Source organism: Melanerpes formicivorus, unplaced genomic scaffold, assembly GCF_026170545.1.
Source record: "Melanerpes formicivorus ecotype bairdi unplaced genomic scaffold, bMelFor1.0.p_v2 SCAF_174, whole genome shotgun sequence".
Taxonomy (NCBI): domain Eukaryota; kingdom Metazoa; phylum Chordata; class Aves; order Piciformes; family Picidae; genus Melanerpes; species Melanerpes formicivorus.
The window spans coordinates 106359-175088 of record NW_027142526.1 but is presented as its reverse complement, the minus strand read 5'-3'; the positions used below and the strand labels follow the sequence as shown (position 1 = coordinate 175088).

General features: G+C 57.6%; 1 protein-coding gene across 7 annotated transcripts; it reads left to right on the top strand.

The window, feature by feature from the left end:
* The first annotated feature begins 34818 nt into the window (after positions 1-34818).
* On the top strand, positions 34819-67721 carry LOC137457366 (interleukin-13 receptor subunit alpha-2-like). Of its 7 annotated transcripts, none has more exons than XM_068169258.1 (11): positions 34819-35093; positions 42915-43080; positions 54803-54954; positions 56981-57134; positions 57791-57911; positions 60924-61108; positions 61741-61898; positions 62291-62346; positions 63481-63695; positions 65083-65185; positions 67396-67531. In XM_068169258.1, exons 2-11 carry the CDS (start codon positions 43002-43004, stop codon positions 67439-67441), a joined length of 1269 nt encoding a protein of 422 aa, XP_068025359.1. In that variant the 5' UTR covers positions 34819-35093; positions 42915-43001; the 3' UTR covers positions 67442-67531. The 7 variants fall into 7 exon arrangements, 6 of the variants coding, with proteins under 6 accessions (XP_068025359.1, XP_068025364.1, XP_068025360.1 ...); XR_010991238.1 differs by having other exon boundaries at positions 34820-35093; positions 63481-63625; positions 67396-67483; XM_068169263.1 differs by lacking the exon at positions 65083-65185 and having other exon boundaries at positions 34820-35093; positions 63481-63625; positions 67396-67503.
* Positions 67722-68730: the final 1009 nt, after the last annotated feature.

The window sequence follows — 68730 nt, the reverse complement described above, 5'->3', positions numbered from 1 at the left end:
GCTCTTTAACATCTTCATTGATGATCTGGATGAGGGCATTGAGTCCATCATCAGTAAGTTTGCAGATGACAGCAAGCTGGGGGCAGGAGTTGATCTGCTGGAGGTTAGGAGAGGCTCTGCAGAGGGACTTTGCCAGGCTGGAGAGATGGGCAGAGTCCAAGGGCAGGAGATTGAACACATCCAAGTGCCAGGTGCTGCACATTGGCCACAACAACCCCAGGCAGTGCTACAGGCTGGGGTCAGAGTGGCTGAGAGCAGCCAGGCAGAGAGGGACCTGGGGGTGCTGGTTGATGGTAGGCTGAACATGAGCCAGCAGTGTGCCCAGGGGGCCAGGAGGGCCAATGGCATCCTGGCCTGCATCAGGAACAGTGTGGCCAGCAGGAGCAGGGAGGTCATTGTGCCCCTGTACACAGCACTGGTTAGGCCACACCTTGAGTCCTGTGTCCAGTTCTGGGCTCCTCAGGTTAGGAAGGAGGTTGACTTGCTGGAAGGTGTCCAGAGAAGGGCAAGAAGGCTGGGGAGAGGCCTTGAGCACAGCCCTGTGAGGAGAGGCTGAGGGAGCTGGGGTTGCTTAGCCTGGAGAAGAGGAGGCTCAGGGGAGACCTTCTTGCTCTCTGCAACTCCTTGAAGGGAGGTTGTAGCCAGGTGGGGGTTGGTCTCGTCTCCCAGGCACCCAGCACCAGAACAAGAGGACACAGTCTCAGGCTGTGCCAGGGGAGGTTTAGGCTGGAGGTTAGGAAGAAGTTCTACACAGAGAGAGTGATTGCCCATTGGGATGGGCTGCCTGGGGAGGTGGTGGAGTCACCATCACTGGAGGTGTTCAGGAGGAGACTTGACAGGGTGCTTGGTGCCATGGGTTAGCTGTTTGGGTGGGTTGGATTGGTTGATGGGTTGGACACGATGATCTTGAAGGTCTCTTCCAACCTGGTTTGGTTTATTCTGAATAAAGCTTCCCTCCATGTGACAGGACTCTTGGAAGCTGGGCAACTTAACCGTTCCTTCTGTTCCACTGGATTGCTCTGGGGCACTTCAGCTTCCACCATGGGAACATCCAGGCCATCCAAGCCCATAGTCCATCCTGATGCTGTCCAGAGCCTTGCTTTGGAGCTGTGGCTGAACAGCTTGTAGTCAGCTGCCAGCCACAAGAACATCATCACTCTTTACTTCTGTGCTGGGGTGCACTAGGGGATTGTGGCAGCACTGAGTTCTCTTTCCACCTCAGTTCCAGGCTGCCCTTGGACACCCCACAGTGTCACAGTTAAGTGATGGACTTCTCTTCCTACATGGAAAATGTGTTGGTTTGGCAGTTCATTCATTTGTGAAAATGAATTATCTTAGAAGTACAAAGCACCCCCAGCCCCATTCCTCCCCCCCATGCCCCCTGAATCCTTCAAGACAACCATTTGGTTTAAAAGCAAGACAGAGAGGTGCTGGTTCCATAACCAGAGTCCATGCAGCCTTCCACTGCTGGTTCCATAACCAGAGTCCGTGCAGCCTTCCACTGCTGATTCCATAACCAGAGTCCATGCAGCCTTCCACTGCTGGTTCCCTAACCAGAGTCCATGCAGCCTTCCACTGCTGGTTCCCTAACCAGAGTCCATGCAGCCTTCCACTGCTGGTTCCATAACCAGAGTCCATGCAGCCTTCCACTGCTGGTTCCCTAACCAGAGTCCATGCAGCCTTCCACTGCTGGTTCCATAACCACTGGGATGCAGAGTGTGAGCTCACAGCTTCACACAGACCCACAGACTGCATTGGTTTGGAAAGGAGCTCCAAGGGGAACATCAAACTCTCTTTCCAGTTCATTGCAGTTCAGCTGCCCTTGGACATCTCACAGTGTGACAGCTGAGTGCTGAGTTTATTTTCTTACATTGAAAAGGTTTGGACTACTTTAGAGGTACAAAGCACAGCCCCAGCCCCCTGCCCCCTTGAATCTTTCCAGCCAATCATTTGATTTTAAAGCTGCTGCTGGTACAATGGAACAGCTGTGACTGACTGAACACTTCCAGCACAGGTTAAGGATTGGAAGGCAGCCTCCAAGGGCATCTTGTCCAACCCCTACAGGCAGCAGGGACAGCTCCAGCCAGAGCAGGCTGCACAGGGACACAGCCAGGCTGAGCTTGGGTGGCTCCAGGGATGGAGCCTCAAGCACCTCCCTGGGCAGCCTGTGCCAGTGTCACAATATCACCAAGGGTGGAACAGACCTCAAAGATCATCAAGTCCAACCTGTCACCACAGACCTCATGACTAGACCATGGCACCAAGTGCCACATCCAGTCCCCTCTTGAACACCTCCAGTGATGGTGACTCCACCACCTCCCCAGGCAGCACATTCCAATGGGCAATCACTCTCTCTGGGAAGAACTTCCTAACCTCCAGCCTAAACCTACCCTGGCACAGCTTGAGACTGTGTCCTCTTGTTCTGGTGCTGCTTGCCTGGGAGAAGAGACCAACCCCCACCTGGCTACAACCTCCCTGCAGGGAGTTGTAGAGAGCAGGAAGGTCTCCCCTGAGCCTCCTCTTCTCCAGGCTAAGCAACCCCAGCTCCCTCAGCCTCTCCTCACAGGGCTGTGCTCCAGACCTCTCCCCAGCCTCATTGCCCTTCTCTGGACACATTCAAGTCTCTCAATGTCCTTCTTAAACTCAGGGACCCAGAACTGGACACTGTCTCACCACTGGAAACTGTCTCACCACCCTCCCTGTGCAGAGCTCCCTCCTGATGTCCAACTTATTCCTTATTTCCACAGTGCTGTTTTTGTTTGGTTGGTTGGTTTTTAAGCCTCTGCATTCCTTTGCTGCTGCACAAACTCTCAGTGTGCTGAGAGGATTCTGCAGCCATGCACAGGTGAGCTCTCCTCCAAGCAATGTGGGAATTGTGTCATAATTTTGGTAATACATCAGGCTGCATTAGTTTGTTCCTCAGGAGGAGGATTTTCTGTTTCAGGCTAAGTTCATTTGGATTGATGGATGTGTTGGCCAAGTGCTTTATAAGATTACATCTTGTTCTATCCAATTAGCCAAGCCCCCATGTAATGCAATTCCTGAAAGAATGAGGGAGGGACAGCATTTATTCCTTACTTGAGGGCTTTGTGGAATGGATTGGGTTGGAAGGGACCTCAAAGCTCATTCAGCTCCAGCCCCCTGCCATAGGCAGGGACCCCTCCCACCAGCACAGGCTGCTCAAGGCCTCATCCAGCCTGGCCTTCAACACCTCCAGGCAGGAGGCAGCCACAGCCTCCCTGGGCAGCCTGTGCCAGAGTCTCCCCAGCCTCACTCTCAACAATTCCTTCCTCATCTCCACTCTCAATCTCTCCTCTCCCAGCTCAAAGCCATTGTTCCTCAGCCTGGCACTCCCAGCCCTTGGCCAAAGTCCCTCCCCAGCTCTCCTGGAGCCCCTTCAGGTCCTGGCAGGCTGCTCTGAGCTCTCCCTGGCAGGCTTCTCTTCTCCAGGCTGCACAGCCCCAACTCTCCCAGCCTGGCCCCACAGGGGAGGTTCTGCAGCCTCTGCTCATCTTGGTGGCCTCCTCTGGAGCATCTCCAGCAGCTCCAGGTCCTTCTTGTGCTGGGGGCCCAGAGCTGGAGGCAGTGCTGCAGGTGGGCTCTGAGCAGAGCAGAGCAGAGGGGCAGAATCCCCTCCCTGTGCTGCTGCTCTCCCTGCTCTGGCTGCAGCTCAGCACTCAGCTGGCTCTGGGCTGCCAGGGACCAGTGCTGTGTTTGTGTCTGGGATTGCTCCGTGCCAGGATCAGGACCTTGCCCTTGGCCTTGTTGAACCTCCTGAGATTGTCCTGGGCCCAGCCCTGCAGCCTGTCCAGGTGCCTCTGGATGGATTCCTCCCCTCCAGCCTGTCAACCACACCACTCAGTTTGTTGTCTCCTGCAAACTCACTGAGGGTGTCTCAGTTCCACTGCCCATGTCACTGCCAAAGCCAGCACTGCTCCCAGTGCTTCCTTTCCTGCAGGCCCTCAACAGAGAGCAAGAATAACATTTTTGTGTTTTTTAAGAGAGAAATCCTTTTTCAGTCCATTGCAAGAGGCTGAGTCATGCCTCAGAGTTAAACCCCAAACCTGTCTAGATAGAGTTATCTTAAAACACAGCTCATGGAGAGGCTGGCAGGAAGATTGAATTGCAAAGTCCTAGATATAAACTTGGGGTTGTGCAAACAGTGCTGTAACTGTGTGATTTGAGGTAGCTGGATGGCTGTGACCTTTGCAGGGCTGGCTTTCCTCTCTCTCTCAAGGGTTTGAAAGCATTCACATAAGCCTCTTTTTTTTTCCTGTTTCTACAACTTCATCTCTACATTTCATTGAGGACAGCATCTGAACATAACTGTTCTGAGAGTAAAGACTCCAGAGGGACTTGGAAAGGCTGCGGAGCTGAGCCCAAGCCAACGTCTTGAACTTCAACAAGGCCAAGGGCAAGGTCCTGCCCCTGGGTTGGGTCAATATCGAACACAAATCCAGGCTGGGTGAGGAGTGGCTCAAGAGCAGCCTTGAGGAGAAGGCCTTGGGGGTGTCAGGTGGTGACAAAGTCCCCAGGAGCCAGCACTGGTCCCTGACAGCCCAGTGCCAGCTGAGTGCTGAGCAGCCTGTGCTGGTGGGAGGGGTCCCTGCCCATGGGAGGGGTCCCTGCCCATGGCAGGGGGCTGGAGCTGGATGAGCTCTGAGATCCCTTCCAACCCAACTATGAAAATAAAAAATGAATCTCATCCATCCAGCAAAATCACAGAGTCCCTGAAGGGCCCTCAAAAGCTGATCCAGTCCAACACCCTGCCAGAGCAGGGTCACCTAGAGCAGGTCACACAGGATGTGTGGTGCTTGTTGCCTGCTACACGTGAAGCACACAACCACTCACAAAGGGTTAGGTCATTGTCTTTCAATCCCTTGCCAGGCTGTTGGCAACAACAACCTTCTGTCCGATTAGCTTAGGCACCCAATTATTTGCTAGCTGTCAGCTGTCATTTTCAGCTAGCAGCCTTAAACTGCCCTCCCCTCCTGTGTCATTGGTGTTGGCATTTAGAAGCTTTCTGATCTTCAAGGGAACTATTTTTCCCTGCTAGAACTAAACTTGTCCGGCTGTATCAGAGTGTAAGCAGGAAGAGCTCCCTGGTGGGGTGTGGCAGATGCTTACCACCTGGGGCTTTTGTAGCTGATTTCTAAGGAACTTGAGCGCTGGAGATGAAATTCCTGCACTCATCTCCAACTGCCTCTCTGAAGCTCAAAATACTCAAATAGCTTCTTGGTTTTTCGGGCAATACTCTGGAATTCTCCTCCACACAACTTGCTGGGAACAGTCCCTCTTTGCCATTCCTTGGAAATCACGATTGCTGCCTTCACCCTTAGGGGGAAGCCTAATTATGGTTCTTCCAAGGCTTCCTTCTTAGCATTGCAAAGATTAAAAGCTTAATTATGGTCCTTCCAGGGCTTGCTTTGTAGCATTGCAAAGATTAAAGCCTGCAAGTATCCTCAGGAGCAATGTGAGCAAAGGTCTGCTGTGCCTCACCTTCCCACAGATGCTTTAACAAGTGATAATCTGAAGTCTTGCTGCAGAGAGACCTCGACCGGCTGGACAGATGGGCAGAGTCCAACAGGATGGCATTTAACAGGTCCAAGTGCCAGGGGCTGCACTTTGGCCACAGCAACCCCAGGCAGAGCTACAGGCTGGGGTCAGAGTGGCTGAGAGCTGCCAAACAGAGAGGGACCTGGGGGTGCTGACTGAGAGCCACCAGTGTGCCCAGGTGGCCAAGAAGGCCAGTGGCATCCTGGCCTGCATCAGGAACAGTGTGGCCAGCAGGAGCAGGGTTAGGCCTCACCTTGAGTCCTGTGTCCAGTTCTGGGCCCCTCAGTTTAAGAAGGACATTGAGAGACTTGAAGGTGTCCAGAGAAGGGCAACAAGGCTGGGGAGAGGCCTTGAGCACAGCCCTGTGAGGAGAGGCTGAGGGAGCTGGGGTTGATTAGCCTGGAGAAGAGGAGGCTCAGGGGTGACCTCATTGTTATCTCCAACTCCCTCAAGGGAGGTTGTAGCCAGGTGGGAGTTGGTCTCTTCTCCCAGGCAAGCAGCACCAGAACAAGAGGACACAGTCTTAAGCTGTGCCAGGGGAGGTTTGGGCTGGAGGTGAGGAGAAATTTCTTCACAGAGAGAGTCATTGGTCATTGGGATGTGCTGCCCAGGGAGGTGGTGGAGTCCCCATCCCTGGAGGTGTTCAAGAAGGGATTGGATGTGGCACTTGGTGCCATGGTCTAGTCATGAGGTCTGTGGTGACAGGTTGGACTTGATGATCTTTGAGGTCACTTCCAACTTTGGTGATTCTGTGACACTGTGATACTGTGAAAGCTTCACAGATGCATAGAATGGGTTGGAAGAGACCTCAGAGCTCATCCAGTTCCAACTCCCTGCTCCCACCAGCACAGGCTGCTCAAGGCCTCATCCAGCCTGGCCTTGAACACCTCCAGGCAGGAGGCAGCCACAGCCTCCCTGGGCAGCCTGTGCCAGAGTCTCCCCAGCCTCACTCTCAACAATTTCTTCCTCCTCTCCACTCTCAATCTCTCCTCTCCCAGCTCAAAGCCATTGTTCCTCATCCTGGCACTCCCAGCCCTTGTCACAAGTCCCTCCGCAGCTCTCCTGGAGCCCTTCAGGTCCTGGCAGGCTGCTCTGAGGTCTCCAGACTGAACAGCCCCAACTCCTTCAGTCTGTCCTCATAGGAGAGGTGCTCCAGCCCTCTGATCATCCTCCTGGCCCTGCTCTGGACACCTTCCAGCACCTCCACATCCCTCTTGCAATAGGGGCTCCAGAACTGGACACAGTACTCCAGGTGGGGTCTCCCCAGAGCTGAGCAGAGGGGGAGAATCACCTCCCTTGCCCTGCTGGCCACACTTCTCCTGATGCAGCCCAGGATCTGATTGGCTTTGCGGGCTGCAAGTGCACACTGAGAGCTCCTGGTGAGCTTCTCCTCCACTTTGGCCACAACAACCCCATGCAGAGCTACAGGCTGGAGTCAGAGTGGCTGAGAGCTGCCAAACAGAGAGGGGCCTTGGGGTGCTGATTGACAGCCACCTGAACAGGAGCCAGCAGTGTGCCCAGGTGGCCAAGAAGGCCAAGGGCATCCTGGCCTGCATCAGGAAGAGTGTGGCCAGCAGGAGCAGGGAGGTCATTGTGCCCTGTGCTCAGCACTGGTTAGGCCACACCTTGAGTCCTGTGTCCAGCTCTGGGCCCCTCAGTTCGAGAAGGACATTGAGAGACTTGAAGGTGTCCAGAGAAGGGCAACAAGGCTGGGGAGAGGCCTTGAGCACAGCCCTGTGAGGAGAGGCTGAGGGAGCTGGGGTTGCTTAGCCTGGAGAAGAGGAGGCTCAGGGGTGACCTCATTGCCCTCTACACCTCCCTGAAGGGAGGTTGTAGCCAGGTGGATGTTGGTCTCTTCTCCCAGACAACCAGCACCAGAACAAGAGGACACAGTCTCAAGCTGTGCCAGGGGAGGTTTAGACTCGAGGTGAGGAGAAAGTTCTTCACTGAGAGAGTCGTTCATCATTGGAATGGGCTGCCTGGGGAGGTGGTGGAGTCCCCATCCCTGGAGGTGTTCAAGAGGGGATTGGATGTGGCACTTGGTGCCATGGTCTAGTCATGAGGTCTGTGGTGACAGGTTGGACTTGAGGATCCTCAAGGTGTCTTCCAACCTTAGTGACACTGTGATACTGTGATACTGGAATTGCTCCCATTGTATTTTGCTGTTATTAGGAGCCATAGCAGCCTATGGAAACTGTTGCTGTCTTCTCTAGAAAAGGATTTGCCCACTCTTCCCTTTCTCTCTGTCCACTGGATTCCCAATATCCTGCTTAGTTTCATTTGGTAACAGATTTAATGGCTCCATAGATTCATGGAACAGGTTGGGTTGAAAAGGACCTTAAAGAGTTCCAAGCTCCCTGCCATGGGCAGGGACACCTCTCAACTAGCCCAGGTTGCTCAAGGCCTCATCCAGCCTGGCCTTCAGCACCCTCAGGCAGGAGGCAGCTGCAGCCTCCCTGGGCAGCCTGTGCCAGAGTCTCCCCAGCCTCACTGAAGAACTTCTTCCTCAGCTCCACTCTAACCCTGCTCTGCCTCAGCTTCAAACCATTCCCTCTTGGCCTGGCTCCAGTCCCCTTCAGCAAAAGTCTCTCTGCAGCCTTCCTGCAGGATCCCTTCAGCTCCTGGCAGGCAGCTCTGAGGTCCCCCTGGAGCCTTCTCTTCTCCAGGCTGCACAGCCCCAGCTCCCTCAGCCTGTGCCCACAGCAGAGCTGCTGCAGCCCTTGGAGCATCTTTGTGGCCTCCTCTGGCTTCACTCCAGCAGCTCTGTGTCCTCCTTCTGCTGGGGACAGAGAATCAGAATCTTAAAATGTGAGAAGAGAAAAGAAAAGAAAAGAAAGGAAACAACAACTCCCCCAAACAAACAACCCCCCCACAACCAACCCCCAAACTATAAACCACAAACAAACTAAAAGAACCAGCCAACCACCCCCAGAACCCCAGGAGCCAAACCAACCACCCAAAAACAGAACCAAAAAACATCCAACCAAGCAACTGAAAAATCTTTCCAAGGAAATTGTCTTCAGTGTCTCAGCAAATACTGAAGAAGAACAGCTCACACTGGCAGGAAATAAATCAGAGGGAATTAGGGGTTGGAAGGGCCCCCTGGAGACCTTGGAGTGCATGTAAGTGGTTTAGGAAACTTGGTAGTGTTGGGCTCATGCTTGAACAGGATGATCTCAAAGGTCTTTCCCAACCTGACTGTTTCTCTGATTCTCTGATTTCATTGAGACCAGAATCACCCTCAGCTCACAGCATGATGTGAGTCACTGGAAATGAGCCCTTGGCACTGCTGAGGATTTCCTCACTTCCCTCTCAGTCCTGGGGAGTAAAGCACAGAGCTATTTTTGATGACAGCAGTTTGATGCAGGCAGATTGTGAAACAGAGTTGATTTGGAAAGAATTAGAAGGATGGTTTTGGTTTGGAAACCTGAGTCATCGGTGAAACCTTCCAGAAGAGCTGTGTTGGGTTAGGATTTGGTTGTGCCACTCCTGGAATGGGGACTCTTGCTGTTAAATAGGAGTTCTCTTGATGGAGCATCTGCAGGGCCGTGGTCTCCACATGCAGATGTTGCTGCAGTTGTGTTTGCATCGGGCATTGCTGCAGCTGGGGGAATTCCTTGGCTGTTGCACCAGCAGGTGTCTCACCACCCTCATCTAAAGAGTTTCTTTCTCATCTCCAGTCTAAACCTCCCCTCCTCAAGCTTCAATCCATTCCCTTTCATCCTAGCACTACAAGGCCTTGTCAAAAATCCCTCCCCAGCTCTCCAGTAGCTCCTCTGCTTCCCTTCCCTTGATCTGCTTCTTCCCTTCCCATCATCTGCTTCTTCCCTTCCCATCATCTGCTTCTTCCCTTCCCATCATCTGCTTCCCTTCCCATCATCTGCTTCTTCCCTTCCCCAATCTGCTTCCTTTCCCCTGATCTGCTTCCCTTCCCCTGATCTGCTTCTTCCCTTCCCATCATCTACTTCTTCCCTTCCCCTGATCTGCTTCTTCCCTTCCCATCATCTGCTTCTTCCCTTCCCCCGATCTGCTTCTTCCCTTCCCATCATCTACTTCTTCCCTTCCCCTGATCTGCTTCTTCCCTTCCCATCATCTGCTTCTTCCCTTCCCCTGATCTGCTTCTTCCCTTCCCCTCATCTGCTTCTTCCCTTCCCATCATCTGCTTCTTCCCTTCCCATCATCTGCTTCTTCCCTTCCCATCATCTGCTTCTTCTCTTCCCGATCTGCTTCCCTTCCCATCATCTGCTTCTTCCCTTCCCATCATCTGCTTCTTCCCTTCCCCCGATCTGCTTCTTCCCTTCCCATCATCTACTTCTTCCCTTCCCCTGATCTGCTTCTTCCCTTCCCATCATCTGCTTCTTCCCTTCCCCTGATCTGCTTCTTCCCTTCCCCTCATCTGCTTCTTCCCTTCCCATCATCTGCTTCTTCCCTTCCCATCATCTGCTTCTTCCCTTCCCATCATCTGCTTCTTCCCTTCCCATCATCTGCTTCTTCCCTTCCCATCATCTGCTTCTTCTCTTCCCGATCTGCTTCCCTTCCCATCATCTGCTTCTTCCCTTCCCATCATCTGCTTCTTCCCTTCCCCTGATCTGCTTCTTCCCTTCCCCTGATCTGCTTCTTCCCTTCCCATCATCTGCTTCTTTCCTTCCCCTGATCTGCTTCCCTTCTCCTGATCTGCTTCCCTTCCCATCATCTGCTTCCCTTCCCATCATCTGCTTCTTCCCTTCCCCTGATCTGCTTCCCTTCCCCTGATCTGCTTCCCTTACCATCATCTGCTTCCCTTCCCCTGATCTGCTTCCCTTACCATCATCTGCTTCCCTTCCCATCATCTGCTTCTTCCCTTCCCCTGATCTGCTTCCCTTACCCTGATCTGCTTCTTCCCTTCCCATCATCTGCTTCTTCCCTTCCCCTGATCTGCTTCCCTTCCCCTGATCTGCTTCTTCCCTTCCCATCATCTGCTTCTTCCCTTCCCATCATCTGCTTCTTCCCTTCCCCCGATCTGCTTCTTCTCTTCCCCCGATCTGCTTCCCTTCCCATCATCCGCTTCCCTTCCCCGATCTGCTTCTTCCCTTCCCATCATCCGCTTCCCTTCCCATCATCTGCTTCTTCCCTTCCCATCATCTGCTTCCCTTCCCATCATCTGCTTCTTCCCTTCCCATCATCTGCTTCTTCCCTTCCCCTGATCTGCTTCTTCCCTTCCCATCATCTGCTTCTTCCCTTCCCATCATCTGCTTCTTCCCTTCCCCTGATCTGCTTCCCTTCTCCTGATCTGCTTCCCTTCCCATCATCTGCTTCCCTTCCCATCATTTGCTTCTTCCCTTCCCATCATCTGCTTCTTCCCTTCCCCTGATCTGCTTCCCTTCCCATCATCCGCTTCCCTTCCCCGATCTGCTTCTTCCCTTCCCATCATCCGCTTCCCTTCCCCGATCTGCTTCTTCCCTTCCCCTGATCTGCTTCTTCCCTTCCCCTGATCTGCTTCCCTTCCCCTGATCTGCTTCTTCCCTTCCCCTGATCTGCTTCCCTTCCCTGTGCTGGTTCTGGCAGTAGCAGAGGTCACCTTTGCAGCCATTGCTAGTTGCAGCATGCCTGGGTCTGGAGCTGCAGTTATTCCAATGGGGCTCTGAATGGCGTTCTGGCCAAGTGAACTGATTTGATCTTAATTTCTGTGTGAAGGTCTGGACAGTTTTATTATTAGACAGGAATATTAAAAGTAAATACTCAGTTCTGAGAGATGTTTTCCCCTGAGGGACCTTCCACTCTGCAGCTGCACTCACCCAGCTGTCTGTTCTTTGCTCACACAGCAGTTTGGGATTCTGAAGCAGAAGCTGAGGAGCAACATGGCAGAGAAACCAGGCACCAGCCCTTGCCAAAGGCAGCTCAGCCACTGGGACCCGCAATGTTCTGTGAGTCCTTTGTTCAGTTTCCAGCTACAAAGAAAACTTTCCTCCTAAAAAACAATAACATTACAAATGGCCTTCTAGGTCTGCACCTTGTGCAGAAACCTGTGCTCCAGGCTGGACCCCACCAGCCTCCTGTCTGCCCTTGTCCATCTGCATGGGGAAAGAGACTGCTGGACAAAGGAAGGGAAGCAGCAAGAGGATTTCTGATTTGTCCTGAAAAAAATGTAAGCTCCCTGCAGCTGGGCAGGGCAACTTCTTTCACTCCAGCTTGCACGTGGGTCACAGCAACCCCAGGAAGGCTGCAGGCTTGGGGCAGAGTGACTGGAAACTGCCCAGCAGAGAAAGCCCTGGGGATGCTGGATCACAGCAGCTGAACATCAGCCAGGGGGTGCCCAGGTGGCCAAGAAGGCCACCAGCAGCCTGGCCTGGATCAGCAGTGGTGTGGGCACCAGGAGCAGGGCAGGGATTGTCCTCATGAACTCAGCAATGGTGAGGCCACAGCATGAGCACTGAATTCAGATTGGGCTCCTCACTCCAAGAAGGACATTGAGGGCTGGAGCAGGTCCAGGGAAGGCCAACAGAGCTGGGGAAGGGTCTGGAGAACAGGGCTGGGGAGGAGCAGCTGAGGGAGCTGGAGGTGTTCAGCCTGGAGCAGAGGAGGCTGAGAGAGACCTCATTCTCTCCAGAGCTCCCTGAGAGGAGGCTGCAGTGAGCTGGAGGTTGGGCTCTGCTCCCTTGTATCAAATTATAGGAGGAGAGGAACTGGCCTGAAATTGTGCCAGGGGAGGCTTAGGTTGGAGAGGAGGAAAAATGTCTTTGGTGCAAGAGTGGTCAGGGACTGGCAGAGGCTGCCCAGGGAGGTGGTGGAGTCCCCATGCCTGAAGGTGTTCCAGAACCCTGTGGCTCTTGGGGCCATGGTTTGGTGGCCATGGTGGGTCTGGGCTGATGTTGGTCTGGATGATCTTAGAGGCCTTTTCCAACCCATTCTATGATTGGTATGTTAGATCAGGATGCTCTGAACAATTCTGTTGCTCTAGATTTGGATCATCAACCACAGATCAGATGTCTCAGACATGGACTTGCTGAGTGCCTCAGGAGGTGCTGAACTTGTGTCCATGGCAGGCTCTGGCTATAAGCAGGAGCAGGGCTGGTGTGCAGCCCTTGCCTGCTGCTTTCAGACTGCACTGCCTGCAGCAGGATTGGAGAACCAGTGGCCCTGAATATATCTTCTAGATCTTTATAGCAGTGCTTCCTCCACCCACTCATTCTTCAAGAGTGGTTCCTAGGTCTGTGCAGGTCTGGGATTGCAGCAACCCTTTCCCATGTCACACTGAGCTTATTCAACTTCTTTTTGCCAAGTCAAAGATGGTGAACCACTGCTGAATACAACTTCTTTAGTTTGTGTGTTTGGAAGTCCCCTCCAACCCAAACCATTCTATGGTTCCATGCTTCTAGGGTTCTGTGATTCTGGGGTTCTATGCTTCTATGGTTCTAGGGTTCCATGGTTCTAGGGTTCTGTGATTCTAGGGTTCTATGGTTCCATGGTTCCATAGTTCTGTGGTTCTATGCTTCTATGGTTCCACAGTTCTATGGTTCCATGGTTCTCTGTTTCCATGGTTCTATGTTTGTTCTCCTGCTTCTTTTACAGTCTCTGGTCAGTGTCCTCCAAGCAAACCAATCTTACATCTTGGCTGTCCTCAGCTGCTGCTTTGCAGTGGTTAAGATTCATTATTCCGACTGCAGCCTCTCTGATTAAGAGAGATCTGCACCAGGGATGGATTTGACTGCAGTGCCCCAGGCTGGCATCGCTGTCCTGAGACTCTGACTTTGTATGAGCTGAAAAAAAACCCTCACATAATTAAGAAATACTCAGCTCCCCAGCCCTGGTCTCACAGATTTCTCCTGTTTCTGGCTCTGTGTTCAAAGAAGTTACTCTGAGAGGCTACAAATCCCACGCCAGTGCCTGTCAGAAACCCTCCCAGCAGTATCTGCTTTAAAGAGCTGGAATTGAGTGCTGCAATGACTTCAGCAGATTCAATCGGTGTGCAAACGTGTGTGTGGAATTATTTGAGGCCTTAATTAGTCAGGCCTCATTAATGATGAAATCCTCATGCTAATGATACCCTGATTATGTAGCCAAAGAGGAGATTTGAATACCCACCAAAGAAATGCTTCTCACAGCTGGAACACATTACCTGCAGCACAACAGCTACCAGGAAGGGCAACAGCAGAACAATCATAGCATCATAGAATTGATAAGGTTGGAAAAGACCTCAAAGATCATCAAGTCCAACCTGCCACCCAACACCTCCTGACTACTAGCCCATGTGTCCCTGTGTGACCTGCCCTGGGTGCTCCTGCTCTGGCAGGGGAGTTGGACTGAATGATCTCTGGAGGTCCCTTCCAACCACCTAACATTCTGTGAGTCTGTGGTTCTGTGATCCTGGGATTCTCCCTTTCCATGGTTGTGACTCAGTGATTCTGGGACTGTGATTTGCTGATTCTCTGATTCCCTCATTCTGTGGCTCAGTGATTCTCTCATTCTGTGGTTCTGTGGTTCCCTGGCTGCTGGCTCAGTCCCTACCATTCTATGATCCTATGGGAAAGTCCAGGTGAGGAAAACAAAAGCAGCTGAAGGAGAGGTTTCTCTCTCCACCTGTACCTGTGGGAAGAGAAGTTAGCAGCTCTGCTGTGTCTTACAGATGTCTTCCAAGCACTTCATGGCAACTCTGAGATTGCTTTTAGTGCAAACCTCTCTCACTGGGCTATTGTAATTGTGGCTCCCTGGTAACTGGTTGTTAGCAGAGTCCATGCAGCCTTCCACTGGGGTGCAGAGTGCGAGCTCACAGCTTCACAGACTCACAGGCTGCGTTGGGTTGGAAGGGAGCTCAAAGGGGAGCAGCAACTTCTCTCTCCAGTCCCTCTCAGTTCAGCTGCCCTGGGCCGTCTCGCAGGGGTGCAGCTGAGTGCTGGGTTTCTTTTGCTGCGTGGAAAAGCTTTGGGCTCCTTGGAGGTACAAAGCACACCGGCTGTGTGCTGCCAGGCTGCTGCTCTCTCATCAAGCCCAGCAAGGCCTGAGCAGCCTCCCCGTAACTGGAAAGGGAAACAGCCCCAAGGGAGCAATCAGCTGCGCGGGTAAGGCAATGCGGGGGCTGTTGTGGGCTCTGGAAAGAGAAAAGAAAGCACTAAAAGCCCTGGCTTGTGCTCAGAGGAGAGGCTGGCGGCTGCTGACACAAGAGCCCCGAGCTGGCTCTGTCTGCTCCCTCCGCGGGCAGGCACCCAGCACAGACCCAGCCCCAGCACAGCCCCAGCCCCAACACAGCTCCAGCCCCAGCACAGCCCCAGCCCCAGCACAGCCCCAGCCCCAGGACAGCCCCAGCACAGCCCCAGCCCCAACACAGCTCCAGCCCCAGCACAGCCCCAGCCCCAGCACAGCCCCAGCCCCAACACAGCCCCAGCCCCAGCACAGCCCCAGCCCCAGCACAGCCCCAGCCCCAACACAGCCCCAGCCCCAGCACAGACCCAGCCCCAGCACAGCCCCAGCCCCAACACAGCCCCAGCCCCAGCACAGCCCCAGCCCCAACACAGCCCCAGCCCCCAGCACAGCCCCAGCCCCAACACAGCCCCAGCCCCAGCACAGCCCCAGCCCCCAGCACAGCCCCAGCCCCAGCACAGCCCCAGCCCCAACACAGCCCCAGCCCCAGCACAGCCCCAGCCCCAACACAGCCCCAGCCCCCTACCCACCCCCAGCCCCAGCACAGCCCCAGCCCCAACACAGCCCCAGCCCCCAGCACAGCCCCAGCCCCAGCACAGCCCCAGCCCCAGCACAGCCCCAGCCCCCAGCACAGCCCCAGCCCCAGCACAGCCCCAGCCCCAACACAGCCCCAGCCCCCTACCCACCCCCAGCCCCAGCACAGCCCCAGCCCCAACACAGCTCCAGCCCCAACACAGCTCCAGCCCCAGCACAGCCCCAGCCCCAGCACAGCCCCAGCACAGCCCCAGCCCCCAGCACAGCCCCAGCCCCAGCACAGCCCCAGCCCCAGCACAGCCCCAGCACAGCCCCAGCACAGCCCCAGCCCCAGCACAGCCCCAGCCCCCAGCACAGCCCCAGCCCCAGCACAGCCCCAGCCCCAGCACAGCCCCAGCACAGCCCCAGCACAGCCCCAGCCCCAGCACAGCCCCAGCCCCAACACAGCCCCAGCCCCCAGCACAGCCCCAGCCCCAGCACAGCCCCAGCCCCAGCACAGCCCCAGCACAGCCCCAGCACAGCCCCAGCCCCAGCACAGCCCCAGCCCCCAGCACAGCCCCAGCCCCAACACAGTTCCAGCCCCAGCACAGCCCCAACACAGTTCGAGCCCCAACACAGCCCCAGCCCCAACACAGCCCCAGCCCCAACACAGTTCGACCCCAACACAGCCCCAGCCCCAGCACAGCCCCAGCCCCAACACAGCCCCAGCACAGCCCCAGCCCCAACACAGCCCCAGCCCCAGCACAGCCCCAGCCCCAGCACAGCCCCAGCCCCAACACAGCCCCAGCCCCAGCACAGCCCCAGCCCCAACACAGCCCCAGCCCCAGCACAGCCCCAGCCCCAGCACAGCCCCAGCCCCCAGCACAGCCCCAGCACAGCCCCAGCCCCAGCACAGCCCCAGCCCCAGCACAGCCCCAACACAGCCCCAGCCCCAGCACAGCCCCAGCCCCCAACACAGCCCCAGCCCCCAGCACAGCCCCAGCCCCCAACACAGCCCCAGCCCCCAGCACAGCCCCAGCCCCAGCACAGCCCCAGCCCCAGCACAGCCCCAGCCCCAACACAGCCCCAGCCCCAGCACAGCCCCAGCACAGCCCCAGCCCCAGCACAGCCCCAGCCCCAGCACAGCCCCAGCACAGCCCCAGCCCCCAGCACAGCCCCAGCCCCAGCACAACTCCAGCCCCAGCACAGCCCCAGCCCCAACACAGCCCCAGCCCCAGCACAGCCCCAGCCCCAACACAGCATCAGCCCCAGCACAGCATCAGCCCCAGCACAGCCCCAGCCCCAGCACAGCCCCAGCCCCAGCACAGCATCAGCCCCAGCACAGCCCCAGCCCCAACACAGCCCCAGCCCCAACACAGCCCCAGCCCCAGCACAGCATCAGCCCCAGCACAGCCCCAGCCCCAACACAGCCCCAGCCCCAGCACAGCATCAGCCCCAGCACAGCCCCAGCCCCAACACAGCCCCAGCCCCAACACAGCCCCAGCACAGCCCCAGCCCCAGCACAGCCCCAGCCCCAGCACAGCCCCAGCCCCAACACAGCCCCAGCCCCAGCACAGCCCCAGCCCCAACACAGCCCCAGCCCCAGCACAGCCCCAGCCCCAACACAGCCCCAGCCCCAGCACAGCCCCAGACCCAGCACAGCCCCAGCCCCAGCACAGCCCCAGCACAGCCCCAGCCCCAGCACAGCCCCAGCCCCAGCACAGCCCCAACACAGCCCCAGCCCCAGCACAGCCCCAGCCCCCAACACAGCCCCAGCCCCCAGCACAGCCCCAGCCCCAGCACAGCCCCAGCCCCAGCACAGCCCCAGCCCCAACACAGCCCCAGCCCCAGCACAGCCCCAGCACAGCCCCAGCCCCAGCACAGCCCCAGCCCCAGCACAGCCCCAGCACAGCCCCAGCCCCCAGCACAGCCCCAGCCCCAGCACAACTCCAGCCCCAGCACAGCCCCAGCCCCAACACAGCCCCAGCCCCAGCACAGCCCCAGCCCCAACACAGCATCAGCCCCAGCACAGCATCAGCCCCAGCACAGCCCCAGCCCCAGCACAGCCCCAGCCCCAGCACAGCATCAGCCCCAGCACAGCCCCAGCCCCAACACAGCCCCAGCCCCAACACAGCCCCAGCCCCAGCACAGCATCAGCCCCAGCACAGCCCCAGCCCCAACACAGCCCCAGCCCCAGCACAGCCCCAGCCCCAGCACAGCCCCAGCCCCAACACAGCCCCAGCCCCAGCACAGCATCAGCCCCAGCACAGCCCCAGCCCCAACACAGCCCCAGCCCCAACACAGCCCCAGCCCCAACACAGCCCCAACACAGCCCCAGCCCCAACACAGCCCCAGCCCCAACACAGCCCCAGCACAGCCCCAGCCCCAACACAGCCCCAGCCCCAACACAGCCCCAACACAGCCCCAGCCCCAACACAGCTCCAGCCCCAACACAGCCCCAGCCCCAACACAGCCCCAGCCCCAACACAGCCCCAGCACAGCTCCAGCCCCAACACAGCCCCAGCCCCAGCACGGCCCCAGCACAGCCCCAGCACAGCCCCAGCCCCAGCACAGCCCCAGCCCCAACACAGCCCCAGCACAGCTCCAGCCCCAACACAGCCCCAGCCCCAGCACGGCCCCAGCACAGCCCCAGCACAGCCCCAGCCCCAGCACAGCCCCAGCACAGCCCCAGCCCCAACACAGCCCCAGCCCCCAACACAGCCCCAGCCCCAACACAGCCCCAGCACAGCCCCAGCCCCAACACAGCCCCAGCCCCAACACAGCCCCAGCCCCCAACACAGCCCCAGCCCCAACACAGCCCCAGCACAGCTCCAGCCCCAACACAGCCCCAGCCCCAGCACAGCCCCAGCACAGCCCCAGCCCCAGCACAGCCCCAGCACAGCCCCAGCCCCCAGCACAGCCCCAGCACAGCCCCAGCACAGCCCCAGCCCCAGCACAGCCCCAGCCCCCAGCACAGCCCCAGCCCCAACACAGCCCCAGCACAGCCCCAGCCCCAACACAGCCCCAGCCCCAGCACAGCCCCAGCCCCAACACAGCCCCAGCCCCAACACAGCCCCAGCCCCAGCACAGCCCCAGCCCCAACACAGCCCCAGCCCCAGCACAGCCCCAGCACAGCCCCAGCCCCAACACAGCCCCAGCCCCAACACAGCCCCAGCCCCAGCACAGCCCCAGCCCCAACACAGCCCCAGCCCCAGCACAGCCCCAGCACAGCCCCAGCCCCAACACAGCCCCAGCCCCAGCACAGCCCCAGCCCCAGCACAGCCCCAGCCCCAACACAGCCCCAGCCCCAGCACAGCTCCAGCCCCAGCACAGCCCCAGCCCCAGCACAGCCCCAGCCCCCAGCACAGCCCCAGCCCCAGCACAACTCCAGCCCCAGCACAGCCCCAGCACAGCCCCAGCCCCAGCACAGCCCCAGCCCCAGCACAGCCCCAGCCCCCAGCACAGCCCCAGCCCCAGCACAGCCCCAGCCCCAACACAGCCCCAGCACAGCCCCAGCCCCAGCACAGCCCCAGCCCCCAGCACAGCCCCAGCCCCAGCACAGCCCCAGCCCCAACACAGCCCCAGCACAGCCCCTGCCCCAGCACAGCCCCAGCCCCAACACAGCCCCAGCCCCAGCACAGCCCCAGCCCCAGCACAGCCCCAGCCCCAACACAGCCCCAGCACAGCCCCAGCCCCAGCAGAGCCCCAGCCCCCAGCACAGCCCCAGCCCCAGCACAGCCCCAGCCCCAACACAGCCCCAGCACAGCCCCTGCCCCAGCACAGCCCCAGCCCCAACACAGCCCCAGCCCCAACACAGCCCCAGCCCCAGCACAGCCCCAGCCCCAACACAGCCCCAGCCCCAGCACAGCCCCAGCCCCAACACAGCCCCAGCCCCAACACAGCCCCAGCCCCAGCACAGCCCCAGCCCCAACACAGCTCCAGCCCCAGCACAGCCCCAGCCCCAACACAGCCCCAGCCCCAACACAGCCCCAGCCCCCAGCACAGCCCCAGCCCCAACACAGCCCTAGCCCCAACACAGCCCTAGCCCCAACACAGCCCCAGCCCCAACACAGCCCCAGCCCCAGCACAGCCCCAGCCCCAACACAGCCTCAGCCCCAACACAGCCCCAGCCCCAGCACAGCCCCAGCCCCAACACAGCCCCAGCCCCCAGCACAGCCCCAGCCCCAACACAGCCCTAGCCCCAACACAGCCCTAGCCCCAACACAGCCCCAGCCCCAACACAGCCCCAGCCCCAGCACAGCCCCAGCCCCAACACAGCCCCAGCCCCAACACAGCCCCAGCCCCAGCACAGCCCCAGCCCCAACACAGCCCCAGCCCCAGCACAGCCCCAGCCCCAGCACAGCCCCAGCCCCAACACAGCCCCAGCCCCAACACAGCCCCAGCCCCAGCACAGCCCCAGCCCCAACACAGCCCCAGCCCCCAGCACAGCCCCAGCCCCAACACAGCCCCAGCCCCAACACACCCCCAGCACAGAACAACAACCCCATACCCTAACACAGCCTCAGCACCCTACTCACCCCATACCCTAACACAGCCCCAGCCCCCTACTCACCCCAGCCCCCAACACAGCCCTAGCCCTCTATACACCCCCAGTCCCCAATACAGCCCCAGCCCCCAACACCCCCCCCAGCCCCCAATACACCCCCAGCCTCTTACCCCCTTGAATCTTTCCAGCCAATCATTTGGTGGTGGAGTCAGCATCACTGGAGGTATTTAAGAAGAGCCTGGATGAGGCCCTTGGTGCCATGGTTTGGTTGATCAGATGGTGCTGGGTAAGAGGTTGGACTGGATGATCTCAAAGGTCTTTTCCAACCTGGTTAATTCTCTTCTCTTCTCTTCTCAAGTGATCTTCCAAGGGCATCTTGTCCAAGCCCTGCAGGCAGCAGGGACAGCTCCAGCCAGAGCAGGCTGCACAGGGACACAGCCAGGCTGAGCTTGGATGGCTCCAGGGATGGAGCCTCAAGCACCTCCCTGGGCAGCCTGTGCCAGTGTCTCACCACCCTCCCTCTGCAGAGCTTCCTCCTGATGGCCAACCTACCTCTGCCCTGCTCCACTTCCAAACCTTGTCCTATTGTGAGAGACTAAACTCCTTGTGTGACTCAACAAAGATAAAGTGACTTGCTGCTTGCCCAGACAATAGCTGATGTGTGTTGGGCAGAGCCACTGGAAGGAAGGTGCAAAGATAACATCGATCACTGGACCGCAGCTGGCCAGACAACAATGGACCCAAGGACCCAGCCACCAGGCCTTCAGGACATGATAATCTCCACCCATCAAGTACCCTGGAAAGGGTGAGACAATGGAGTCACCACCTGTTTTCCTGATGTGTAATGAGTGTGGGGGCATGTAGGTGGAGGAGGATGAGGCGGAGGCTCCCTCCCCTCCATCCAGACCCCTGCTCAAACACACAGGGATGCACAGAAACATTTCCGGGGGAACGATGCCTGGATACTTACCTGAGGAGGATTTCCTGGCCCCTGAATTCCTGAGGGACAATAGTTGGACACATGCCTAAGGACTAAAAACTGTATAAAAGACTTGAGCCACTACTGGCTTGGCAGAAGAAATACGGAGAACAAAAAGAGAGATGCAGGAAAACACAGGAGAAGGACAATGCCTCTGAGAAGGAAAGCAGGAGAGAAGGAGAAGCCCGGGACAATGCTGCTCCGGAGAAAAGAGGCCATGGAGCCTGGAAGAAGCAGACCCAACCCTCTCTCCATGTCCTAAGTTCTGCCTGCTGCAACTCATGGAGCTGAAGAGGCTGCCCAGAGGACCACAGCTCTTCTCCAGGCAAGCCTCAGCACCGTTCCTGTACCAACCCAACATCTCCCCAGAGGACCACAGCTCTTCTCCAGGCAGAGCCTCAGCACCGTTCCTGTACCAACCCAACATCTCCCCAGAGGACCACAGCTCTTCTCCAGCCAGAGCCTCAGCACCCTTCCTGTACCAACCCAACATCTCCCCACAGGACCACAGCTCTTCTCCAGGCAGAGCCTCAGCACCCTTCCTGTACCAACCCAACATCTCCCCAGAGGACCACAGCTCTTCTCCAGGCAGAGCCTCAGCAGCCTTTCTCTACAGCCCCAACATCTCCTGCAGCACCTTTCCTCCACAGACTCAAACTGGCCTGGGGGAGTGAGGGGTGTGGTAATATAATTCCTTTCTTCTTCTCTCTCTCTTCTCTCTCTCCCTCTCTATTTTCTCCCTCTCCCCTGCTTATGCCCACTTTATTTATGTAATCAGTAGTCTAGCTGTTGATACTTTGGCCTCGTTTGCGCCTCTCATTTAGGCTGGAGGTTAGGAGGAAGTTCTATACAGAGAGAGTGACTGCCTATTGGAATGGGCTGCCCGGGGAGGTGGTGGAGTCGCCATCACTGGAGGTGTTCAGGAGGAGACTTGATGGGGTGCTTGGTGCCATGGGTTAATTGTTTAGGTGGGTTGGATTGGTTGATGGCTGGACACAATGATCTTGAAGGTCTCTTCCAACCTGGCTTATTCTGTGTATCTTCTCTTCTAGGTATATTCATCACAGGAATATTCAAAAGCACTGAGGCTCTTTCCCTCTCTGGACTGAGACACCTATCCCCACAGCCCCTTCTGAACAGTCCCTCCCCAGCTGCCTGCAGCTCCTCTGCAGATACTGAAATGCTGCTCTGAGGTCGCCCTGGAGCGTTCTCTTCTCCAGGCTGCACAGCCACAACCCTCCCAGCCTGGCCCACAGCAGAGGTTCTGCAGCCCTCTGAGTATCTTCATGGCCTCCTCTGGACCCTGTCATCAGCTCCATGTCTCTCTTGTGCTGGGTCTCCCCAGAGCAGAGCAGAGGGGCAGGATCCTCTCTCCAGCTCTGGCCACACTGCTTTGGATGCAGCCCAGGCTGCCCTTGGCCTTCTGTGCTGCCAGTGCCCAGTGCTGGCTCCTGCCCAGCTTCTCTAAAGCAATAATCATAAACTGCAGAAATGACAAACTCTGCTCCTTTAAAGCTGCTCCTGCAGGGGCCCAGCTTGCACCCCTGCTGCTGTTGCAGTGTCCATGATAAAGAGTCACCTCTATTACCATATCCACAGGAGGAAGTCAAGCTAAAGTCCTACCTAAGAACACTTCTGTGGGACCACACGTTGTTGCCACCACCCTAGCACAGCCCCCATGCTCATACCAGTCTGGGGAGCACAGGAGGCCACCATCTCTTCCCTTTTCATCTTGATCTCTTTCCATCCCACTTGGTCATGGTATTATCTTCCTCTATGTGGGAGACAGTCTGTTGAAGGTGCCTGTTGGAAGCCCTGGGGCTCCCTGCTCTGCTGAGGTTAAGGCAGAAGCCTTCCAGAGGCTTTTCCAGGAGATGGGCCTGGTGCCAGTGGTGTCTCATTAGGTGACATACTACAGTTGTCTTCCTCAAGTTTTCAACCTGTTAGAGCCACACTACATTTCCTGCTCCTCAGCACTTCAGAGAGGCTGCTTGTGGTCTCCCTAAGGTGTTTACAGGTGGGGTTCTGCTCCAGGCTCAGGGGCTTCTTGAAACCCTTTAGCAGCCTGAGTGAGAAACACTGATACCTCGACGTAAATGCATGTTATTTGGAGTGTGACATTGCCAGGCAGCAGTCCCTGAGCTGCTCTTCCATCTTGCTCTTCATCTGCAGACTCTCCAATAATGAGGTTAGAGGCTGCCCTGCAGGAAAGCAGCTCCATGGAGAAAGACCTTGGAGTGCTGGTGGGCAGCAAGCTCTGCATGGGACAGCAATGTGCCCTGGGGACCAAGAGAGCCAATGGGGTCCTGGAGGGCAGGAAGAGGAGTTTGGAGCAGGGCTGGGGAGGTTCTGCTGCCCCTCTGCTCTGCCCTGCTGAGACCACAGCTGCAATCCTGTGTCCAGTGCTGGGCTTCCCAGTTCCAGAGAGACAAAGACCTGCTGGAGAGAGTGCAAGGGAGAGCCAGGAGGATGCTTAGGGGACTTGAGCATCTGCCCTGTGAAGAGAGACTGAGAGCCCTGGGGCTGTTTAGTCTGGAGAGGAGAAGGCTGAGAGGGATCTGATCAATGCCTATCAATAGCTGAGGGGTGGGGGTCAAGTGGAGGGGGCGAAGCTCTCTTGGGTGGTGTACAGGAAAAAGACAAGGAACAACAGGCTCAAGCTTGAACATGGAAGGTTTCAGCTCAACATGAGGAGAAACTTCTTTGATGTGAGGGCTCTGGAACCCTGGAGCAGGCTGCCCAGAGAGGCTGTGGAGTCTCTTTCTCTGGAGACTTTCCAAACCCCCCTGGATGCATTCCTGTGCAGACTGCCCTGGGTGATGCTGCTGTGGCAGGGGCTTGGACTGGATGGTCTCTGGAGGTCCCTTCCAACCTCTAATGTCTGTGATGCTGTGAAGAAAAGAAAAAAGGAGGGAAGCAGCAGCAAGCTCAGTGCTTCCCAGAGCATGAACTCTGGGGAAGACCTGCTGAGACAAGCCATCCTGCACTCTGTGTGCTCTGCAGCCCCTCAGAAACTCCAGCAGGAGAAAGGAGGCGGAGAGCTTTCAGCTCTGGGATGTGGGAGTGGGTAAGCAGCTCTGCATTTGGCCACGAATGCTGTTGATGCCCAAGCAGTTCCCCACTGCTCAGTGGGTGCTGTGCCTAGCTTGGATATGCTGCTGTGTGCTGAGCTGGGTGAGTTCACTCTGTTCTTTCTCCAGGAAGTCACTTCAGTGATGAAACTGAGCTGCTTCTGCCAGCAGTGATAATTCTGTGATTTTTGGCTCCAGCAAGATAAACTTCTGTTTCCCAGGAAGAGCAGGGAAAGACTGAGTGGATTGTTTGTGCTAAAGTGGTGGGGAAATCTCTGCCCCTCTTTGCAAACCAGGATTGCAAAAGAGCAGAGGTAGGAGACAGAAATACAGCTCCTGGACCACCCCAAGCACTTGATACTTGACCTCCTGTGAGCAGTCTCATGCTTGCTTGTGCATGATATCACTGCTCCTTCCTCGAGTCTTTGGAAACTCCCTCTGCCAGCTTTTGACTTCTGCTGGTGGCTTAGGAGCAGCCTTATCTCACAGGAGACTTCCCACAGGTGCCCTCTGAGAGCTTGCAGCTGTATCTTGCTCACAGAATCACAGAATCACAGAACAGAAGGGGTTGGAAGGGATCTCTGAAAGTCACCCAGACCAAGGCCCTGCCAGAGCAGGGTCAGCCAGGGCAGGGCACACAGAACACATCCAGACAGGGCTGGAAAGGCTCCAGAGCAGGAGACTCCACAACCTCTCTGGGCAGCCTGCTCCAGGGCTCAGCAGCCTCACACTCAAGAAGTTGCTCCTCATGGTCAGAGCTTCCTCTGTTCGACTTTGTGCCCACTGCCTCCTGTCCTGTCCCAGGGCACCACTGAGCAGAGCCTGGCCCCATCTCCCTGACCCCCAGCCCTCAGCTATCTGTAAGCATTGATCAGATCCCCCTCAGCCTCCTCTTGCCCAGGCTAAGCAGCCCCAGCTCTCTCAGCCTCTCCTCAGCTGAGAGCTGTTGCAGTGCCCTCAGCAGCTCCCTGGCCCTGTGCTGGACTCTCTCCTGGAGCTCTTTGTCCTTCTGCAGCTGGGGAGCCCAGAACTGAAACGATTCAGTGGGATGCATAAACCAAGATGACAAACCTTGTATTTAGGGAACAGCCCTGGATTCCTCCAGTACTTCCCAGTACCTTGAATTTCATTTGTTGGCATTATTTGGCCTCTCAGCTATCATTAACCAACAGGAAGTTCTCTTTTCACTAAAAGCAATCTCAAAGTTGCCATAATGTGCTTAGAAGGCATCTGTAGAACACAGCAGAGTTGGTAACTTCTGTTCCCACAGGTACAGATGAAGAAAGAAACCTCTCCCTTTGCTGTTTTTCTGTCATTTGGACTTTCCCATAGGATCACAGAATGTCAGGGGTTGAGCCAGCACTGGTCCCTGGCAGCCCAGAGCCAGCTGAGTGCTGAGCTGCAGCCAGAGCAGGGAGAGCAGCAGCACAGGGAGGGGATTCTGCCCCTCTGCTCTGCTCTGCTCAGAGCTCACCTGCAGCACTGCCTCCAGCTCTGGGCCCCAGCACAAGAAGGACCTGGAGCTGCTGGAGAGGCTCCAGAGGAGGCCACCAAGATGAGCAGAGGCTGCAGAACCTCCCCTGTGGGGCCAGGCTGGGAGAGTTGGGGCTGTGCAGCCTGCAGAAGAGAAGGCTCCAGGGAGACCTCAGAGGAAGAAGATGAGGAAGAAACTGTTGAGAGTGAGGCTGGGGAGACTCTGGCACAGGCTGCCCAGGGAGGCTGTGGCTGCCTCCTGCCTGGAGGTGTTGAAGGCCAGGCTGGATGAGGCCCTGAGCAGCCTGTGCTGGTGGGAGGGGTCCCTGCCCATGGCAGGGGGCTGGAGCTGGATGATCTCTGAGGTCCCTTCCAACCCAACCCATTGTGTGGCTCTGTTGCTTCACAAGCAGGTTTGCTCTGACACAGCTCCCCAGGGAGCAGCTGGCTGGCAGGGAGAGGTCTCTCTGCTGGGGGTCAAGCTGCCAGGTGCATTGTGATTTGGATGGACTGAGGGCATCCAAAGGCATTTCTGCCCTGCCCCACACCACCCTGGGAAGTGAAGCTCCCAGGTTCATGTGTTGTGATGCCATGAACAGCACCCACAGAAAGTGCTGCTGTGAGCCAGAGAGTTTCCTGAAATGGATGCAAGAGACACATTTCAGACCAAAAGCAGGCACTGGGCTGCCAGGGTGGGTAGGGGTGGGAGCATGTTTGCTGGTTGTGTTGTTCCACAGCAGGAGGAAGACAGTGTCTGGCTGGTGCTCTGCTGGGGAGGCTGTCTGACCTCTCCTGACTGTTTGCTGTGCTCAACAGCCACAGGCAGGAAACCTGGACATAGGGGAAGATTTGGTCTATGTTTGACATTCTCAGACTGAAAACAGGGAGCCCATGGTGGACAGTGCTGTAGGTTTTAATATGAGCCAAGGCAGATCCCCAAGGGAGCTGTGACTCGTCTGCACCCTATGGAGCAATCCTCTCGTGCTGGGCAGTGCCCTCTTTTCTCCTCTCCTCCAGCCCCTTCTCATCTCCTGCAGCAGCCCACAACCACCCCCAGTGCTTTCCCCTTTCCCATGTCCACTCCTCCACCCAGGGCAGGCAGGGTGGGCACCAAGCTGAACAGGAGCTCTTATGCCAACAGAGATGGTGATGACCTCTGCCTGCTGCTACCTGCAGTCCCAGCAGGGGAGACCTCATTGCCCTCTACAAGTACCTGAAGGGAGGTGGTAGCCAGGCGGGGGTTGGTCTCTTCTCCCAGTCACCCAGCACCAGAACAAGAGGACACAGTCTCAAGCTGTGCCAGGGGGAAGTTTAAGCTTAGTCTTAGAAAGAAATTCTTCCCAGCAAGAGAGATTGGCCTTTGGGATGTGCTGCCCAGGGAGGTGGTGGAGTCCCCATCCCTGGAGGTGTTTAAGCAAAGCCTGGATGAAGCACTTGGTGCCATGGTCTGGTTGATTAGACAGGGCTGGTGGTTGGCTGGACTTGGTGATCTTGGGGATCTCTTCCAGCCTGGTTGATTCTGTGCCTCTGTGACATGGCCATTTGACACAGTGCTGTGGTACTGAGGGCCATGGGTCAGCCCCAGACTCAACAGAGTTAGAGAAGGGTTGGACTGGGTGAGCTGAAAGGGCTTTTCTGACCAGACAGTTCTGTGATTCTGTGATGTCAGTGGCTGAATGGCTGTGAAGACCTTTTCTGCTCATCCTGACCATACCTGGATTTTCTTCAAAGCCTGTTTATTCCAAGGACAATTGGCTTACAATGGTCCTCTGCTGTGAGGCCAGGCTGAGGGAGCTGGGGGTGTGCAGCCTGGAGAGGAGAAGGCTCCAGGGGGACCTCAGAGCTGCCTGCCAGCACCTGAAGGGATCCTGCAGGAAGCTGCAGAGAGACTTTTGCTGAGGGGGTCTGGAGCCAGGCCAAGGGGCAATGGTTTGGAGCTGAGGCAGAGCAGGGTTAGAGTGGAGCTGAGGAAGAAGTTCTTGAGAGTGAGGCTGGGGAGACTCTGGCACAGGCTGCCCAGGGAGGCTGTGGCTGCCTCCTGCCTGGAGGTGTTGAAGGCCAGGCTGGATGAGGCCTTGAGCAGCCAAGTGTAGTTGAGAGGCTTCCCTGCCCATGGCAGGGGCTTGGGGTAGATGATCTCTGAGGTCCCTTCCAGCCTGAGCCATTCTGTGATCCTCTGGTCCACAGCATGTGATGGTTTGGGCCAAGCTAATGCAGGGACCAAGGGGCTTCATGCCTCAGGTGACCCAGGGGGAAGTGTGGTTTCACTAAGGAAGCCTCAGAGCCTGACTGCTGCCCCAGCATCTCCCCAGAGGCTTTCTGAAGATACAGCTGGAGGCAGAATGGCAGATTCTCAGAAGAAGGCAACTGTTCAAGTTCCAGGGTTATAGCTGGATCAGAAGTGTGTTGTAAAGCCCCTTCCCAGTCAGCTGGGAGGAACTGAGGAGCATGGAGCTGACTTCCAGTCACAAGAGTGCAGATTGCTGCACCAACGAGTTTGAGGAATGTCTTCTATGAAAGCTGGCAACCTGCTGAGATCCTTTCAGTCAAATAAATATTTATCTTTCCACACTTCATAGAACTTTTGTTCAGCCTGGAGAAGGCTCCAGGCAGACCTCAGAGCAGCCTGCCAGTACCTGCAGGGGCTCCAAGCAGGCTGCAGAGGGACTGTTCCCAAAGGCCTGCAGGGATGCCCCAGGGGCAGTGGTTGGAGATGAGAGCAGAGCAGATTGAGATTGGATGTGAGGAACAAGTTCTGCCCCAGGAGGCTGCTGGAACACTGCAGCAGGCTGCCCAGGGAGGTGGTTGAGGCTCCATGCCTGGAGATATTCAGGGTGAGGCTGGACAGGGCTCTGGGCAGCCTGCTCCAGTGGAGGATGTCCCTGCTGAGTGCAGGGGGTTGGGCTGGGTGAGCTCTGGAGCTCCCTTCCAAGCCAAACCATTCTTTGATTCTTCCTCCTCCATCTGGAATCCCTCTTGTAAGTGCCAGTTGATTGGTGTTGATGAAGGATGCTTTAGGATCCTTCTTGTCTTTTTCCAAGGCTGTTGAAACATTATTTCCCCTGCTCTAATTCTTTCCACTGTTACTCAGATGTACCAAGTCAGCTCTTAGCAGTGCAGGGCAAGCCCCAGCTGTGGAGCACAGCAGCAGTGGAAGTTGGAGAAGGGAGCAGGTAGGAAATATCATGATGGGGTTTGGGGCTGAATCCTCCACACCCAGCAGTGCTGCACCCTCAGGAGGTTGGCATGTCTCAAGCATGGCACTTCAGTTGGCAGGTGTTAGCCCACAGCCGGTGTGCAACATGCCCAAGCAGTCTCTGAACAGGTTGAGAGCTGCCTGCAAGGTGACTCTGGGGCATTCCTAGTTCCTTCCTACCAGTAACTGAGCTGCTCCTGTGTGGCCTGGGCTTATTCTGGGAGCTGACAGTCCCCCAAGAGTGGGAAATGCAGCAGGAGAAGGGGCTTGGGGTGGTGAAGAACCAAGATTTCTCCCCACTTTGCATGTGGGCATAACCTTTATCACAGCAATGTGACCACCTGCCTCACTGAGGGCAAGCTGCTGCACAGCCTGGCAGGGCTGTGCCGGCCAGCTGTCGTCTTGTGCTCTCCTCCCAAGAGCTAGAAGGGGCTGGTGGAGCTTTCCAAAGCTCTGGTTTGCAGCGTCCTTGTGGCCTGAAAGGGAGTTGAGGAACTGTCACCAGACAAGGGTGTGCCTGGGGACACAAACTGCTTCCATCTAAGCAAACCATGGGTGCTGCACACTTGTAACTGCCAGCTGCAGGACTCCTTGGCAGAGGAGGCTTGTGGGATGCTATGAGCTCTGCACACTCAGCAGCTGCTGAGGGGGATCTCAGGCAGTTGCTTGCTCACAGGGCTTTGCAGCAGTGTCTCTGCAAGGACAGGCTCAAGGGGCAATGGATGGAAACTGCAGCACAGGAGGTTCCACCTCAACAGGAGGAACTTCTGCAGTGTGAGGGTCCCAGAGGCCTGGAGCAGGCTGCCCAGAGAGGTTGTGGAGTCTCCTGCTCTGCAGCCTTCCCAGCCCTGTCTGGATGTCTTCCTGTGTGACCTGTGCTGGGTTCTCTGCTCCTGCTGTGGCAGGGGGGGCTGGAAGCTCTCCAGAGGTCCCTTCCAACCCCTGACATCCTGTGAGCTGTGATGCTGTGACTCAACACAACATTGCTTTGCAGCTCATCAGTAGTGTCTCAGGTCATCTATTCCCTGGGCTGCTAACTGCACATTGTCCATATCATCAGGGTTTTGGCTCTGGCAATGTGGCCAGCTGTACCCAGGGGAAACCCAGCTCTGTTGACCCTTGCCATGGCTGTATTTCCTGCAGATTACTGTGCCCTGAGGCAAAAGGCCTTGGCTGCTGCAAATGCTGCTCTCTGAGCTTCTCCCAAAGGGCAAACCCAACACAGCTCCTATTGCAAAGTATTATGAAGAAACTTGCATGGGAATGGCCCACCCAGGGCTGTGGCTCTGCAGATTTACTGTAGATGTTTGAGCAATGTTACACTCAGGTCTGGTTACAGGAATCAGAGTCATAGAATGCTTTGGGTTGGAAGGGACCTTCAGAATCATCCAGCTCCAGCCCCCTGCCATGGGCAGGGACCCCTCCCACCAGCACAGGCTGCTCAAGGCCTCATCCAGCCTGGCCTTCAACACCTCCAGGCAGGAGGCAGCCACAGCCTCCCTGGGCAGCCTGTGCCAGAGTCTCCCCAGCCTCACTCTCAACAATTTCTTCCTCATCTCCACTCTCAGTCTCCCCTCTCCCAGCTCAAAGCCATTGTTCCTCATCCTGGCACTCCCAGCCCTTGTCACAAGTCCCTCCCCAGCTCTCCTGGAGCCCTTCAGGTCCTGGCAGGCTGCTCTGAGGTCTCCCTGGAGCCTTCTCTTCTCCAGGCTGCACAGCCCCAACTCTCCCAGCCTGGCCCCACAGGGGAGGTTCTGCAGCCTCTGCTCATCTTGGTGGCCTCCTCTGGAGCCTCTCCAGCAGCTCCAGGTCCTTCTTGTGCTGGGCTCCAGAGCTAGAGGCAGTGCTGCAGGTGAACTTCTTTGTGAATTGTTGATACACTATCTTGCAAACCCTTTTGTCCCCAACATCCCAGGGCCACCTCTGGCCAGACTCACTCTGTTCCCCTACTAGAGTGGCAGAGGACACTTGCAAAGCAGGGCTCTGCCTTTCCAGGCACTGCTGAGCTGCATTATCCTGTGTGAGCTGTGCTGGATTCTATGCTCCTGCTGTGGCAGGGGGTTGGACTGGAAGTTCTCCAGAGGTCGTTTCCAACCCCTAACATCCTCTGATCCTGTGAGGCTGTGTGTGTTGTGTCCTGGGTCTCCTCAGCAGCCCACAGCCCTGCAGCAGCTGGAGGAAGGTGTCTTCTATGGCAGTGCTCCATGGGGAGCAGCTCCTGGGTCTGCTCTGGATTAACTGTTCCTCTGCTTTGCTTTTCACTGTTACCTAACCCACCATGTGCCTGCTGCTGGGGATGTGCAGGGATTTCATCACTGCCCTTGTTTTCCCTCACCAGCTTGCCAGTTGCAGAACCAGCCTGTGTAAGAAGCATCCACCACCCAAATCACACTGCTGAGACCTAGCTTCCTCCTGGTTGCACCAATCCTGACTGGTGCTGGGGAAGACCAACTTACCTGGTGAGCACCCTGCCAGCAGCTCCTCCTTCAGCGCTGGAGTTTGTAGCTGAGGTCCTGCAGCGTCATCCCTGGGATCTGCTCCCTCAGTGAATCAGCCCCAGCCCACCAGCGTGGCTTCTGCCTGCACGTGCTTGGGGCAGGATGTTCCCAGCTGCTTTGTGCCTGTGTGACAGCAGCACTCAGCTGATCAGCAGCCTTAGTCAAAACACATTTCATGGCAAATAACACCGGAGTGCAGCTATTCCTTGAGGCCTGAGGAGCTTTGAAGACCAAACCCGGTTGTTTGTTTCCTTTTTTATCCCTCACAAGTGAAGTGGTGCAGCTGTCTCCTGCCTGCAGGCACTTGCAGCCCCATAGCTGGGGTGCTGCTGAGTGCTAGCTCAGGAGGCTCAGAGCTGCAGCAGGCACCACAGTGCAGATGATAGGAACTGGGAGACCTCTGAGACCAACCAGGATTGTGGTGGGCTGCACAGATTGCCAGAGTGGCTCAGCTGGAAGCAAGTCAGGCTGCATTGACAAGCAAAACTACAACCTGCAATGCCATGCAATGAATGTGTGCAAGATACCTGCCAGAGGAGAGAGAAGAGCAGGGGGTTGCTTGTTAGGGCCTGGCCACAACAAAGCAATGCAGCCAAGGGCAGGAAAGCCAGGAGAAGCCCAGCCAGAGCAGAGGAAGAAGAGAGAAAGTTAGTTTGCCTCTCTAAGTTTTCGGGCAGTTGTCTGCCAATGGATTGTTTAGCCCTCATCGTTGTTTTCCTTTTTCCACCCAACAGTGATTTATTTACATTCTATTACTTCCTGATCAGGTTCTGTGGGAAACTTTCCAGGCACATCCTGAAGCTACCACACAGGACCTGCAAGCTTTTCCCCTCTGCTCCCCCTCTGGCCCAGCCCTTAGAGCCCATAGCCCGGTGGCTGAGGGGTTGCTGTCACCCTGTCCCTGGTCTGCAGCGATGAACCCCACAACTCCAGAGGGTTCTGAAGCAGGCATCTTTCTGACAGCGCTGGGGACAGGGGGGACAGATGGGCAGAGGCCAACGGGATGGCATTCAACAAGTCCAAGTGCCGAGTGCTGCACTTTGGCTACGGCAATCCCATGCAGGGCTATAGGCTGGGGTCGGAGTGGCTGAGAGCTGCCAAACAGAGAGGGACCTGGGGGTGCTGATCGACAGCCACCTGAATATGAGCCAGCAGTGTGCCCAGGTGGCCAGGAGGGCCAATGGCATCCTGGCCTGCATCAGGAATAGTGTGGCCAGCAGGAGCAGGGAGGTCATAGTGCCCCTGTACTCTGCTCTGGTTAGGCCACACCTTGAGTCCTGTGTCCAGTTCTGGGCCCCTCAGTTTAAGAAGGACATTGAGAGACTTGAAGGTGTCCAGAGAAGGGCAACAAGGCTGGGGAGAGGCCTTGAGCACAGCCCTGGGAGGAGAGGCTGAGGGAGCTGGGGTTGTTTAGCCTGGAGAAGAGGAGGCTCAGGGGTGACCTCATTGCCTTCTACAACTACCTGAAGGGTGATTGTAGCCAGGAAGGGGTTGGCCTCTTCTCCCAGGCAACCAGCACCAGAACAAGAGGACACAGTCTCAAGCTGCGCCAGGGGAGGTTCAGACTCGAGGTGAGGAGGAAGTTCTTCACCGAGCGAGTCATTCGGCATTGGAATGGGTTGCCCAGGGAGGTGGTGGAGTCATCGACCCTGGAGGCGTTCAAGGGGAGATTGGATGTGGCACTTGGTGCCATGGTCTGGTCATGGGGTCTGTGTTGATAGGTTGGACTCGATGATCCTCGAGGTCCTTTCCAACCTAAGTGATACTGTGAGACTGTGATACTGTGATCTTTCCTCCAAACCCCTGCCCCCTGTGGCAGCTCACGCAGGTGCTTATGTGGTAAAGACCTACACAGCCTTTAGTGTTCCGAGACCAGGCACAGACAGGGGGAATTCCAGACAGGAACTCACTAACATTGGCATCCTCCCCCTCTCCGCCCCCGTTCCGCCCTCCAGTAAAGGCTTCCTCACGGTGTGTGTTTCACCTCTGCCCCATGGACTAGTTTTCAGCCTGTCCCACTTCCTCTGATCACAGCTGTCTGCCTTTTATTTTTTTGGAGGTTGCTGTCAATAGGATGCAAACCTTGACCCTTATGGATAAACGTTTCACTGTTCCCCAGGGGGACCCCTTTGATGGAGCAGCTGTGTCTGGTACTGTGCAGTGCAAGGCAGCCTGATTGCCCCTCTGATCAAGGATGGGTCTCTGGTATAGGGTTAGAGAATGAGAGGTCCCTTCTCCAATATAGGATTTGATGTTTCCCCTTCATCATCCCCATGCTGGGATCCCCGTGCCCCAGCAGCCTCGTCTCGCTGCAACCTCCCAGCGGCTGGCTGGAAGCGGTGCACTTCCACAGGGTCCTTGCACTTCACACTGATCGGGCCGGGGGTGCGGATCAGATTGCATCGTGAGCAGGCAGCCCCCGAACCCGCCCCTGGCCCCCCCTGCCAGGGCTGGTGCAGAGCCAGCTGCTGCTCACCCTGCGATGTGCTCCCCCTGCGGTGTGCTCCCCCTGCGATGTGCTCCCCCTGAGATGTGCTCCCCCTGCGATGTGCTCCCCCTGCGGTGTGCTCCCCCTGCGATGTGCTCCCCCTGAGATGTGCTCCCCCTGAGATGTGCTCCCCCTGCGGTGTGCTCCCCCTGAGATGTGCTCCCCCTGGGATGTGCTCCCCCTGAGATGTGCTCCCCCTGCGGTGTGCTCCCCCTGCGGTGTGCTCCCCCTGAGACGTGCTCCCCCTGAGATGTGCTCCCCCTGCGGTGTGCTCCCCCTGCGATGTGCTCCCCCTGAGATGTGCTCCCCCTGCGGTGTGCTCCCCCTGAGATGTGCTCCCCCTGGGATGTGCTCCCCCTGAGATGTGCTCCCCCTGCGGTGTGCTCCCCCTGCGGTGTGCTCCCCCTGAGACGTGCTCCCCCTGAGATGTGCTCCCCCTGAGATGTGCTCCCCCTGCGGTGTGCTCCCCCTGGGATGTGCTCCCCCTGAGATGTGCTCCCCCTGCGGTGTGCTCCCCCTGGGATGTGCTCCCCCTGAGATGTGCTCCCCCTGCGGTGTGCTCCCTCTGAGATGTGCTCCCCCTGAGATGTGCTCCCCCTGCGGTGTGCTCCCCCTGGGATGTGCTCCCCCTGAGATGTGCTCCCCCTGCGGTGTGCTCCCTCTGAGATGTGCTCCCCCTGCGATGTGCTCACCCTGCGATGTGCTCCCTCTGAGATGTGCTCCCCCTGAGATGTGCTCCCCCTGCGGTGTGCTCCCCCTGAGATGTGCTCCCCCCGCGGTGTGCTCCCCCTGCGGTGTGCTCCCCCTGAGATGTGCTCCCCCCGCGGTGTGCTCCCCCTGCGGTGTGCTCCCCCTGAGATGTGCACACCCTGAGATGTGCTCCCCCTGCGGTGTGCTCCCCCTGCGGTGTGCTCCCCCCGCGGTGTGCTCCCCCTGCGGTGTGCTCCCCCTGCGATGTGCTCCCCCTGCGATGTGCTCCCCCTGCGGTGTGCTCCCCCTGCGATGTGCTCCCCCTGAGATGTGCTCCCCCTGCGGTGTGCTCCCTCTGAGATGTGCTCCCCCTGCGATGTGCTCCCCCTGCGATGTGCTCCCCCTGCGGTGTGCTCCCTCTGAGATGTGCTCCCCCTGCGGTGTGCTCCCCCCGCGGTGTGCTCCCCCTGCGGTGTGCTCCCCCTGCGGTGTGCTCCCTCTGAGATGTGCTCCCCCTGCGATGTGCTCCCCCTGCGATGTGCACACCCTGCGATGTGCACACCCTGCGATGTGCTCCCCCTGCGGTGTGCTCCCCCCGCGGTGTGCTCCCCCTGAGATGTGCTCCCCCTGCGGTGTGCTCCCCCTGAGATGTGCTCCCCCTGCGATGTGCTCCCCCTGCGGTGTGCCCCCCCCGCGGTGTGCTCACCCTGCTGGCCGGGAGAGGATGAGGAGCCCGATGCCTGCGGCGGGCAGTCGGCAGCGCTCCTCCCGTGCATCGCACACACAAACCGCTCTCAGGGCTGGCTCTGCAGGGGCGGCCGCTCGAAGCTTGCTCTCCATCGGCAGGGCGATCCCCGGGACGGCTCTCTCGCCGTCTGCTGCGTTTCTGCTTTCTTTTTATTTTTGATTTTCCTTTTTCCTTCCCCCCTCCCCGCTCAAGACAGCCGCTGGGGAGCATTTGCGTCTGGCGCAGTTACCTGGCTCCGAGGAGAAGCACAACTCCTTACGGTAAGCCCCCGAGGAAAAGCTCAGCTCCTTGTGGTAAGCCCTGACCGGAGTTCAGTCTCAGCAGCTCAGCTCCTTGTGGTAAGCCCTGACCGGAGTTCAGTCTCAGCAGCTCAGCTCCTTGTGGTAAGCCCTGACCGGAGTTCAGTCTCAGCAGCTCTCTCTGCTGTCCTGAGGCTAAAGGGAGGAGGGGGCTGGAAGAATTTGCTCCATGTCATGGTTTATTTTGTTGTGTATGCTGTTGAAAGTCCACCTGGCTCTGGTGTAAAGCAGAGTAAGGATCTCTCCATTCCAGCATTTCCATGGAAACTTGACTTTTCCAGCTCTCCCTTTTCTCCCCTCACTGGTAGTGATGTCTGTGATCTCGAAATAACGTGGGGTGCATCTGCTCAGGGCTGGAGCTGGTGGCTGAACTGCAGATTTGCATGTGGATGAGTGTGTGTGTGTGTGTGTGTGTGTGTGTGTGTGTGTGTTTACACCATTGTTGCTCAAACACATCCCATCTCTTGCCAGCCACTCTCTGGCTGCTCTGGGTAACACTGAGGGATATAAAACAGCCTTTGCCTTGGGGGCAGGTGGCTTTCCTGGAGCTTGAGGCACTCTTGGAGGGGCTGGCAATGCTGGCCTGCTCTCCTGGCCCATCTGCTTCCCACATGGTGGCCAGGGATCACCGATGCAAACAGCAGCCCAAGGCTTTCACAGAACCACAAAATGTTGGCAGGGCTTGGAAGGGGCCTCTGGAGATCATCCAGTTCAAGCCTGCTGCTGGAGCAGGGCCACCTACAGCAGGGTGCTCAGGATCACAATGTCCAGGTGGGGTTGGAGGCTCTCCAGAGAAGGAGACTCCACCACCTCTCTGGGCAGCCTGCTCCAGTTTTTCCCTCACTGGAAGATGTCCCTTGCAGATCAGTATCTGCTTCCTCACTGTGCTCATCCTCATTTCAGAGTCCTCTCACTGTTTTTTCGTTCATGGGCAGATTTAAACAGCTGTTCATAGAATTAGCAGAGTTTGTGCCTGTGCTGAATCAGCATTGGGCTGCTGTCAGCAGGTACCTTGCAGGGGCTCTGGCTGGCCGAGCAGCTCCTCTGGGTTACTGTTTGCTGTCTTGGGAGAGCTCTCAGTGCTTTGCAACTGAACAGAACAAAGGCAGTCAGCAGTCCTTGGGGGGGGGGAAGGGGGGGGGGGGAGGGGGAGGCTTTCCCTTTTTCTTTTAGATCAGTAAATCAAATAAAAAGGGGTTTCTCCTCCTCCCTTCCAGCAGCAGGGCAAACTTTGGTACTTCATCAAAATATTTCATGCAGCCTCTTTCAGTGCCTCTAAGGAGTTTACAGGAGACACTGACTTGTTCAAATCTTCCCATGAAGGAAAACATGATGAGAAGGCTCTGACATGAGGAATGAGCACAGTGAGGAAGGAGGCATTGCCCTGTTTCACTTACAGACAGGGAAGAACTGGAGGCTGTGCAGAGCTTCCAGCCCCCCCTGGCCACTGTGACCCTGGGCAAGCTGCTGTGGGTGCCCTGCTGGAGCAGGGTGGGGCTGGACTGGATGCTCTGATGCTCTCCAGAAGTCCCTTCCAACATTCCGTGGTTCAGCCTTGGGCTGCTGTTTGCATTGGTGATCCCTGGCTGCTGTCTGGGAGGCAGAAGGGCCAGGAGAGCAGCCCAGAATTGCCACCACCACCCCCTCACCACCCCCCCAGCCAGTGCCACAAGCTGGAGGATGACCACCTGCCCCCAAGGCAAAGGCTGTTTGATATCCCCCAGGGTTGCAGCTTGGGGTTCAAGGACCAGCCTGTGATACTGTCCTGGACCTTGCTCTTTCTCCTGTGTCTGCCAGCTGCCCAGCTTATGGCTGACCCTGAGCTCACCCCTCTGGATCTGCCTGCCAGATCCTGCTCATAGCAGCAGAGCCTCTATCAGCAGAGCACCTGCAGGACTCACTGGCTGCATTGTGCTGGGGGAAAGACCACTCCTGCCAGCCAGCCTCCTAGGGCTGCCTGGCTGTCCTGGGATGTGCCTGCCCAGACCCAGCAGGGATGACAGCTGAGCACTGGCAGCTGGCAGGTCCTGCCCTGGCCTGGAGATGAATGCAGGAGGCAAAAACGAAAGTGAGAGCAGGAAGTGCCAAGTGCCTCAGCATTCCAGGAGAGGGCATTCAGCGGTACAGAAACTCTGCCTTCTACTCTTGGTACTCCCCCTGTGCAGTGATGACAGCAGAAGGACCTCTGCCAACACTTCTGCAGACTCTCCAGTACAAGGCACTGGGTAGAGTTTAAAGGAGAAGGGAAAGGGAAACTCCCCTCTGCTTGTTCTAATGGCTCCAGGCCTGGGGAGGAAAACGGAGTTTGAAGAAACGCTGCAGAGCCATCAGGTTCCTCTTGTTTTGAGTTGGCTGAAAGCTGAGGTGCAGCACTGGCTGTCTTCTCTGCTGGTGCTGGTGCTGGGCAGCAGCATTGTCTTTGCACATCACACATGCTGCTTTGTCCACCACATTTCCTTCCTGATCCATACATCCAGGGCTGGCCTGCAGTGTGCTGCCCACTGCCAGCCTTGCTTTACCACTCTCTGGGAGGGCACCTGGAAATGTCTCTGCCTTCCTAGAATGGCTCAGGTTGGAAGGGACCTCAGGGATCATCTACCCCAACCCCCTGCCATGGGCAGGGAAGCCTCTCAACTATGCTTGGCTGCCCAAGTCTTCATCCAATCCAACCTTCAACACCCCCAGGCAGGAGGCAGCCACAGCCTCCCTGGGCAGCCTGTGCCAGAGTCTCCCCAGCCTCACACTGAAGAACTTCTTCCTCAGCTCCACTCTAACCCTGCTCTGCCTCAGCTCCAAACCATTCCCCCTTGGCCTGGCTCCAGACCCCCTCAGCAGCAGGAGATGTTCCACCTCCTGTCCTCAGGATTTAGCACTGGGAGCCTGGCTGCCTTCTGTCACATCGCTCTGGTGGCCAAGCTGCTTTCCTGCCTCTCAGCAGTGTGCTCAGGTTTTCAGCAGCACGTTGGCAGCCAGCCTGGCAGCTGGCTCTGCCCACTCCAGGAGCTGCATCCCCAGCTGGGTTCAAAGCTCCACAAAGATTAAGGCCTGGGCCATGTCAGGTGAAGTCCTTGCAGCACCCCAAGGGATGTGGTGGGAAGGGTTCCCTCTTCCCTAAGGCAGCCTCTGGCTGTGGGAGCTGATGGGTTTGGTGGGAAGAAGCAAGCAGAGGTTGTTTTGGTAACTCCTCATGGGCTGATGGTCACAGCCTGGTGGCTGTGCTTGGCTCCTGCCTGCCCTGCCGCAGCACCTGCCCAGCTACATAGCAGGGAGGTGTAAGAGCAAGTCAAAGAGCAGATGCAGGTAGGGGGAGAAATGGCTTGAGGAGCAGAAGGTGACTCAGTGCAGTGGGAAGGCAGGAGCCAGCACGTCGTGGATGCTTTGGTTAGGGCATGCTGCCAGGGAGGGAGACATTCCCCACATGGACAGCACATCATCAACAATGAGGGGAAACCAAGATGAGCAGGAGGAGTGCAGAGTGGTGATCAGATGAGCAAAGGGTGATGAGCAGGATGAGTAAGAGGTGATGAGCTGAAGAACAAAGGGTGGTGAGCAGGATGAACAAAGGGTGATGAGCTGAAGAGCAAAGGGTGATGAGCTGAAGAGCAAAGGGTGGTGAGCAGGATGAGCAAAGGGTGATGAGCTGAAGAGCAAAGGGAGCCTGTGGAGGAGCCAGCTGGAAGGCAGAGTGTGTGACATTTGGCTTTTGGCTGGATGGACCTTTCTGGGAGCAGAATTGGTTACAGCAAGTAAAGATTTCAGTGGTGTTAGCTCCCCAGCAGCCACCTTGGTGCCTTACATGACACAGGCACAGTCAAACAGCTCCTGGCCCTGCTTTGAATCAGAGAATCATGGCATGGAAACCTTGCTGTTGGAAGAGCCCTTCAAGAGCACCCAGCCCAACCCTTCTCTGCAAGGCTGGTGCTAAGCCCTGGCCCTCAGCACCACAGCTCTGCCTCTTGGAAACACCTCCAGGCCTGGGGGGATTCAGCCACCCCCTGGGCAGCCTGGGCCAGGCTTGGAGAACCCTTCCAGTGAAGAAGTTTCTTCTAATGTCCAACCTGAACCTCCCCTGGGACAGCCTGAGGCCATTTCCTCTTGTTCTGAGCCTGGGGAGCAGAGCCCAAGCCCCAGCTCACTGCAGCCTCCTCTCAGGGAGCTGCAGAGAGCAATGAGGTCTCTCTCAGCCTTGTCCACACTCAACACCCCCAGCTCCCTCAGCTGCTCCTCCCCAGCCCTGCTCTCCAGACCCTTCCCCAGCTTGGTTGCCCTTCTCTGGACCTGCTCCAGCTCCTCAATGTCCTTCTTGGAGTGAGGGACCCAAAACTGAACCCAGGACTCAAGGTGTGGCTTGTACACAAGGTGTACTCAAGGTGTGCTGAGCCCAGGGGCACAAACCCTGCCCTGCTCCTGCTGCCCACACCACTGCTGCTCCAGGCCAGGCTGCTGGTGGCCTTCTTGGCCACCTGGGCAGCCCCTGGCTGATGTTCAGCTGCTGTCACCCAGCACCCCCAGGGCTTTCCCTGCTGGGCAGTTTCCCAGTTGTGACCCAAGAGCAGGACCCAGCACTTGGACTTGCTGAATCTCATCCAACTGGCCACAGCCTGTCCAAGTCTCTGCCAGCCCTCCAGCAGATCACCTCTCCCACCCAGCTTGGTGCCTTCTGCAAACTCCCCGAGGGTGCCTCAGTCCCCTCCTCCAGACCACTGCTGAAGTCAGTAAAGAGAAGTGGCCCCGGCACTGAGCCCTGGGAAACACCACTGGTGCCTGGCCACCAGCTGCAGTTATTTCCCTTCCCCACCACCCTTTGGGCCCAGCTGGCAGCCAGTTTGTGACCCGGGGCAGTGTCCACCCCCCCAGGCCACGAGCAGCCAGTTCCTGCAGGAGGATGCTGTGGGGGAGGGCAGCCACAGGCACAGGAGCGAGCCCCTGGGGGCAGGGCTCTCTGGCTGCCCATGCCCTGGGGCTCTGAGCACAGGGGGGCACAGGGCACAGCAGTGGGTGGCTGAGCCCAGGCACAGCTCTGCTGGCAGGGGGCTTGGGGCTGGGCACGGGGTTGAGAAGGCATCCTGCCAGCTCTGTGTGTGTGTCTCTGTGTCTGTGTGTGTGTCTGTGTGTGTGTCTGTCTGTGTGTGTCTGTCTCTGTGTGTGTGTGTCTGTGTGTGTGTATGTCTGTGTGTGTGTGAGTGTGTGTCTTGCTGCTGAGCCAGAGTGGATATATTTTTGCCAATGCTTTCCCCAGGAGCTTCTCCTCTCCTCAGGCAGGAGGTTTCTCGCAGCTTGAGCCCAGCTAGGTGGTCAGTAAGGGGGAAGTCACCTGCCTGTCCCTGCCCTCAGCTCAAGGCCGTGAGGTTGTGGTCCAGCATGTGCAGAGCTTTGCCCTGTGTCTCTCCCAGCTTGCTAGGACATTGCTGACAGCTGCAGCTGGTAAGAGCCAAGCTCTGAGCCTAGGACCTCTGCAGGGCTGTGCGCAGCCACCAGTGGCTCTGCCACCCACAGGCTCTGCCTCCTCTCAACATTGCTCCAACAGGGCACAGGAGTGACAGAGTGCCAGCATGGTGAGGGCTGGAAGGGACCCTGGAGCTCATCCAGTCCAACCCCCCTGCCAGAGCAGGGGCACCCAGAGTGAATCCCACAGGAACACTTCCAGGTTGAGTGCCTCCAGCGGTGCCTCTCTGGGCAGCCCGGTCCGGGGCTCTGCCACCCTCAAAGCGAAGACTTTTCCCCCTTGATCTTTATGTGGAACATTCTGTGTCCCAGTTTGTGTCCACTGCTTATTGTCCTGTCGCTGGACACCACTGGGAAGAGCCTGGCCCCATCCTCCTGACACCTCCAGGACCAGCAGGAGGATCGCATTAATGCTGGCAGGGAGAGAGCACGGCATGAGCAGCAGGTATCAGTGCAGTGGTGTAAGGAGAGGGCAAGAAGCCACCTTGCAGCTTGCAGAGGGAGCTGGTGAGGGTGTTGGGGGGTGGCTGGGTGGGCAGGCACCCACTGCTGCTTCCCAGCTGTCCTGGTGCTGCCAGCTGCCTCATGCAGCCCTGCTGGCCAAAATCCCACCTCTGCTTTTCCCCCAACCCTAATTTTCTCTGAAGTGACCCAGCCTGAGCACTTGGGAGCTGGCACTCACCCTGCTGGCAAACGTTCCTCAGCTGCTGCGAGTGCTCTGGGGAGTGTGACCCTTTCTGCTGGAGCAGCTTGCACAAGCAAATGCCACCCCTGTTAGATCTTCATCTTGCATAACTCTGAAGGCAGAGCCATACATTTACCAGCAGCCAGGGACTTTCCCCCCATCCTGTGCAGACAGTCAGAAGGAAGCAGCCAGCACTGTGCATAACCCCCTCAGCCCCAACAGTCACAGGATGCTCAAGGCAGCAAGGTTTGTACTGCCCCTTGCTGTGGCTTTGTGCTTGGAAGAGATGGGAAGCAAGGAGCTGCTCAGTGGTCTCCAACCATGCCCAAAGCCTCCCTGGCCTTCTGGGGTTGTTTTCCAACCCAATGCCCCTGCAGATCAAGCCAGTGGTGTGTCATGGGCCTCCTGCTTCAGAGCTCCTCTTGGCACCTGTCAAGACTAAGTGGTCTTCATAGTCTGAGAGCCCATCCCTGCCCTCCTCTCAAGTTTCCAAAGCTCTGGTCACACTCAGCACACAGCACTGCTGGCTGCTTTCCTCCTTAGCACAGTGAAAGGCAAAAAGGGTCTGAAATATGCCTTGCAACTGCCTTGGAAGTTCAAAAGCCCCAAAGCAGGAAGGGTGGCCATGCTCCTTCCACTGGCACCTCATTGGAGCCAGAACCAAGCCCCCAGGGTGATGGGAATAGCTTCACACCTGACAAGTGACTGTGCTTCCCTCAGCCCTGCATGGAGGCTGCCAGGGCAGCTAAAGAGGAGAACTGGCAGGTGGCAAAGGGCCTGATGCTGCCTCTGCTGCTCCAAAGCATTCCCTTGACCCCATCTGGGAAGCAAAACCACATCCTTCCCAACAGGGAACAGTCATGGAGGAGCTGGAGCAGGACAGAGGAGGGCAACCAAGCTGGGGAAGGGTCTGGAGAGCAGGGCTGGGCAGGAGCAGCTGAGGGAGCTGGGGGTGTTCAGTGTGGAGGAGGAGAGGCAGAGGGGAGACCTCATTGCTCTCTGCAGCTCCCTGAAAGGAGGTTGGAGCCAGGTTGGTTTGGTCCCTTCTACCCCCAGCTTGGGGCTGACCTCAGGAAGAGCAGCTCTGGGGAAAAGGACCTGGGGGTCCTGGCAGTCAGCAGGATGCCCACAGGGCAGCAAAGGGCCCTGGTGGCCAGGAAAGCCAAAGGTATCCTGGGAGGCATCAAGGAGAGTGCGGCCAGCAGGTTGTGGGAGGATCTCTTGCTCCTCTACTCTGCCCTGGTGAGGCTTCATCTCGAGCAATGTGTCCAGTTCTGGGCTCCCCAGCTGAAGGAGGACAAAGAACTCCAGGAGAGAGTCCAGCACAGGGCCAGGGAGCTGCTGAGGCACTGGACCAGCTCTCAGCTGGGGAGAGGCACAGAGGAAGTGCTGCAGGTGGCTTGGTGAGTCAGGTACAGGCTGCTGTGTCTTCAGAGAGAGGTGAGTTAGGCAGAAACTGTTTCACATGGAGCCAAAGCCATCCATGTGCTGCCATATCCTGAAGTTCCAAGCCCAGGTGCCCTGGGCAATGATTAATCCCAGCTGGCAAACACAGCTCAAGGTCCTTCTCACCAGTGCCCATTCCTGGTGCACAGCAATGCCAGGGCCCTGCCAGTGCACAGAAGCCTTTCAGCTCTGTTTTCTTCCTCCAGCCTCCTTGCAGATGTGCCATGGGAGCACTGCTGTGACGCCAGAAGAGTGCTGCTGTCACCCCACACCTTGTCCATCTGGAACTCCAAATGGCTGTGCAGAGGCTCTCCGTGCTCTGGGTGATGCTGCTGTGGGGCTGTGCGGTGTCCTTCTCTTCCCACACCACAGGTACAGCCCTCCCTGCCCTTCCCTCCCCTTCCTCCCCTTCCCCCTTGCCCCCCTGCCTCCCCACCCCCCACCCCTGCCTCCACATCAGCTTCAAGATCAGAATCAGTCACAGAATGGTCAGGGCTGGAAGGGGTCTCAAGGATCATCCTGTTCAGCCCCCCTGCCATGGGCAGGGACATCTCACACTAGAGCAGAACAAGCCCTGAGGAAATTCTTAGCATGAGTCTGCTGTGAAGCAGACCCTGGCTTTCATTTCATTCCCTGCACCTATGCCCTGCTTCAGTTATTTCCCATTTGCAATCAGAGAAATATACAACTGACCAGAGAGCCAGGAGGATGCTCAGGGGCCTTGAGCATCTCCCCTGAGAGAGGCTGAGAGCCCTGGGGCTGTTTAGTCTGGAGAGGAGAAGGCTGAGAGGGATCTGATCAATGTCTATCGATAGCTGAGGGCTGGGGAGCAAGTGGAGGGGGCCAATCTCTTGGGTGGTGCACAGGAATAAGATAAGGAACAGCAGGTTCAAGCTTGAGTATAGAAAGTTCCACCTCAACATGAGGAGAAACGTCCTTGGTGTGAGGGTGCTGAGCCCTGGAGCAGGCTGCCCAGAGAGGTTCTGGAGTCTCCTTCTCTGGAGCCTTTCCTACCCCACCTGGATGAGTTCCTGTGCCAGGCTTCCCTGGGTGATGCTGCCATCTGGCAGGGAGTTGGACTGGATGGTCTCTGGAGATCCCTTCCAACCTCCAATGCTCTGTGGTGCTGTGATTCTATCATACAGACATTTATTACATGCCTAAATTACAGGGGAGATGGGGAAACAAGCTCCCTTTGTGGTACTGATGTCCAGAATTCCTCTGAACTGAGTGAGAAATCCCTGCCATGCTTTGGTACTCTGAGCTTGGGAGACACACACACCGATGCTTGGAGCACCTCCAGGAAGGAGCTGATGCTCTCAAGGCCAAGGTCTCTGAGCAAGGCACTTGAGCAGTGTGAGGTCAGCTGTCAGCATGAGCAAAGTCCATTGAGTCCATTGAGGCCTGGCTCCTCTGGTGGAGGCCAGCACTCAGTTCCTTGAGGAAGTTAAACACTCTGAGCTGGGTTAGGAACTGGCTGGAGGCTGAGCCCAGAGAGTGGTGGTGAATGGTGCCACAGCCAGCTGGCAGCCAGGCACCAGTGGTGTGCCCCAGGGAGCAGTGCTGGGCCCTGTGCTCTTTAACATCTTCATTGATGATCTGGAGGAGGGCATTGAGTCAGTCATCAGCAAGTTTGTAGATGACACCAAGCTGGGAGCAGATGTTGGTCAGTTAGAGGACAGAAGGGCTCTGCAGAGGGACCTCAACAGGCTGGACAGATGGGCAGAGGCCAACAGGATGGCATTCAACAAGTCCAAGTGCCAGGGGCTGCACTTTGGCCACAGCAACCCCAGGCAGAGCTACAGGCTGGGGTCAGAGTGACTGAGAGCTGCCAAACAGAGAGGGACCTGGGGGTGCTGATTGACAGCTGCCTGAACAGGAGCCAGCAGTGTGCCCAGGTGGCCAAGAAGGCCAAGGGCATCCTGGCCTGCATTAGGAACAGTGTGGCCAGCAGGAGCAGGGAGGTCATTGTGCCCTGTGCTCAGCACTGGTTAGGCCACACCTTGAGTCCTGTGTCCAGTTCTGGGCCCCTCAGTTTAAGAAGGACATTGAGAGACTTGAAGGTGTCCAGAGAAGGGCAACAAGGCTGGGGAGGGGTCTGGAGCACAGCCCTGTGAGGAGAGGCTGAGGGAGCTGGGGCTGCTTAGCCTGGAGAAGAGGAGGCTCAGGGGAGACCTCATTGCCCTCTCCAACTCCCTGCAGGGAGGTTGTAGCCAGGTGGGGGTTGGTCTCTTCTCCCAGGCAAGCAGCACCAGAACAAGAGGACACAGTCTCAAGCTGTGCCAGGGGAGGTTTAGGCTGGAGGTGAGGAGAAAGTTCTCCACTGAGAGAGTCATTGGTCATTGGGATGTGCTGCCCAGGGAGGTGGTGGAGTCCCCATCCCTGGAGGTGTTCAAGAGGGGATTGGATGTGGCACTTGGTGCCATGGTCTAGTCATGAGGCCTGTGGTGACAGGTTGGACTCTTTCAGGTCACTTCCAACTTTGGTGATTCTGTGACACTGTGATACTGTGAAAGCTTCATAGATGCATAGAATGGGTTGGAAGAGACCTCAGAGCTCATCCAGTTCCAACTCCCTGCTCCCACCAGCACAGGCTGCTCAGGGCCTCATCCAGCCTGGCCTTCAACACCTCCAGGCAGGAGGCAGCCACAGCCTCCCTGGGCAGCCTGTGCCAGAGTCTCCCCAGCCTCACTCTCATCAATTTCTTCCTCATCTCCACTCTCAGTCTCTCTCCTCTCCCAGCTCAAAGCCATTGTTCCTCAGCCTGGCACTCCCAGCCCTTGTCACAAGTCCCTCCCCAGCTCTCCTGGAGCCCTTCAGGTCCTGGAAGGCTGCTCTGAGGTCTGCCTGGAGCCTTCTCTTCTCCAGGCTGCACAGCCCCAACTCTCCCAGCCTGGCCCCACAGGGGAGGTTCTGCAGCCTCTGAGAATCTTCATGATTCCTTTGAGCACCTCTTTGCTGCCCCACCCTCAGCAGCCCTCCCTCACTAGCCACATCCTCCAAAGCAGCTTTGCCATCCTCTCCAGAGCTCAGCCAGTGTTTCCTCACAAGGCTGTTGTTTACAATTGCAATTGTTCTGAAAGAAAGAAAATGAAAAAATCTGAATGTTTAGGTCAAGCTTAAGATGGAAACAAATTTCCAGCCATGATCATTTCCAGTCAGAGACTTGTCCTGACTAACCCTTCCTTGCCAGCTCAGCCCCAGGCTCCTGACAAGGGCTGACAGCTTTCTGCTGCTCTGTTTGCATGGCTGTGAGGCTCAGCAGTTTTCACAGGACCACAGCTCACAGGATGTCAGGGGTTGGAAAGGACCTCTGGAGAGCTTGAACTCCAAGTCCTGCCAGAGCAGGAGCATAGAATCCAGCCCATGTCACACAGAACACATCCAGACAGGGCTGGAAAGGCTCCAGAGGAGACTCCACAACCTCTCTGGGCAGCCTGCTCCAGGGCTCTGTGAGCCTCACAGTGCAGAAGTTCCTCCTCCTGTTGAGGTGGAACCTCCTGTGCTGGAATTTCCATCTATTACCCCTTGGCCTAGCATAGTATCATAGTATCAGTCAGGGTTGGAAGGGACCACAAGGATCATCTAGTTCCAACCCCCCTGCCACGGGCAGGGACACCCCACACTAGATCAGGATGCCCAGAGCCTCATCCAGCCTGGGCTTAAACACCTCCAGGGACAGGGCCCTAACCACCTCCCTGGACAACCCATTCCAGGGCTTCACCACTCTCATGGGGAAGAACTTCCTCCTCACCTCCAGCCTGAATCTCCCCACCTCCAGCTTCATTCCATTCCCCCTAGTCCTATCACTCCCTGAGATCCTGAGCAGTCCCTCCCCAGCCTTCCTGTAGCCCCCTTCAGACGCTGGAAGGCCACAATGAGGTCACCTGGGAGCCTTCTCTTCTCCAGACTGAACAGCCCCAACTCCTTCAGCCTGTCCTCACAGGAGAGGTGCTCCAGCCCTCTGATCATCCTCCTGGCCCTGCTCTGGACACCTTCCAGCACCTCCACATCCCTCTTGTAATAGGGGCTCCAGAACTGGAGGCAGTACTCCAGGTGGGGTCTCACCAGGGCTGAGTAGAAGGGGAGGATCACCTCCCTTGCCCTGCTGGCCACACTTCTCCTGATGCAGCCCAGGATCTGATTGGCTTTGCGGGCTGCAAGTGCACACTGAGAGCTCCTGGTGAGCTTTTTGTCCCCCAGCACCCCCAAGCCTCTCTCCTCAGGGCTGCTTTCCAGCCACTCACTGCCCAGCCTGTAGTTGTGCCTGGGATTGCCTCCACCCAGCTGCAGAACCCTGCCCTTGCTCTTGTTGAACCTCATGAGGTTGGCTTGTGCCCACCTCTCCAGCCTGTCCAGGTCCCTCTGGATGGATCCCTTCCCTCCAGCCTGTCTGCTGCACCACACAGCTTGGTGTCATCAGCAACCTTGCTGAGGGTGCACTCAATGCCACTGTCCATGGCACCCACAGAGATGTTGAACAAGACAGGTCCCAGGACTGATCCCTGAGGGACTCTGCTTGTCCCTGGCCTCCACTGGGACATGGACCCATGGACAGCCACTCTTTGGGTGCAGCCATCAAGCCAGTTCCTTATCCATCCAGTGGTCACCCATCACACCCATGTGTCACCAGCCTGGAGACCAGGATGTGGTGCGGGGCAGTGTTGAAGGCTGTGCTCAGGCCCAGGCAAACAACAGCAGCTGCTCTCCCCTCAGCTATTGATGTTGTCACCTGTTCAGAGAAGGCCACCAGGTTGGTCAGGCAGGACTTGCCCTTGGCAAAGCCATGCTGACTGTTCCCAATCACCTCTTCACTATTCTTCTGAGCCAGTAGTGCCTCCAGGAGGATCTGCTCCATGATCTTTCCGGGCACAGAGGTGAGACTGCCTGGCCTGGAGTTCCCTGGTTCCTCCTTCTTTCCCTTTTTGCAGATGGGGGCAATGTTTCCCCTTTTCCAGTCTGTGGGGACTGCCCCAGACTGCCAGGACTTTTGAAATATAATAGAGAGGGGTTTAGCAACCTCCTCTGCCAGTTCTCTCAGCACCCGTGGGTGTATCCCCTCGGGTCCCATGGGCTTGAACACTTTCAGGTTCTTCAGGTGATCACCAACCTGATCTGCACTTACCATGGGCAGTTCTTCCTCCCTGTCCCTGGCTTTGTCTTCCATAACATCAGGAGTGTGGCTAGAGGCCCTTGCAGTGAAGCCTGAGCTAAAGAAGTTATTAAGTACCTCAGCCTTTTCCTCATCACTTGTGACCATGTCACCAGTTTCCTTTCTGAGGGGGCCCACACCTTCCCTAGGCTTCTTCTTCCCATTCATACACCTGTAGAAGTTCTTAGTGTTCCCTTTAATCTCCCTGGCTAGATTCAATTCCAACTCTGCTTTGCCTTTCCTAACCAGGACTCTTGCTGCTGGGGCAGCTTCCTTATCTCCCCCCTGTTCTACCTGTCCTTCTCTCCACTGCCTGTAGAGTTTCCTTTTAAGTGCTAGTGTGTCCAGTAGCTCCTTGCCCATCCAGGCAGGCCTCCTAGCATTCTCTCCTGCTTGTCTCTTTGTTGGTATACAGAGCTCCTGGACACAGAGGAGGTGGTCCTTGAATACTGCCCAGCTGTCCTGGGTGCCTCTTCCCTCCAGGGCTTTGTCCCATGACACTTTGGCTAGCAGATCCCTGAAGTGATCAAAATCTGCACACCTAAAGCCTAGGGCTGTGAGCTTGGAGTACTTCCTCCTGATTGCCCTGAGGAGATTCAATTCAACTGCTTCATGGTCACTGCAGCCAAGGCTGTCTCTGAGCCTCACATTGCTTACCAGCCCTTCCCTGTTGGTGAGAACAAGGTCCAGCATAGCACCATATCTTGTTGGTTCCTCCACCATTTGGAGGAGGAAGTTGTCTTCTATGCAGTCCAGGAACATCCTGGATTGCTGGTGCCTTGCTGTGTTGTCCCTCCAGCAGATGTCAGGGTGGTTGAAATCACCCATGAGGACCAGGGCTTGTGACCTGGAACCTGCTTCTGTTTGCCTATGGAGGGCCTCATCTGCTTGGATCTGCTGGTCAGGTGGCCTGTAGGAGACCCCCACAGTAATATCTCCTTCCCCTGTCCTGCCTTTAATTTTAACCCATTCACTCTCACCCAGCTCATCATCCCTCCCCAGGTGGAGCTCCACTGATTGCAACTGGCTATTGACATAGAGGGCAACACCTCCTCCTCTCCTTCCCTGCCTGTCCTTCCTAAAGAGCTTATACCCATCTATCCCTACATCCCAGTCATGGGAATAATCCCACCAAGTGTCAGTGACAGCCACTATGTCGTGGCATCCCAGCAGCACAGTGCCCTTAACTCATCCTGTTTGTTGCCCAAGTTGTGCACATTCACACTTCAGCTGGGCTGGCCAGCATTTCCCTCCAGTCCTGGCTCACTGGAGAGGTCCCAGGTGACTGAAACTGGCCAAGGTGGTCCCCATCCACAAGAAGGGTTGGATGGAGGAACCTGGAAACTCCAGGCCTGGCAGCCTGACCTCAGTGCCAGGGAAAGTGATGGAGCAGATTATCCTGGGGGCAATAACTGCACCTGAAGGATGGCCAAGGGCTCAGGCCCAGCCAGCATGGATTTAGGAAGGGCAGGTCCTGCCTCTCCAACCTGATCTCCTTCCATGCCCAGGTGACTGCCTGGTGCATGTGGGGCAGGCTGTGGATGTGGTCTGCCTGGACTGCAGCAAGGCCTTTGACACCGTCCCCCACAGCAAACTGCTGGCCAAGCTGTCCGCCCCTGGCTTGGACAGCAACTCTCTGAGCTGGGTTAGGAACTGGCTGGAGGCTGAGCCCAGAGAGTGGTGGTGAATGGTGCCACAGCCAGCTGGCAGCCAGGCACCAGTGGTGTGCCCCAGGGATCAGTGCTGGGCCCTGTGCTCTTTAACATCTTCAGTGATGATCTGGATGAGGGCATTGAGTCACTCATCAGCAAGTTTGCAGATGACACCAAGCTGGGAGCAGATGTTGGTCAGTTAGAGGACAGAAGGGCTCTGCAGAGGGACCTTGACCGACTGGACAGATGGGCAGAGGCCAACAGGATGGCATTCAACAAGTCCAAGTGCCAGGGGCTGCACTTTGGCCACAACAACCCCATGCAGAGCTACAGGCTGGGGTCAGAGTGGCTGAAGAGCTGCCAAACAGAGAGGGACCTGGGGGTGCTGATTGACAGCTGCCTGAACAGGAGCCAGCAGTGTGCCCAGGTGGCCAAGAAGGCCAAGGGCATCCTGGCCTGCATCAGGAACAGTGTGGCCAGCAGGAGCAGGGAAGTCCTTGTGCCCTGTGCTCAGCACTGGTTAGGCCACACCTTGAGTCCTGTGTCCAGTTCTGGGCCCCTCAGTTTAAGAAGGACATTGAGAGACTTGAAGGTGTCCAGAGAAGGGCAACAAGGCTGGGGAGAGGCCTTGAGCACAGCCCTGTGAGGAGAGGCTGAGGGAGCTGGGGTTGCTTAGCCTGGAGAAGAGGAGGCTCAGGGGAGACCTCATTGCCCTCTACAACTACCTGAAGGGAGGTTGTAGCCAGGTGGGGGTTGGTCTCTTCTCCCAGGCAACCAGCACCAGAACAAGAGGACACAGTCTCAAGCTGTGCCAGGGGAGGTTTAGACTGGAGGTGAGGAGAAAGTTCTTCACTGAGAGAGTCGTTAGTCATTGGAATGTGCTGCCCAGGGAGGTGGTGGAGTCTAGTCATGAGGTCTGTGGTGACAGCTTGGACTCGATGATCCTCGAGGTCCTTTCCAACCTAAGTTATACTGTGATACTGTGGCCCTGTCCTCCTCTTGTGCCAATTCCCCTCGGTTTCCACAGAGTGTCCTGGTGGATCATTCGTGGCTTGCCTCAGGGCAGCAAGTTGAGAGCCCTTACCAGCTCTCCATCTCTCTGCCTCTGGTGAGCTGCCCCTCTGTTTGTCACCAGCCAGCAGGAGACTATTAACCCCTTCCCCCTTCAAATCTAGTTTAAAGCTCTATCAATGAGCCCTGCCAATTCCTGCCCCAGGATCCTTTTCCCCCTCTGGGACAAGTGTGTCCCATAAGTTGTTTTCAGCTCTGGTGCCTTGAAAACCAATCCATGGTTGTGGAACCCAAAGCCCTGTCGATGGCACCAGCCCCTGAGCCATGAATTGACCTGTTGGCCCTTCCTCAGTGTTTCCTCATCCATTGCTGACAGAACACTGAGGAAGGGCCAACTGAGCAGAGCCTGCCCCTGTCCCTGTCCCTTCCTTCCTGACCCCCAGCCCTCAGCTATTGATAGACATTGATCAGATCCCTCTCAGCCTTCTCCTCTCCAGACTAAACAGCCCCAGGGCTCTCAGTCTCTCTTCATCAGGCAGTCTCCAGTCCCTCCAGCATCCTGATAGCCACCTGGCAAGCACAGGGGAGCCCATCCCATCCCCCAGCCACCCCACCAGATCTCCTCAGCTGGCCTGGGATGGGAATTGCACACATGGCAGCTACCACCCCAGGGCTTGCCTTTGGGGCACGGGGCATGGTGATATGGAGCTTGTCCTTGCCCTGGCCCTGGTGGGCTCTCAGCCTGAGCTGTCTGGAGGTAGGATCACCTGTTCTGCTTCACCCCACTCCCTCCTGCCCCTTCTGGAGGAGCCATGTATTCATTTTTTAGTAGCTGCAGCCCTTCAAACACCGTTCCTGCAGCCTTGCTCTCCCCTGCACTGCTTCTCCCTTTCCTGGAGCCTTTGCATGCTCATGAAGAGCAGGAGGTGAGGGCATCGCCCCTGCTCCCACCTCTGATGCTCACCACAGCCCAGCTGGAGCACTCTTTGTGCAGGCAGAACTGCTCCCCCTCCTCCAGCCAAGCTGGGAAGCACATGCCTGACCTAGCAGAGCACAGATGCTCATCCTCTGTGGGAACATGGGGCTGCTGAATGCCCCTTTGCCCCTGGAGCAAGCCCACCACCCCACTGGGAGCCCAGGCTGCATTCCTGGCACTCAGAGGTGGTGGGAGGGAGAGTGTTTGATCTGTTGCACAGCAAAGCCACTCCACAGCTACTGTTTCTCCAAATTATTACAGTCTGTAGCTCCTCACCCCAGCACCTCCCCAAGCCCATTGCCATGGCATTCTCCTTTGCCATCTAATGTAGCAATGAATCCCTCCTGCAGCTTCACAGGCTGGGAAGAAGTGGCATCTGCAGACTGCTGCCTGTGGTGTGCTTCATTTGGGAGAGTGTCCTTAGCAGAAACAAATCCTCCTCCCAATGTTCCCTGCAGCCTTCCCAAGGAGCATGGCACAGCTGGGTTTGCATCCCTGTCTTGCACTGAAAGATACTCCCAGGCTCTGCTCTCCTCATGGATGTATTACCAAAATATAGCAAAAGGGGAGAATGAGGCAAATCCTCATGAAGGCATGAAGAAGGTGGCAGAGAAGGCAGTGACCCAGGGACCAGACCTCCCCTGCAGTGCTGTGCACAGCTCTGGAGCCCTCGGCACAGAAGGACATGGACCTGGGGGAGCGGGCCCAGAGGAGACAACAAAGATGCTCAGGGTACTGCAGCAGCTCTGCTATGGGGACAGACTGAGAGAGTTGGGACTGAGAGAGTTCAGCCTGGAGAAAAGAAGACTCTGGGGAGACCTCAGAGCAGCCTGCCAGGACCTGCAGGGGCTCCATGCAGGCTGCAGAGGGACTGTTCCCAAAGGCCTGCAGGGACAGCCCCAGGGGCAATGATTTGAGATGAGCAGAGGGGAATGCAAATCTTGCCTTGCACACTGATCCCTGATACCTGCAGGGCTCCCAGGGTGAATCAAAGCAATCACTGCTGGTTAACCTGGCTGCTTCCACAGTTCATTAGTACCTGCACTGCATTCAGCTCTGAGCCCTCAGCACGGGAAGGACCTGGAGCTGATGGAGAGGATCCAGAGGAGAGCCAGAAAATGATCAGGGGGCTGGAGAGCCTCTGCTGTGGGGACAGGCTGAGAGAGCTGGGGGTGCTCGGCCAGGAGAAGAGAAGGCTCCAGGCAGACCTCAGAGCAGCCTGGCAGCACCTGCAGGGGCTCCAAGAAGGCTGCAGAGGGACTGTTCCCAAAGGCCTGCAGGGACAGCCCCAGGGGCAATGGTTTGAGATGAGAGCAGAGCAGATTGAGATTGGATGTGAGGAACAAGTTCTGCCCCAGGAGGCTGCTGGAACACTGCAGCAGGCTGCCCAGGGAGGTGGTTGAGGTTTCATGCCTGGAGCTATTGCAGGTGAGGCTGGAGAGGGCTCTGGGCGACCTGCTCCAGTGGAGGATGTCCCTGCTGGGTGCAGGGGGTTGGGCTGGGTGAGCTCTGGAGCTCCCTTCCAGCCCAGCCCAGGCTGTGATTGTAGGATTCTGTGACAAACAGAGAAATGGTGCAGTGGGAGGGCCAGGAGACAGGCTCCTGACCACCATGGCAAGAACCTGTCTGAATGTGCAGCAAGGCCAATGGAGAGCCTCACCTCTGCAGAGTGGAGGGCAATCCCTCAGGTGTGACCACCACTGACTTCATGGAGTTAATAAAACTCCATTGACAAACAGCTTTCCTCAGGCAGAGCTGGGCTTGGAGGGAGGATGTCTAAGGACAGAGTACATCCATAGGATGTTTATTAGAGCCTGGCAGCATCTAATATTAGCTTGGTAACAGGCAGCCTGCCTGGGAAAGCACTCTGGGGGAGAGCTGATGGACCTTCAAAGTCAGAGTGGTTTCAGCTTTCTGCTTTGCAGGGGTTTTGGTCTTTGTTTTTCATTAATCTTCAGTCTCCTTGGAAGGAAAGATTTGAGGCAATCTGGGTGATTGCTGCCTCTTATGCTTAACATCAATTTCCCTGGCAGCCTCCTGTGAGCTGTTGTCCTCTGGTGCTGAACAAAAATGTTTGCAAGGATGCTTGCCCTGACAGTTGGCAAATGCCATCAACTAGAAGCAAGCACACAAAGAACTTGAGAAGGACTCCCAGGTCCACCCCAGGACTCTGCTTTTGCTTAAAACACCTTGGAAAAGAGTGTCCAAGGTGTGGCATTCACAGACTGCATCAGGCTGGGAGAAACCCTCCAAGGGCATCCTGTCCAAGCCCTGCAGGCAGCAGGGACAGCTCCAGCCAGAGCAGGCTGCACAGGGACACAGCCAGGCTGAGCTTGGATGGCTCCAGGGATGGAGCCTCAAGCACCTCCCTGGGCAGCCTGTGCCAGTGTCTCGCCACCCTCCCTGTGCAGAGCTTCCTCCTGATGGCCAACCTACCTCTGCCCTGCTCCACTTCCAAACCCTTGTCCCTTGGCCTATCCCCACAGCCCCTTCTGAACAGTCCCTCCCCAGCTGCCTGCAGCTCCCCTGCAGATAGTGAACTGCAGCTCTGAGGTCTGCCTGGAGCCTTCTCTTCTCCAGGCTGAACAGCCCCAACTCTCCCAGCCTGTCCCCATAGCAGAGGTTCTGCAGCCCTCTGAGCATCTTCATTGCCTCCTCTGGATCCTCTCCATCAGCTCCAAGCCCTTCTTGTGTTTGGGCTCCACAGCTGGCCCCAGCCCTGCATGTGAGGTCTCTCCAGAGCAGAGCAGAGGGGCAGGATCCTCCCTCTCCACCTCTGCTCTGGATGCAGCCCAGGCTGCCCTTGGCCTTCTGTGCTGCCAGTGCCCAGTCCTGGCTCCTGCCCAGCTTCTCCCCCCCAGCACCCCCAAGGCCTTCTCTGCAGGGCTGCTCTCAATCTCTCCACCCCCAGCCTGGGTTGGGACCGAGGGTTGCCCTGAGCCAGGGGCAGGACCTTGCATTTTGCCTTGTTGAACCTCCTGAAGTTCTCCTCAGCCTCCTCTGCAGCCTGCCCAGGTGCCTCTGGATGCTCTCCTGCCCTTCAGTCCTACCAAGCACACCACTCAGCATCGTCTCTTTGTACCATTGTTTGTGCTTTTTCAATGGTCCTTGAGAGTCTTCTCTAAGCATCATCCACAGCTGTTTGTTGGGGGTGGGCAGGAGCAGAGCTGGTGCAGGTTTGCTGAGCATAGGCAGGGCTGGGGCCAGCTAAGGGCTGCCTTTAGCAGCTCACCAAGGGCAGGAATTGGTTTGTTCATTTCTTTCCCACACTCTGCCTAACCCTCTGCTGCCTTTCCAACGCAGTTGCCCCACCACGAGACCTTCAGATCACTGACCCTGGGCTCTTAGGTTGTCTGGATATTGAATGGAAACCTCCTGCCAGTCTGCAAAGCTTCAATGACTGCACAGTGACCTACAAGTTTGAGCACCACAACGCTGGGGACAGGGACTGGAAGGTAAGGGAAAGCACATCCTTGTAACTCATGGAGTGGGTTGGATTGGGAGGGGCCTCAAAGCTCATCCAGCTCCAGCCCCCTGCCATGGGCAGGGATCCCTCCCTCCAGCACAGGCTGCTCAGGGCCTCATCCAGCCTGGCCTTCAACACCTCCAGGCAGGAGGCAGCCACAGCCTCCCTGGGCAGCCTGTGCCAGAGTCTCCCCAGCCTCACTCTCAACAATTTCTTCCTCATCTCCAGGCTCAATCTCTCCTCTCCCAGCTCAAAGCCATTGTTCCTCATCCTGGCACTCCCAGCCCTTGTCACAAGTCCCTCCCCAGCTCTCCTGGAGCCCTTCAGGTCCTGGCAGGCTGCTCTGAGATCTGCCCTGGAGCCTTCTCTTCTCCAGGCTGCACAGCCCCAACTCTCCCAGCCTGGCCCCACAGGGGAGGTTCTGCAGCCTCTGCTCATCTTGGTGGCCTCCTCTGGAGCCTCTCCAGCAGCTCCAGGTGCTGCCCAGGGGCTGCTCCACCCTTGCAGGTTGGGGTTGTGCCTCTCATCAGTTACAGGACTCATTGTCCCTTCTCTCTGTGATCATTTCATGTCACTATCATCTCATGTCTCCTTCTCTGGAGACTTTCAAGACCCATCTGGATGTGTTCCTGTGTGACCTGTGCTGGATGTTGTGGTCCTGATCTGGCAGGGGGTAGGACTGGGAGATCTCCAGAGGTCCCTTCCAGCCCCTGACATCCTGTGGTGTGTGATACTCACAAGTGCCTTTCATCTGCATCTGTGCTGGTGTCCTGCTCAGCCCTCCCTGCAGGGGATGCCTCCAACCACAGTGTGCTCTATCTTGTTGCTGACATCCTGTGGGGTGGAGGGACTCGAAGCAGGGCTGGGCAGTGCAGGTGGTACAAGAGTGCTGGAGAAACACTGGGCAGGAGAAGCAGGGCAGAAGTGTGAGGCAGCATTAAAGCACACAGATGAGCCTGCAGACACTCGAGAGGGGCAGGGACCTGCTTGAGAGGGTGCAGCAGAAGACTAGGGAAGTGGTTAGGGGTCTGGAGCATCTCTCTTATGAAGGAAGGCTGAGGGGCCTGGGGTTTTTTAGCCTGGAGAGGAGCAGCCTGAGAGGGGATCTATCAATGCTTATCAATGCTTCCAGGGTAGGTGTCAGGAGGAGGGGACCAGGCTGTTTTTAGTGGTGCTCAGTGACAGGGCAAGAGGCAATGAGCACAAAACCTGAACATAGAACCACAGAGCTGTCAGGGCTGGAAGGGACCTCAAGGACCATCCAGCCCCAGCCCCCTGCCATGGGCAGGGACACCTCACACCACAGCAGGTTGCTCACAGCCACCTCCAGCCTGGCTGCAAACACCTCCAGGCAGGAGGCTTCCACCACCTCCCTGGGCAACCTGTGCCAGGCTCTCACCACCCTCATGGGCAACAACTTCTTCCTCACAGCCAAGCTCAATCTCCCCACTTCTAGTTCTGCTCCATCCCCCCAGTCCTATCCCTCCCTGACACCCTCAAAAGTCCCTCCCCAGCTTTCTTGGAGTTCCCTGCAGATCCTGGAAGGCCACCAGAAGGTCCCCTGGGAGCCTTCTCTCCAGCCTGCACAACCCCAACTCTCTCAGGCTGTCTCCAGAGCAGAGCAGCTCCAGCCCTCTGCTCCTCCTCGTGGCCCTGCTCTGGACACCTTCCAGCCCCTCCAGAGCCTTCCTGGCACAGAGGCTCCAGAACTGGACCCAGAGCTCCAGGTCCATAAGAAGTTCCATCTGAACATGAGCACGCACTTCCCTGAGGGTGCTGAGCCCTGGAGCAGGCTGCCCAGGGAGGTTGTGGAGTCTCCTGCTCTGGACACATTCAGAACCCCCCTGGATGCATTCCTGTGCAGACTGCCCTGGGTGATGCTGCTCTGGGGGTTGGGCTGGATGATCTGCAGTGGCACTGTGAGCCCCTACCAGCCTGTGACCCTCTGGAATGGTAGCAAACTGTGCAGCCCCCCAGGACACAAGGGATGCTCATCAAGTCTGTCTTCCAACCAGGTTATTTTCACTAGGAAGCTAAAACTGAGAGTTGGGTTTGACCTCAGCAGGACTGTTGAAGTGAGGGTGCAGACCCTGGTGAGAGGACGCTGCACCGGTGACGTGGAGGTGCACAGTGGCTGGGCTCATGCCACCTTCCAGCTCCCACTGCAAGGTGAGCAGCAGCCTCCAGCCCCTGGGGCATTCTGCACTTTGCATCAGCCTGCTGCATGACTCACTGCTGGCCTGGGGCTTGCTGCCTGCTGCAGGGCTTGAGCAGACACCCGAGCACCTCTGCCTCCCTGGCTGTGCTTGATGGATCCTTGGAGCTTATTTCCCCCTGCTTGTAGCCAGCTCTGCTGGGCTGCCCTGCAGGAGCTATTGCAGGGCTTGGTGAGGTATCAGACAGACCCCAGAGCACCTCTGCCTCCCTGGCTGTGCTTGATGGATCCTTGGAGCTTGTAGCCAGCTCTGCTGGGCTGCCCTGCAGGAGCTATTGCAGGGCTTGGTGAGGTATCAGACAGACCCCAGAGCACCTCTGCTTCCCTGGCTGTGCTTGATGGATCCTTGGAGCTTGTAGCCAGCTCTGCTGGGCTGCCCTGCAGGAGCTCTACTTCTGGCTGGCAAGGTCAGTTCTGCATCCTCCTGCTCTAAATCTCGTGAGCTGGCTGTTGTGGGAAGCAGAGCACTCGGCAGCCAAGCCCTCTAAGACTGGTGGCTGTCCCTCTTGTCCTTTGTTGCCTTTCAAGTGCAGCACACAACCACTGTGATGGTCCTGCTGGGCCTGGCTGGGGGCTTGCTCAGTGATTCAGTTCCCTTCTCATTTGACAGGAAAGCAGGAATCAGAGGTTCAGAATTTCCACTGCATCTACCATAACTGGGAATACCTGAAGTGCACTTGGCAACCAGGGCTGCTTGCTCCCCGAGGTGCCCATTATGGGCTGTACTATTGGTATGTATTGGGAATGTAGGGAGGCAGCCAGGCAGCAGTCAAGGGACCTCTCAGGGCGCTGATGCTGTGGCAAAAATGCTTCGATGGCTGGCAGTGCTATTGCACAGCCCACCCAGAGTGGGCAGAAATGATGTGCCTCCTGGCAAGGAAATGCCCAGTCCCTGCTTGCTGCCATAAAGCCAGGCTCTGCTGATCTTCTAGGGCAACAAAGCTGTGATGGTCTGGAGAACAGGGCTGGGGAGGAGCAGCTGAGGGACCTGGGGGTGTTGAGTGTGGAGGAGGCTGAGGGAGGCCTCATTGCTCTCTACAGCTCCCTGAAAGGAGCTTGGAGTCAGGTGGGGTTGCTCTCACCTTGAGTCCTGTGTCCAGTTCTGGGCTCCTCAGTTTTAAGAAAGATGTTTTGATGCTGGAAGGTGTCCAGAGGAGGGCAACAAAGCTGGGGAGGGGTCTGGAGCACAGCCCTGTGAGGAGAGGCTGAGGGAGTTAGGGTTGCTTAGCCTCTCTACCTGCAGGGAGGTTGTAGCCAGGTGGGGGTTGGTCTCCTCTCCCAGGCAGCCAGCACCAGAACAAGAGGACACAGTCTCAAGCTGTGCCAGGGCAGGTTTAGGATTCCCTCTCTCCAGCTCTGGCCACACTGCTTTGGATGCAGCCCAGGCTGCCCTTGGCCTTCTGTGCTGCCAGTGCCCAGTGCTGGCTCCTGCCCAGCTTCTCTCTCAATCTCACCACCCCCAGCCTGGGTTGGGACCGAGGGTTGCTCTGTTTGCCTGTTGCTGCAGACAGCTGGATCATTCTGCCTGCACATTCCCCTGGGTGCCAGTGCAGGTATCTTCAAGAGGAGCCCATCAGCAGGAGGTTCCCAAGCTCAGTGAGGCCTGTATAAAGGGCAGGGCTTCCTGGCAGCTTAGCAGTTTCAGCCTTTAAACATATTTTCATCCTTGGCAACTTAATAGTTTTAGCCTTTAAGTGTATTTTGATAGCCTTAGCTCACCTCACACAGGCTGCCAAGGGCACCACACTTCCCCTTTCTGCTGCCTAATGGCCTGCAAGAAAAACAAAGCCAGGCTTAGTGGGCTTGGACAAAGTCAGTCCTGTTCTGTCTCTCAGTTCCTCTGATGTTTTGCTCTGAAATAATTTGGTTCTATGCTTTCTGCGGAAAACCAGAGCTGCTTTTAATAGTTTCCATGTAGCTCTTGGAAAGGGCCTTCAAAGCAGAAATGCTGACTTGAGGCCATGCTGCTAACTGCAAAAAGTTTCTTGAAGGAAATCATGGAAAAAACCCTAAGCCAGAAAGCCTCCAGCAACCCAACCCTTGCTTCACTGCCTGTAACGAGCCCAGGCTCTGAGAGGGAGTGGGGCCCCTGCCATGGCATCCTCTGATCCCTGGCTGTTAGGGGTTGCAGCACTGCCACCTGAAGTTTTTCCCCCAAAGAGGATGTTCTGGGCAGGGAGACCTTCATTAGGTGCAGACTGCCAGGGGTGGCTCCAGCCTTGCCTCAAGGCCACTGACCCCTCAGAGCCTCCAGATGCAACAAGGAACCACTGCATCCTAGAACACAGCACTGCTGAGCTTGGAAGAGACCTTTCAGATCATCAAGCCCAAGCTCACTCAGAGCTCACAATCCCACCAGGTAGCTCAAGGCCTCATCCAGCCTGGCCCTGAGCACCTCCAGGCAGGAGGCAGCCACAGCCTCCCTGGGCAGCCTGTTGCAGTGACTGGGGAGGGAAGAGCCCTGGCCAGGCTCCACAGCACTGCTGCAGCTCTGGGCAGGGCTGTCCAGAAGAAAGACACTGATCAGAGAATTGCCAGGGTTGGAAGGGACCTCAAAGCTCATCCAGCTCCAGCCCCCTGCCATGGGCAGGGACCCCTCCCACCAGCACAGGCTGCTCAGGGCCTCACCCAGCCTGGCCTTCAACACCTCCAGGCAGGAGGCAGCCACAGCCTCCCTGGGCAGCCTGTGCCAGAGTCTCCCCAGCCTCACTCTCATCAATTCCTTCCTCATCTCCACTCTCAATCTCTCCTCTCCCAGCTCAAAGCCATTGTTCCTCAGCCTGGCACTCCCAGCCCTTGTCACAAGTCCCTCCCCAGCTCTCCTGGAGCCCTTCAGGTCCTGGCAGGCTGCTCTGAGGTCTCCCTGGAGCCTTCTCTTCTCCAGGCTGCACAGCCCCAACTCTCCCAGCCTGGCCCCACAGGGGAGGTTCTGCAGCCTCTGCTCATCTTGGTGGCCTCCTCTGGAGCCCCTCCAGCAGCTCCAGGTCCTTCTTGTGCTGGGGGCCCAGAGCTGGAGGCAGTGCTGCAGGTGGGCTCTGAGCAGAGCAGAGCAGAGGGGCAGAATCCCCTCCCTGTGCTGCTGCTCTCCCTGCTCTGGCTGCAGCTCAGCACTCAGCTGGCTCTGGGCTGCCAGGGACCAGTGCTGGCTCCTGGGGACTTTGTCACCACCTGACACCCCCAAGGCCTTCTTCTCAAGGCTGCTCTTGAGCCACTCCTCACCCAGCCTGGATTTGTGCCTGAGATTGCCCTTCCCCAGGTGCAGGACCTTGCCCTTGGCCTTGTTGAACTTCATGAGGTTGGCTTGGCACCACCTCTGTAGCCTATCCCAGTCCCTCTGGATGGATCCTTCCCTCCTGCTTCAACCACACCACACAGCTTGGTGTCTCCTGCAAGCTTGCTGAGGCTGCCTCAGTCCCAGTGCCTGTGTCTCTGACCGAGATGCTGGTGCCAGTGCCGACCCCTCAGGGACTCTGCTTGTCACTGCTCTGCATTTGGACATGGAGCCACTGACTGCAGCTCTCTGAGAGCAGCCCTCCAGCCAGTTCCTTACCTGGCCAGTGGCCACCCCTCAAGCCCAGGCTCTTCCCACCCCAGTGTCCGATGTCTCCCACCCTGCTTTGTGTGGCAAGCCAAGGGGGTGACCCTGCAGGCTGAGGCTCAGCCTCACAAGAGAGGCCTTCCCCAGGCAGTACCTGCCACAGCCATGCTCTTTTCCCTCTCCCTGCTCTCCTGACACTGCTCAGGTACGAGGGGCTGGACCAGGCAGCGCAGTGTGAGGACTACATCCAGGAGCATGGCATCAACACAGGCTGCAGGCTGCAGAACCTGAGCCAGGCGGAGTACAAGGACCTGAGCATCTGCGTCAACGGCTCGGGGGCAGCCGCCCTGCTGCGCCCTCTCTACGTCACCCTCCGGCTCCAGGACCTGGGTGAGGCTGGCAGCAGAGCAGCAGGGCTCCGGGGGCCCGCCTGGCCACCCCCCCAAGGCTCAGGTCTTGCAGGAGGGGGCTCCAAGAAAGGCTCTGGCAGCTGGGATGTGGCCTGGGTGGGTTTCCCCCTGGAGAAGAGGAGGCGTGGGCTGTGCCACGCGGTTTCCAGCGGTGCTTGCGGGTGGGCAACACCACTTGGCACCCGCCCTGGGGGCTCCGTGGGTGCCTCCAGGCGTGCACTTGGCAGCTGAGCAGCTTGGGACACAGATGGCCTGCGGGGCAGGTGGCAGAGCAGCCGCAGGGGGGTTGGCCCGGGCAGCACTGCCCCGGCGCTGGGGGTGGCTTTCATCCGTCCCTGAGCTGCAGCTCTGCTCCTGCAAGCGCGGGAGAGACCCTTGAGCTTTGCTCTTCAAACCAAGCTGGGGGCTGAGGAGAGCTGAGTGCAAGGTGTGCTGGGGTCTGCTGTGGCTTGCAAAGCCAGCAGGGGCAGGGAGGGGAAGCACAGCCCAGCACGATACGACTGCTCTTTACTGTGGGCCCGAAGGAGCCTTCCCTGGCGTGGGCACTGCCTTTCCCAATCAAACTCAGCTCTTTGCACCTCTCGACCTGCTCTCTCCTTGTTGCCCTCCCAGCCAAGCCCTCGCCCCCCACGCAGCTGGTGGTTTTCATGTCTGCAGCTGAGGAGCTGCAGGTGGCCTGGAGCCCCCCGGGCGGCGAGACACCTCCCCAGTGCCTGGAGTACGAAGTGCAGCTGGCAAGAGATCCCAGGGAGGCCAAGGCTGCCTGGATGGTAGGGACCCCACTGAACGTGGCACGGGGAGGGGCAGCAGTGTGGGAGCCCTGGCTGGTGGGCAGCACTGGGCACAAGGCACACTGCAGGGGGGGAGCTTGCCCAGCATCCTGGGCACTGTTGTCTGCCCTGTGTGTGGGCTGGGCAGGGATGCTGGGTGGTGCTGCTGCTGCCATCACCAACTGGCTGCATCCCACGGGTCCTGGGGCGCATTAGAAGGGCTGTGGTTGAGAGAGGTTCTCCTCCCCCTCTGCTCTGCCCTGCTGAGGCCACAGCTGGAATCTTGTGTCCAGCTCTGGGCCCCTCAGGTCAGGAAGGAGCTCAGGGAACTGCTGGAGAGAGTCCAGCACAGAGCCACAAAGATGCTGAAGGCAGTGCAACATCTTCCTCAGGAGGAGAGCCTGAGGGAGCTGAGGGCTCTGGAGCTTGGAGAGGAGGAGCCTGAGAGGTGAGCTCCTTGCTGTTGCTAAAGCTGTGCAGGGGGAGTGCCCAGAGGCTGGAGCCAGGCTCTGCTGGGTGCTGCCCAATGCCAGCACAAGGGGCAGTGGTGGAAGCTGAGGCAGAGGAAGTGGCATGGACACAGGAGGAAACATTTTGTCCCTGTGAGGGTGCCAGAGCCCTGGAGCAGGCTGCCCAGGGGGGCTGTGGAGTCTCCTTCTGTGGAGATCTTCCGAGCCCACCTGGCTGTGTTCTGTGTGAGCTGCCCTGGGTGACCCTGCCCTGGCAGGGGCTTGGGCTGGGTGATCTCTGGAGGTCCCTGCCAGCCCCTGGCATGCTGTGACTCTGTGACTCTTGCTGGCACCCTGAGCTCCAGCTTTAGCCTTTGCTTGGGCAGAACAGATGCCAGCCCAAGGCTCTGAGCAGTGGCAGCCTCAAGCCTGCTGCCTGTTCTCTCAGGAAGCTGCCACTGCAGAAATGCAGAGGCTGTTGTGCTGTGCTTACCTGAGCTGTGCTGGCCCAGCCTGGCCCAATGAAGCCATGCTCCTAAATCCCTCCAGAGAGGTGGCCTGGGACACATCTTTTGTGCTTGGTCCTTTTCCCTTCTGCATTCTCTAGGTGCAGCTTTGACAGCACAAATGGCAAAGCCTCATGAATTGTAGGAGCACCTGGAGGGAAGCTTCTTCTCTAATTGCTATGTTCTACACAAGAGTCTTTTTAGCTGCTTTAATGGAAGATTCCCTCATTAACAAATGGCAAACAGCCATGATGGCAACCCCCAGAATGGAGATTCATCTCTATCATCATCTTATTGGCTTTAGCTGCTCCAAAATGAGGATGAAATTCTTCAGAACTGCCAAATCACAGAATCCCAGAAGAGATCTGGTTGGAAGAGACACCTCCAAGATCATCCCACCTTCAACCCAGCCCTGACAGCCAACACTAAACCACGTCCCCCCTGAACACCCCCAGGGAGGGTGGCTCCCCACCAGCCCTGGGCAGCCCATCCCAAGGTTTGAGAAGGCTTCCAGTGAAGGGTTTGCAGAGCCTGGGGATGGTGTCCAGGAGCATCAGGCCGTGGCAGAGAGCTGCTGGTGGGGGCATGTAACTCCTTAACCCTGTGCTCTCTCTCTTCATTCCTCAGTCTGTGTCAACCCAGATGGAGACAGCTCTGTCAATTCCCAGAGCAAACCAGAGCCTCACTTCTTGTGTTCGTGTCAGGGGGAGGACAAACATCTTGTGTGCTGACCAGGGCTTCTGGAGTGACTGGACAGAGGAGTGCTTCTCTGGTAGGGAGCCCAGAGCAACCAGCATCTCTAGAGAGCCTGCTTGGGACCAAGTGCTGGTCCAGCCCTGCAGGTGGGATCCTGGTTTAGCTACACCTTCCAGCTGCTCCAGCACAGCCATTCAAACAGCTTTGCAGCCCTCCAGCACTGAGGGCAAGCCTTGGGAACAGAATGTTTCTGCAGCACTGCCTGGGCACAGCTGTGCTGGAGGTGTGCCAGAGAGGGCACACAGTCCTCATCCTGCTGGCTGCCCTGCACCATGGATCAGCTGCTTTCCTCCCCATGGTCACTGCAGGGCTGTCCCCATGTGCAGGATGCAGAGGGCAGGGAAAAGACACCCAGTGGTGGCTACACAGTTAGCTGCAGGGGGCTACAGGAAAGCTGGGGAGGGACTTTTGAGGGTGTCAGGGAGGGATAGGACTGGGGGGGATGGAGCAGAACTAGAAGTGGGGAGATTGAGATTGGCTGTGAGGAAGAAGTTGTTGCCCATGAGGGTGGTGAGAGCCTGGCACAGGTTGCCCAGGGAGGTGGTGGAAGCCTCCTGCCTGGAGGTGTTTGCAGCCAGGCTGGAGGTGGCTGTGAGCAACCTGCTGTGGTGAGAGGTGGCCCTGGCCATGGCAGGGGGCTGGGGCTGGATGGTCCTTGAGGTCCCTTCCAGCCCTAACAGTTCTGTGATTCTCTCTGTGGGATGGATGGGACCCTGGGGGAGCAGCTTGCCCTGCACAGTAACATGTACCTGGCATGGATCATAGAATCAGGGAATGCATCAGCAGGGACAGGCTGCCCAGGGAGGTGGTTGAGGCTCCATCCCTGGAGGTGAGGCTGGACAGGGCTCTGGGCAACCCGATCCGGTGGAGGATGTCCCTGCTGCCTGCAGGGGGTTGGGCTGGGTGAGCTCTGGAGCTCCCTTCCAACCCAACCCATTCTATGATTCCATGATTCTGTGATCTTCAACTAGATCAGGCTGCTCAGGGCCCCCTCAAGCCTGACCTTGAATATCTCCAGGGATGGGGAGATCTGTAGTAAATATAAAGCTGTGCAGGGGGAGTGCCCAGAGGCTGGAGCCAGGCTCTGCTGGGTGCTGCCCAATGCCAGCACAAGGGGCAGTGGTGGAAGCTGAGGCAGAGGAAGTGCCATGGACACAGGAGGAAACATTTTGTCCCTGTGAGGGTGCCAGAGCCCTGGAGCAGGCTGCCCAGGGGGGCTGTGGAGTCTCCTTCTGTGGAGATCTTCCAAGCCCACCTGGCTGTGTTCTGTGTGAGCTGCCCTGGGTGACCCTGCCCTGGCAGGGGCTTGGGCTGGGTGATCTCTGGAGGTCCCTGCCAGCCCCTGGCATGCTGTGATACATATCTGTAAGGTAGCAAACCTGGGCACAGGGAGTTTGCACTGCAGCCCAGGGCTTGTAAGAGCTACCAGAGCCTCTTCTGGCCTTTCCTCACCTGCTGGGTTTGTTTTTGCAGAGTACAGGAAAGGGGACCAGCAGCTGCTTATCCTCATCCCAGTCATCCTGAGTCTGTCCAGCAGCCTCATCATATTTATGTTGCTTGGCCAGTGCAGGAAAAGGTAGGTGCCAGGGCAGCCTCTTGTGTTAGCTGCCTGGCTCAGAGCCCAGGGCTCTTGCTGGATCTCTGTGGGGAAAGGAACTTTTGCCTCCACTTCCCAGTTACCCAACAAGGCCTGGCAGTGGCACAGCTCAGAAATCAAATGGTTGAACTGTTCACAGCCACCACAGTGACAAAGGCACTGCCTGCAAGGTGCCCTCAGGGCAGGAGCCCCTGGGTCAGCCCTGGCACACAGACCCCAACCTTTGCTGCAGCTCTGAGAGAGCAGAAATGCAGCACAAGTTCAGCCCTGGGCTGCAGGCACAGAGCTCACCCAGAGGTGTCCCTGGGCTGGAGGAGCAGCAGCACAGCCTGGGACCAGCCCTGGCTCTGCTTCTCCTCTGCTCTCAGCTGCTGCTGCCCCATGCTGCACCCCTGCTGCTGCCCCATGCTGCACCCCTGCTGCTGCCCCATGCTGCACCTCTGCTGCTGCCCCATGCTGCACCCCTGCTGCTGCCCCATGCTGCACCTCTGCTGCTGCCCCATGCTGCACCCCTGCTGCTGCCCCATGCTGCACCCCTGCTGCTGCCCCATGCTGCACCTCTGCTGCTGGCCCATGCTGCACCTCTGCTGCTGCCCCATGCTGCACCCCTGCTGCTGCCCCATGCTGCACCCCTGCTGCTGCCCCATGCTGCACCTCTGCTGCTGGCCCATGCTGCACCTTGCTGCTGCCCCATGCTGCACTCCTGCTGCTGGCCCATGCTGCACCTCTGCTGCTGGCCCATGCTGCACCCCTGCTGCTGCCCCATGCTGCACCTCTGCTGCTGGCCCATGCTGCACCCCTGCTGCTGGCCCATGCTGCACTCCTGCTGCTGGCCCATGCTGCACCCCTGCTGCTGCCCCATGCTGCACCCCTGCTGCTGCCCCATGCTGCACCCCTGCTGCTGCCCCATGCTGCACCTCTGCTGCTGGCCCATGCTGCACCTTGCTGCTGCCCCATGCTGCACTCCTGCTGCTGCCCCATGCTGCCCCATGCTGCACTCCTGCTGCTGCCCCATGCTGCACCCCTGCTGCTGCCCCATGCTGCACCTTGCTGCTGCCCCATGCTGCACCCCTGCTGCTGCCCCATGCTGCACCCCTGCTGCTGCCCCATGCTGCATCCCTGCTGCTGGCCCATGCTGCACCTCTGCTGCTGGCCCATGCTGCACCCCTGCTGCTGCCCCATGCTGCACCTCTGCTGCTGGCCCATGCTGCACCCCTGCTGCTGCCCCATGCTGCACCCCTGCTGCTGGCCCATGCTGCACTCCTGCTGCTGGCCCATGCTGCACCCCTGCTGCTGCCCCATGCTGCACCCCTGCTGCTGCCCCATGCTGCATCCCTGCTGCTGCCCCATGCTGCACCTCTGCTGCTGCCCCATGCTGCACCCCTGCTGCTGCCCCATGCTGCACCTCTGCTGCTGGCCCATGCTGCACCTTGCTGCTGCCCCATGCTGCACTCCTGCTGCTGCCCCATGCTGCATCCCTGCTGCTGCCCCATGCTGCACCTCTGCTGCTGCCCCATGCTGCACCCCTGCTGCTGCCCCATGCTGCACCCCTGCTGCTGCCCCATGCTGCACCCCTGCTGCTGGCCCATGCTGCACCCCTGCTGCTGGCCCATGCTGCACCTCTGCTGCTGGCCCATGCTGCACTCCTGCTGCTGGCCCATGCTGCACTCCTGCTGCTGGCCCATGCTGCACTCCTGCTGCTGGCCCATGCTGCACCTCTGCTGCTGGCCCATGCTGCACTCCTGCTGCTGGCCCATGCTGCACCCCTGCTGCTGCCCCATGCTGCACCCCTGCTGCTGCCCCATGCCGCACCCCTGCTGCTGCCCCATGCTGCACCCCTGCTGCTGCCCCATGCCGCACCCCTGCTGCTGCCCCATGCCATTGAACTGGCTGTGGAAATCCCTTTTTGCTGTCCTCAGGGATGCACTAATCCCCCCTTGGTAGCTGGAAGCATGGAGGCTGAGAACCAGCCTCCTCCACCTTTGCTTGTAAAATGCTTTGGCTCCTGAGGTCCAAACCAGGGGCAGCTGCTGTCTGGGAGACTGTGGAACATTTCTTGCATCCCATTGGTGAGGGTGGGTGAGGATGCTGTAGAGGGGTGCTGGGGGTGCTGTAGAGGGGTGCTGGGGGTGCTGCAGCACCTGCAGCTGTCTCTCAGTGCAGGGACAAACAGTCTGTGCCCATTTCAGGTCCCCTGCAGGGAAGCTACCCTTTGATGCCTCCATGGGAAGCTAACTCTCTTGTGGCTGCTGTGTCTCTCGTGCTGGATGGATTGCTCTCAGAACATCACCCAAGAAGAGCTGAGAAGCCCTAAGCTTTCCACAGCCCACAAGGATTGTGCCTGTCTGCTGCCATCTGAGAGCCTGGGTGCTGCAATTCAAGTCCAAGGAGAACACTGGGGAGTTTCAAACTGAGTCTGGAGCAAGCCCCTGGCCGCAGGAGAAGGGAGCAAAAGGAGGCAGCAGAAAGTGCCCTGAATAAAGCCAGCAGGTTGCTCTGTTGGGGGTAGAGGTTTTCTTAAGGACTCCAGAAATCTGTCAGCAGGACATCCACTGAAGGGTGGCACCTCACAGCCATGAGCTCCTGGACTCATGGAATGGGTTGGCTTGGAAGGGACCTTAAGGTCCAACCAGCTCCAGCCCCCTGCCATGAGCAGGGACCCCTCCTACCAGCACAGGCTGCTCAAGGCCTCATCAAGCCTGGCCTTCAACACAGTATCACAGTATCACAGTGTAACTAAGGTTGGAAGAGAGCTCAAAGATCATCGAGTCCATCCTATCAACACAGGCCTCATGACCAGACCATGGCACCAAGTGCCACATCCAATCCCCTCTTGAACACCTCCAGGGATGGGGACTCCACCACCTCCCTGGGCAGCACATTCCAATGACCAATGACTCTCTCAGTGAAGAACTTTCTCCTCACCTCCAGCCTAAACCTCCCCTGGCACAGCTTGAGACTGTGTCCTCTTGTTCTGGTGCTGCTTGCCTGGGAGAAGAGACCAACCCCCACCTGGCCACAACCACCTTTCAGGTAGTTGTAGAGGGCAATGAGGTCTCCCCTGAGCCTCCTCTTCTCCAGGCAAAGCAACCCCAGCTCCCTCAGCCTCTCCTCACAGGGCTGTGCTCAAGGCCTCTCCCCAGCCTTGTTGCCCTTCTCTGGACACATTCAAGTCTCTCAATGTCCTTCTTGAACTGAGGGGCCCAGAACTGGACACAGGACTCAAGGTGTGGCCTCAGCAGTGCTGAGCACAGGGCACAATGACCTCCCTGCTCCTGCTGGCCACACTGTTCCTAATGCAGGCCAGGATGCCATTGGCCTTCTTGGCCACCTGGGCACACTGCTGGCTCATATTCAGGCAGCTGTCAATCAGCACCCCCAGGTCCCTCTCTGTTTGGCAGCTCTCAGCCACTCTGACCCCAGCCTGTAGCTCTGCATGGGGTTGTTGTGGCCAAAGTGCAGCCCCTGGCACTTGGACTTGTTGAATGCCATCCTGTTGGCCTCTGCCCATCTGTCCAGTCGGT

Coding starts and splice junctions, on each gene's coding strand:
- LOC137457366 (XM_068169258.1), top strand. CDS start 43,002: ATGGCTGTGCAGAGGCTCTCCGTGCTCTGGGTGATGCTGCTGTGGGGC. Junction 54,955..56,980: donor CTGGGGACAGGGACTGGAAG/GTAAGGGAAAGC, acceptor TCTTCCAACCAG/GTTATTTTCACTAGGAAGCT. Junction 61,109..61,740: donor CCTCCGGCTCCAGGACCTGG/GTGAGGCTGGCA, acceptor TTGCCCTCCCAG/CCAAGCCCTCGCCCCCCACG.